The sequence below is a fragment of the Mauremys mutica genome, chromosome 12 (genome assembly GCF_020497125.1).
Source record: "Mauremys mutica isolate MM-2020 ecotype Southern chromosome 12, ASM2049712v1, whole genome shotgun sequence".
NCBI classification, from domain to species: domain Eukaryota; kingdom Metazoa; phylum Chordata; order Testudines; family Geoemydidae; genus Mauremys; species Mauremys mutica.
In genome coordinates, this window is record NC_059083.1 from 7639436 (window position 1) to 7711524 (window position 72089).

The following is a 72089-nucleotide window of genomic DNA, read 5'->3' on the forward strand; positions in this document are numbered from 1 at the left end:
TCAAAAACACTTACACTGAGGACAATACCAAATTGATAAAATCTTTATTGACATTAACAAAAGAATAATAAATGCTATGTATTTATAACTGCAAAACAGTAACACTTCTGGTGGTAACATTCCTATTATAAGTACCTTAACCTAACATACTCACACCCTTCCTTGAAGACCCGGCCTTATTCCTGGCATGCCCAATAACATGATGGTTCTGGCTTCCCCAATAGTTAGGAATGTTGAGTAGTTATACTATACTGCACAAGCTGAGCTGATAGTATGACTGTGATGAAGTGGGGCTGTTCTTAATGTTTCCTCTGAATACTGTGGGAGGGCCTCAGTTTCTGGCTGACCCTCTGTCGCCTAGCAACTAATGGCCAGGCCCTTCCCCCCTGCAAAGGGATGCTAAAGGTTTGGGAGAACAAAGATCAGGTGACCTCCTAGCCCGGGAAAGGAACTCAGCAGAGGAGGAGGGGCTGGAGGGGGTTTCAGTTTGGGGTTGGCTGGGGATGAGGAGTGAGGGCAGACGTGGGGGTTCTGCCTCGCTGGGCCCCAGAATGGACCCGGCTGAGGGGTCCGGTTCTCTGTACCTACAAGCTCTGTTCCAGACCATGTTCCTGTCATCGAATAAACCTCTGTTTTACTGGATGGCTAAGAGTCACATCTGACTGTGAAGTGGGGGTGCAGGACCCTCTGGCTTCCCCAGGACCCTGCCTGGGTGAACTTGCTGTGGGAAGTGCATGGAGGGGCATAGGATGCTGAATGCTCCAAGGAGAGACCCAGGTGGTGAAGCCGTGTGAGCTTCTTGCCCTGAAGACAGTCTGCTCCAAGGGAGAGGAGGCTCCCCAAAGTCCTGACTGGCTTTGTGGGGAGCAGTTCCAGAGCATCACCTGGGGACTCCGTGACAACAACAAAGATAGAATGATAGGTAGATAAAAAGAATATAGGAGAACAAAGAAAGGAAAAAGCTTCTAAGATATCCTTACACTGTATTTTATAGGAACCTGATGCTATGTAATCAGGCCCAACCTACTATACCCAAATCTTATTTCTGTACCCTTAGAAATTTATGGGTACCCTTCTCCTATAGGTTAGTGGATTATGACACCTACTCTTTACTTATTAATAAGGATTGTCTCACTCCAAAACCTGCCAACCTAGGCTCTCTTGGTGACTTCCAGGTTTGTGGTATACCTTGTGGTTACCAACCAGTTGCAGACGCCGGATAAACCTGTTCAGTGTTGTGTGTAGTTCCTCCCTTCGGTTCCCCACAGTTCAGGGTCCATTTCTATCTGTGCCAAAGGTTACCAGCTTTTATACTGACTTACTCTTAACTGATCATACTTTTAGCTATTTAGCAGATCTTACTGGATACAGGCTGGTAGGCTTCTTGCATTTCAGCAAAACTTATTCTATGTATAATTATTAGGAAACACATATCATATGCCTCAACACATCCTAATTTCATAGGAATTAATACTGATAAAATATAAGTATAAATGAAATGGATTAATTCAGAAAGAGAAACATATTATTTGATATGGCTAGCTGGATTAGGAGGATATAATAGCTAGCAAAGTAATCCTATGAGCTACATCTATGCAGCTCATGGAGATGCAGGTCTCCTGAGTCCCTCACAACTATTGAACGGGAGAGTAGAAACCTCCTGTGCTGTAAGTGATCAGTTCTGGAATTCTGCCCTCTATGTTGTAATCTCCTAGATGCTTGTTTATCTGTGGCAAGTGATCAGGATACAAAGAGGAGTCCAGAAGCCACCATGTCAATAGCAGTAGAGGGCAAAAGCTTATAGCACAATGTATTGCTCGTCGGCAGTGGGGCTCAGGTGCTGGGCAGCAGCAGTATCAGCACATTACACTCTGTTGCCAAGAGGAGGGTCAGTGTCAGCTCCTGTCAGTCAAGCTGCTTCTTCATAACCTGTTTCCTAAATCTGAATTGTAATAATGAGACTCCTAATCCTTCACGGCAAGGCAGAAGCTGAGTGGATTGGACAGAACCAAATTAGCTCCTCTCGCTAGATTTTCATTAATTTTTCCCTTCAGCAACAATTGTAAAAACTGCAAACAGATGTGAAGTTATTTTAGTTTATAATTGGTTCCAAAATCACTGCAAAGGGAATTTCCAACAGCTACAAGACAATTCTGTAAAATCTCTAGCCCAGTTTCCTTTATCAAAACAGAATAAGGAGAGTGTAGCAGGGTGGACCACTGCTCCTTCCCTGAAGAGGTTAAAAGCAGCCCTGGGAAGGGGCTGAGACGGGAGAAAACAGCCTTTAGGCTGGGCTGATTGGGGGAAGTGGCTGCAGCTGGGGGCCACGCCCCAAACTGAGCGACAGGGCCTTATAAAAAGGCCAGGGATGCCAGAAGCCCAAGGAGTCTCTCTCTAGCTGTGGAGATGGACCTGGCTGCAGGGAGCTGGACACAGGGTTCCTGAGTGGAGTAGGGCTGGGGAAAGGCAGAGGAGCTGGGGAGCTCCAGCCTGGAAAGCCCCAGGCTGCGGCCTACCATTGGGCTAACAGGTACTGGGGGTTGCAGAGGGCAGCCCAGGGACAGGCTAAGGCAGCAGGTCCAAACCCTCCATGCCAGTGATGAGTACGCTGATACTGCAGCCTGCCCCAGGGTGTGGGGCTAGACAATGACTGACAATAGCCATATACTGAGGCAAGGTCAGGGGTGGGCACCGGAGTCCAGGGAGGGACTCGGGCCAGAGGACAGGCGGATCACTGGCTTGCAGAAGGTGCTCTGTGCTGGAAAATGAGCTAATTCCCGGAGTCACCAGCAGGAGGCGCCGCAGGGGTGAGTCGGCCCGTCTACAGAGAGCAACAGATACAGAGAGAGAGAGAAGAGATTATGTCCAAGTTGTTGAAGATATAGGACAGAGATCAATATATAACAGCACAGCTGTAGCTATATGTGTGCAGTCACTACATTTGTTTGTGTGACTCAGGTAAGTATGCTCACAGATGGTTAGATCTCTAAAAATCATCTGTGCTTGATTTGGTGTTCAACATTTAAGCCAATTTAACCTTGTATATCAGTAGAATAATCCTTCAGATGGGGACACGATAGGTTACCCCTGAAATCCTTGACTCATGTAATATCATGCAAAGTTCTAATAAGATTCAGATTTAAAAGGTGATTTTCAATACACTCATCTCTGAGTTGGGTTCCTGCCTCTCTCCATCTGCATCCCTTCTGCTGCTCTCTGTGACTCCAGGCTCTTCCCTTTGGGACCTCCAGAGACGTATACCTGCTGCTGACTCCCAGCCTCATGATCAGTTGGAAAACTAGTAGCAGGGAGGCTGTTTAAAGCAGGTTTGTTTAGAGAGATCAGTAGGTGTTTTTGGCCACAGGGAGGCTGGATGGGACTCATCAGGCAAAACTTGCCCTTTTTGAATCCTCCTTCTGACCTTCCACAATGACACCCCTGTCTCTTCCCACAAGCAGCTCGCTTGCAGGGACTGGCTGTTTCCAAAGGTTAAACTGCTCCACAAAGAATCTGTCTTTGTCTCTCCCCTCAAGGCACTAGAGCCAGTGTTTCAAAGGTATTTAGGCACCTCAAGATGCAGACAGGCACCTAGTGGGATTTACAAAAGTGGCTAAGTACTGAAGTCCAAGGGAGTTAGGTGCCTAACCTACTTAGGTGCTGCTGAAAATCCCACTACGCATTAATCTGTAGTTTTATGTGCCTAAATATCTTTGGAAATCTGTCTTATAGTGACTTGGGACAGATCTCTCAGGGACACAGTCTGAGAGATTTTCCTTTGGAACAGAGCCAAAAAACAGGGAAGATTCTCTCAATGAAGGAGGTGCAGTAAGTGATGGGAAGAGCCATGTTATCGACTTTGCAAAATGTCACCCATCCCCTTTCATAGTCCAGACAAACTCTGATCTTTATAAATGTCTCACTCAGGGATGCAGGTACCTTGGGGCCACGAGTTGTGTCAAGGGTCATAGGATCTGGAGTTGCTGCTGGATCCATAGGACCCAGAGTTGTGGTTGGAGCCAGTACTGGTGTCATGGCTGAGACAACAGGGGCTGGAGTGGTGGTTGGGGTCTCATCTAAGGAGGCCTCAGAAATGTCAATGATCAAATTCATGTCTTGAGTTAGAGTAATGACAGAGGTCTGGTCATGAGGGCCCCAATAGCTGGGATGAATCGTGTTCTGACTCATCCACACGCACCAGATTCCTTCTTCCGGTGTAAGGTCAGATGGTGTCTTGTGTGTCACAGACTCTCTGGCAACTCCTACAGCCCATCCTCCTCCATCCTTCTCCCTCCACACCTCCACCTCCCAGTAATGTTGTCCAGATGTGAATCCCTCAGAGCCCAGAACATAGGAAGAAGGCACAATTCTGTTAAACCCCATCTCACATGTCACACTCCTTTCATCCTCAGATATAATTAGCGAGTCGTCCTGAAGTCTTTTACGCAGAGTCATATCCACTGTAGGGGAGAGAGAATCAGAACTTAATCCATGGGGAGAAAACATTTCAACAACCGAGAATACTCTATTGATAGAGTTAAAAGGAATATAAGATTTGTTGCACTGAGTGAGATCAGTAGCTCACCTAGCCTAGTATCCCCCTTCTGTCAGCTGTTCATGTAATCTGGTCTCTTCTCTGACAGCACTGGCTGCTTTGGGGAAAGGACGAAAACATGAACATACCTTGTGTTTAGTTCACCATAGTAGAGGGGACACCAGGTTCTATGCTCTACTAATATATTTAAAGAATTGTGTTAGATTTAAGTAATACAGTTAGCCATGTTGTCTTCTTCATTGGGGTGAATTTCACCCTGATAAATTGTATAATCCTACTCTGTGGGGGAAAAAGTTCCTTTCCCGGTGTGAAATGGTGCTCAGTTCACACCCTTATAGCATCACTGAAGCCGTTCTTATTTTTATAAGCTTCTAATCCTCTTCTTTTTTTTTTTTTTTTGGGTGGGAGGGGGGATGTGACTCTAACATATTTGCCTAAATAACATTCTGAGGCAGTGAGTTCCACAGGATAATTATAGGCTGCATACAAAGGAATAGGTAAGTCTCCTTCCTCCTGAATTTTTACTACTTTTTAGATGGATCCTGAATTTTCTGTTAAGGCTACAGAAGGTTCATGGGCACAAACTTGCCCCTATTAGCAGATGAGGAACCACTGGAGTCAACAATTGAGTGGTTCTGACCTCTCCCACTAAAGACTCTTTTCCTGGCTTCTATTAAATTTGACCTATAAAGAAAAACACACTGATTTTGTATCTGCAAGTATTTTAAAATTGTTTTGAACAATAGAAATATCTCCTCAGCTTTTCTTCCCCCTTTTTGGTGAAGGTTTTTTGTCGGATTCAGAGAAGTAGACTGGAGGCTCTATCTACCCTTAATTGAAAGAGCAGAAGCAGAACTTTCAAGTGTGATGCTGCAATACATACTGCAGATTATCCCTCCCAGCCCCACTGCACCTCAAAATCTGGCGATATTTTTCAAACAGGGAACAGCTGGCTGGCAAGATGAGGGAAGAAGAAGGAGACCCGCCTCAGGCAGCTGTGGCGCCCCCAACGTCCTCTAGTACTTCCCCTTGAAAGGAAGTGAAGAACTCAGTGCCACCTCAGTACTTTCTAAGCACAGCAGCAGATAGATCAAGAACGTCACCTGGTTTATCTGACACAAGTACAATTCTATCGAAGACTCAGTGCCTTAGTTAGATTCTTTAGTTAGTTAGGATTAGCTTTAATTTAAAATAAAATAAATAATTTTATAATATTTATTAGTTGGTTGATTTCTGCACCTTGGCATGAGCCCATGGATCCCATGGCAAATCCAAAGGGGAAAAGGCCAGGATTAATGGGCGTGCCTCTTGTCCTGCCATATTTCCCACTTTGGACAATCATACAAGGTGTCTAGCTTAGTTTATAAAGCTTAGGTCCTTCAGTGCCTTAAGACACATGATGTAGCCCAGTGCTTCTACTCTATCTAATGCCATGTTTCTTGCTCCAGTGTAATCTGTTTCCATGACGCAACATCCATCTCAATGGTTTTCTTATGTCATCTGTGGTCCTCCCCTTTTCCATGTTCCACCAGGTGGTGTCCAGTCAAGGTCTTGTCTTTGAAGAAGGTGTTTTGACATCTGTACAACATGTCTGAACCACTTCAGCCTCCTTTCTTGAATCATAGTTTCTACAGACTGTTGGCCAGTCTTTTGTAACACATCAGCATTGGTTATTTTATCCCACCAGCAGACACCACGGTGTCTAGCCTGCTTGGGGAAAAGTTATTCTCCGTCCCCTTATTTATTTGTATTACGGTAGCGCCAAAGAGTCCAAACTATGGAGCAGAACCCTGTTTTGCGAGGTGCTGTACAATCACAGAACAAATGCAACACCTTCACCCCAAGAACCCATAAGGAGTGTCCACCTTGGCTCCTACCCTTGCTGCTCCAGGGAGCTTTAGCAGCCAAACCCTCTGGTTCCAAAATCAAAGGATCCATGAGTATGGATCGGTCTGTGTTAGCTCCAATCCCCTCAGGGAATAAAAAGCAGCCCAAGATCCTGCAAAAGGTGCCAACCTCTGCTCCTGGAGTAAAACCAAAATCTTGGTTACTTGACGATCCAAAATCTTGTCTCTGAGTACACAATAAAGTGGGGCCTTGTAGATGTTGGTTTCTACTAGCAGAGACAATCTTTGGGAACATTCCCACCTTGGATCCAGTGCTTTCAGTTCTGGATAAGAGCGTTATGTGAGTCACTTTCTGCTATCAAAGTCAGATCATGCAACAAGACTCCCTTGGATCTCATCAGGTTGACTCTGAAATCACCCTCGGACAGACTAAAAGGAAAAGGCACAACAGATAACAAGCCCCAAATGAAAGTTTATGTCCCAAATGTAATGTGTGTGTTGGTTTTGGAAATCAGTTCAGACCCATCACCATCAACTGTATCTACCGTAACAGAAGTGCTGCGGGTACTTCCATTCAGATCTACAGTCAGAGCCATTCTAGAATCCAAAAAACACCCAGGATCAAAGGCCCTCAGATCAAAAAGATAAGGGGAATAAACTACAACTTCAAGATTTATTTCCTACTCCCACTTCCCCACTAGCAAAGAAAAGGAAAACCCCTTAGCATTTACAACAGATTTCTCTACAGAGTACACGTCTTCCCCCAAGGATGCCTACTGGTTCTCCTGGGAGGTTTGTCTTGCCACTTCCAGTTTTACACTTACCAAGACCAATAGTGCTTCCCTTGGAGCTTATCTACACAGCAGCACAGAGTGAACCGTGGGTGTGTGAACTGTAGATCGCACTAATGTGTTGCACTCTAACTGCCCTGTGAACTTCCTGCTGATGCAAACTAAAGGTACCTCCTTTGTATTCATTCATCTTGTTTGAAACAGGACTGCATCAATGTCAACTAGGTATCTTTTAGTTCCTGCCAGCAGCGTCTGCACAGGCCACAATCTAAAGACTGTCAGTGTTAGTGGAAGAGACTCCTCAGCCTGTGTTTGATATCTTGGGTTCTCCTTCCAAAAGTAACGTCACCCTCCTGATACTGGAAGGATTGTTGCAAAAAGCCTGTGGTCAAGCTGCATCCAAAAAAGCAGACAAGCTCTATCAGTTAGCATTTGAGGGATATTGTTTCTTCCACACACACCCTGTTCCCAAGTTCCTGATGATTGTTGCAGCAGTTAAAGGGCAAAATGAAGTCAAATTACATTCTACCTGGCAGAGAGGAGAAAAAGCCTGATGCTCTGGGCAGATTTTTTCTCTTCAGCTTCACTTGGCATTAGGGTGTTCAATTAGCAGGGTGTAATATCCTACTATCAGCGGTGAGAAAACATGGCCTTATTTGCAAACCCCTGCCCAAAGAACAAAGGAAGTTGGCTAAAGCTCTAACATCAGAAGGACAGTTAGTAGCTAAACATGAAAGATTTTTCCATTTCATGGTAAAGTCCTATTTAGCTCAAGAACAGATGAAGTCCCGGAGACCATGAAACACACCAGATCCACAGCTAGATCCCTCAGGGTCTACCAACCCCCTGACAAGAAGATTGGTGGGTACCCCGAATTCAGATATCATAGACAGCAATAGCCTATTTCTCTCTCAACATTCTCTTTTACACAGCACCACCAATATAAGCATCAACAACCTCCTTCTCAACAACGTCAGAAGAGAGTTTTAAACTAACTCTACACAAAGGGCAAACCAATAATATTGTCTTCTGTACCAGGTCTTAGATCACAGCTTTGATGAGAGGCCTGGGAGCTGCAAACCAACTTCTAATCAACTGCCTCTATTGGAGATTGACTTTCCTCTTCCTTCAATATCTGGAATTCCATTGAAATAGATCTTGCAAATACTTCAAAGGGTTTATTCTTCATAGATTGGCACCCCCCCCCGACCAATCCTTCAATTTTATCTCTCTTCAGGGACTTATCTCACGAGATCCTGTGAACTAGAGCTGGTCAGAAAGTTTTTGATTATACGTTTTTCTGATGGAAAATGACATTTTGTCAAACCTTTTTGCAGAAACATATTAGTTTCAACAAAAGTTTTTTCAGATCCAGAAAGAATCTTTGTTCTAAACCAGAGAGACTCCCTTTCTGACTGTAGCTGATTGCCCTACACTATCATGGGACATGCAACTCATTGCTCCAAATCAGGTAGAACAGGGGTCTTTTATTTTCAAAGCTTAGGCCTTAACCACTGGGCTACGGGCAGCATATAAAATGCACTTTTTCACAAAATTGGAAACAAATTTCAAAATTGCTAGCATTTTTCTAAAATGGAAATTGCACTTTTCAGAAAGCGCTACTGTTAAGAGCAGAAGTCCGTTCTCTCTTGGAAGCAGGTGCTAGAGAGAACATTCCAGTGCAATTCAGGGGAAAATATTTCTATTCCACATACTTGCAGATCCCAAAGGAGGACGGATATCTCCAACCTATCTTAGACCTGCAAAAGCTCAACTCCTTCATCTGAAATTTCAAATTCCACATGCTTATCCTGACATCCATAATTAAGGCTAAGATTCAGTCACGGGTACTTTTAGTAAAAGTCATGGACAGGTCATGGGCAATAAATAAAAATTCATGGCTGTGACCTGTCCATGACTTTCACTATAAATACTCATAACTCTCCTGACAGCCTCCAGGGCTGCCCTCAGGGCTGCTGCTCCGGCCACCCCAGGACCACTGCTGCTTGGGTGGTCCCTGGGGATGGCCCCAGGACCGATGCTTGGGCACTCCTAGGGCCAGATGCACTGGCCGCTGCAGCTGTGGAAGTCACAGAAGTCACAGAAAACATGACTTCCATGACCTCCATGACAGAATCTCAGTCTTATCCATAAGCACCTCTCTCTCCACCCAAGACTGGTTTGGTGCTCTCAACTTACAGGCTATGTTTTTGCACATCACTGTCAGACTTTCTTATCACAAATACCTTTGTTTCCTTGTGGAAGAAGACCACAACCAATGCAGGGCCCTCCTCTATAGTCTTTTGACATATATTTTTACAAAAGTGTCTTTCTGCAGTTGCAGCTCATCTAAGATGTCAAGGTATCCATGTATACCCTTATTTATATAATTGGCTTGTCAGGGCATCGTCACAAGAACAGCTCTCATCGCTGTAACCCACACATGTTCCCTCTTCAAGAAACTGGGACTCAGAATTAATTGTGGTGGGGGGAATCACATACAGTTCCTGGGAGAGTATATAACTCAATAGTATTTTCCATGTAATAGCTGGCCCATGTAGTGGCTGAAAGCCTGCTACTTACAGTAATCTAAAGGAAGTGACCCTTTAGCTCAGGTAAAGAGGTACTTCTTTTTGGTGCTGAAGGTCCTGAGTTCTATCCCTGCTGACAACCAATGAGTTATTACAAATGCTCTCTTAAGATCATAAAAACATTGCATGTTGCACTTGGTAACAAATAGGATGTGATTATGTAACAAGAATCCTTTATTATAATGCAGATGCACAAGGTTGTTTGTCAACCTTAACTTTCACATTTCCTAACTTTTGGATGTTTAAATATATCATCATCATCATCTTTCCCTATGGAAGCAGATAACAGGATGTAATATTCCAGTAATTGGATTAACGGGGATATTCTACATCTATAGCTGAAGGAAAAGTGCCCTATTCGGTTCCTTTTAAAAAAGATGAATACATTATTTGTGAACTAACTTCCTCGAGCCACCTCAGTGTACAGCCACATCTCTATCTGTACATGTCCTCTTCTGCTCATACAGCAATGTGATGTATAATAGAGCCCAAGGGAAATATGAATGCTGAGCATTACCTTTGTTTATCCCCAGTGATTCCTTGAAAACTTTGAACTGTTTTGAGAAACGGTGGAAATTCCCTTCCATTGCAGGGGCAATTGACACTGGACCATCCATTTCTTCCTGCTGCTTCATTGCCTTATCCAAACTACAGAAAAAAAATCTATTATTGTTATTCATGTAACTCTTCAGTCTTACAATTTCAACCCACCCACAGCAAGGGAAAGAATGAGAATTTAGGATTACAGCAAAACCTAACAATGAAGTTTATTATTAACATCATAATATTTATACCGTGATAGTGCCCAGAGAACCCAGTCAGGATCAGGGCCCAAATGTGCTGGCCATTGTACAAACACATATGGAATAAAGTCCCTGCCCCAAAAACGATATAAGAAGACAAGCAGTATACAAAAGTTGAGTGAGAAGGATAAAATCAAATAGTTATATTTTTTTACATGCATAGATACTTAAAAATCATAAAATGCAAATGTCAGCTCCAACTATCCCCATCTGCCCCACAATGTACCCATCCTTCATAGACAGAGCAGAGGTGAGTTCAATGAGAGATATGAAAGTGGGGAACAGAGTGACTTTCTGGATCAGATGAGGGCAGGTGTTCCAAGAATAAAGAGCAGCAGGGACGAAAGCATGAAACAGTTTGTATGAGGAACAGTGGGCAGAAGAGGTAGGAACCGGGGGCAGAATGTGGCACATTAAGAGACAAGGGTGGACAAGTGAGTAGAGCACAGTTAATGAAGGACCTTGAAGGAAAAGACAAGAAGCTTACAACTGATGCAGTGAAATGGAAATCCATTGACAAGACTCAAAGTGGGTGGTGTGGTCAGAATGGTGGACAAGGTAGATTATCTCAGCAACTGCACTTTGAATGGAGAGACAATGGGAGTGTGTAACACACGGTACCTTAAAGTGGTGCCCTATAGCCCCCATAGTCATACAATGCATGTCTTGTAAGGTATCATATGAAAGGGCATGATCTGCTGAAACCCATTGTTCTGTCAAATATGTATATCATCAATGTGTATGAAGTTATGAGATTTTGCTGTATGGTAGTTATTGAACAATGTTGTGAGTTCAGGAATCACCCACTGCTCGTTCTCCAGTGACAACAACAAAGGAGGTGACCAACATCCGGGCAGGAATTAAGTGACCATTAATCAGCAAGGGAGTTGTAAACAGGGGATTTACAATTCTGTAAGAGCTGCACAAACACCATAAAATGGGGATTGCTCAACTCTTTGACTCAGTTGCACAATACCACACCAGGGGGATTGCTCAACTCTGGCAGTGGAGGATTACCATATGGGCCCATGGAGCCCACAGCCTCGCCAATTGGGGAGCCCCCACAGGCTGGAATTCCAGCCCCGCCACCTGCTCCTCCCTCCACCCGCCTCCCTGGGCCTGTCACCTTGCTCCTCCTCTTCCCACTGCGGCCCCTCCCCCTGGCTAGGATAGAGTCAGATGCTGGAGCTGTGATAGGGTAAGCATATTCCCCCTCTCACCCATTTGGAGCTGCCCTCCCATCCTGAATCCCTCCTCCCCTCCTCCCTCCTGCATGGAGCTGCCCCCCTCCCCCACAAAAAAGGTAATAATTGGAGACATACCAATCTCCTAGAACTGGAAGGGACCTTGAGAGGTCATTGAGTCCAGCCCCTGCCTTCACTAGCAGGACCAATTTTTGCCCCAGATCCCTAGGTGGCCCCCTCAAGGATTGAACTCACAACCCTGGGTTTAGCAGGCCAATGCTCAAACCACTGAGCAGTGTTTAAAAAGGGGACTGTCCTGGCCAAAACGGGATGTATGGTGACCCCAGACTGTAGTAAGAGCTGCCCAGGGAGCCCCCGACCCTCCACCAGTCCTGGGTAAGAAGCTGGGGCAGTCTCAGGCCCCACCACCACCCAGTAGCAGGATTTTGGGTGGGTGGGGGCTCAGGGCTGGAGATTAGGGTGCAGGGTGGTGCTTACCTGGGGGGAGCTCCCTAGAAGGGCAACAGAGACTCCCCTCCCAGATCCATGTGCTGCCTCCGTGAAGGATTAAAATCCATGTGCATTTTATATAACAACCACTCCATTGATATATGGATTGTGCCAGCTCTTTCTCAGACCTAAAGTCCAGAGTTTGGTCTGGAGACCAGAGGGCTAGCAAATAGTGATCAGCTAAGCGAAAACTGGGGTAAACACATAATCTTGTTTTGCTAAAATAGGCCTGGTCAGCAAATTGCCAGGTGTTGGACCTAAGAACTAAATAATTGTCTTATGCAGAGCTGCAAATTGAACAAAGGATCCCTGTTCCTATTGTGTCAGTCTCTTCTGTAGGGAACGTTCTTCCCACAGATCCAACCTTGAGTTTATGAAAAGTTGGCATATGTCAGTATAAGATATGGCAGCCTTCCACCTCCCTTCCCAGGGAATGCCTGCCTTAAGACATAAAGGGGACAATCTTTATTGCCATATACGTTCACTGTTTCTTTGCTTTAACCCCTAGGAATGTAACTGTTGGACAATCAAAGGAGTTGCTCCATTCCTATGGACCCCAAATCAGAATTCAACATATATATATTTTACACTAATAACATTTTATCAAAGTATTAATTAAATGTTAACTTGCTAACTTGAGACCATGGGCGGAGACATTATGTAACCTTTTAACCATTGGCTAATGTGATTATCTTGTATTGCTGCAAAATCTATCCCAGGGTGTGGAACAGCCCACCCCGTCACTTTCCTCCGCCCATGGAAAATCTATATATTCTATTGTAATCAATTGATTGACAGTGTCTCTGAGCCTAATAAGCAAGGTGACACTCTGCCAGCGCTGTGTGTAATAAACTCCTATGCTTAACCTCTACACGGTCTGGATTTATGTCCTTCACTCCGCGTGCAGGCACACCCCTCCCCACAGCTCCCACTGGCCGCAGTTCCCAGCCAATGGGAGCGGTAGAATTGGGGCCTGGGGCAGAGCAGAGGCAGCACGTGGAGCTAGGAGTGAGCTGGGTAGGGAGCATGCCTCAGCCCTGCCAATGGCCCCCCACTCCGCACCCGGGGCATCCCCCGGCCCGTGCCCCCCCGAGCACCCATGGTGCCCCAGACTGCCCTCCCCAGGACACATGGCATGCACCGGGCTTCCCCCAAAGCCCCTGCCCCCCCCCCATTTTTAGGTATATAGTGAAAGTCATGGACAGGTCACGGGCTGTGAATTTTTGTTTACTGCCAATGACCTGTCCATGACTTTTACTAAAAATACCCGTGACTAAGAAGTAGCCTTAGAAATGATAGAATGGACTGTGCTGCCATAGGCGCCGACTCTGGATGCTCTGGGGTTGGAGCACCCACGGGGAAAAATTAGCAGGTGCTCAGCACCCACTGACAGCCAAGCTCCCCACTCTTCCAGCGCCTCTCACCCACCAGTGGCCCCGCTGACCAACTCCTCTGTCTCCTTCCCAGCGCCTCCCGCTCACCATGTTTCGCTGCATTCAGGATGCTCCAGGAGGGAGGGGGAGGAGTGGGGATGGGACACACGAGGGTGGGAGGCGGGGAAGAGATGGGGCTGGGGCTTGGGGGAAGGGGTGGAGTGGGGGCAGGGCCAGGGGTGGAAGGGGGGTGTCGAGCACCCTCCAGCTAAAGGGGAAGTCAGCGCCTATATGTGCTACAATCAAATGTTCTAATTTCTTGATATATGAGAATATGAGTCCTCAGTTAAGGTTTTGGGTCAGTGTGTTTTGTCCTCAGGCATCCATAACCATTATTCATCCAAGAGTTGGTTTGTTTTATTTAATGTAAAGAACATAAATTCTCAGAAAACCTTAACTAAGCCTCTTTTTCAGTTGCTCGTAGCTTTCTGAATCTTTCACCTCCCAGGCTGAAATTTACAGTCTTGGTCTCTGCCCAGGAAATAATTAAAAAAATAACTGGGCAAAAAATGTTCAGTTTTTTGCTACCGTTACTAATCAGTTCTAGGGGTGAAATGGGATGACGCAGGAAGTTTAAATTTGTCAGGGTAGTGGTATCAATGGGAGTTAGAGGCCTAACTTGCTTTTGAAAATCCCGTTAAGCACCTATCTGCCTCTTAGGTGCCTAAAACCTGTGAAGCACTGAGAAAGATGGTGAGTGGACAAGACGGGGGTTCAGCTGTGTGTATGGAATGCAGATGTGACATGCCAGGGCTCATAGACTGTTCAAGGATATTCACTGCAAGCCAAAAAAATCTGTGTTGTGAGATCACAGACTGAAAATTATGATTTTCAGCAAGGTAAAACTCAGCTAAGGCTGAGTGTCTTGACATGAGGATGGCAAAAGGCACCTCCTTGACCCTAGCACTATCCTTCTGCTAAATTTCAAATGCCTGCTGCAAACTGGGCAGGGATTAGGACTCTTCAAATAAAGATTGCAAGAATCTTTTATAATGGAAAATGTTAGGCAATGTAAATGTAGAGGTTGTTTCCAAGATTGTTCTCAGCATAACGAAGGGGGGGGGGGTCTGAAAAGTAACCACATACCTGCTCAAGGTGCTTTCAAAATCCTAGAAAGAAAAAAAGAGAGACATTATTTAACATGCCACACATTATAAGACGTCTTTTACTCTAGAGGAGTATTTAATACTGACATATACAATGCAATTAGCACTTCTCAATACTTTTAATCTGTTTTCACAAAGAGAGTTTTAAAAGTAGGTCTCCAAAGTTCTCATGGAAAAACTGCCCATGTAAATGTATGAACCTGTCTTCAGTGAGGTGACAAGGGAGTGGCTTGCTGGCTTTGTGACCTGCCTTTCAGATAAGACAAAACACAGGGGTGGGGGAAGTATATAAAGCTTGCTCTATGCCAGTTCAGGATTTCCCGACACTGAGGAAATCCTCAAGTGCCCCTTTAGGACACTGTACAGTGTTCTTGTAGTGCAAACAAACCTTGGCAGGGCTTAGGATCTGTCCCTTGATTTTTTTAACTATAATGCTCTTGTTATGCCATCTGTATAGATGTGATATCACAGGACTTGTTAACTATAATTTAATTAACACTTTGTGTTGGAATTTCCTATGTGATATTTAAAATACAAATAAATAGTCCTGAAAGCTCAAACTGGCACGGCATGTAAAGTAACATGCTAGGTATTTAATGTACTTACAGTCCAAAAGTTCCTGAAATGTAAACACATAAGCCTTAATCCAGTTCCCACTGAAGTCAATGAAAAGAGAGGAAGTAGGGCCTTATGGTGTAAGTGACCATGAGGTTTCTGCTGAGCTTTGTCACGCTTCTGTGGGGTGTGGGGGAACGCATTGCTACGGGTGCCCTAGAAAGGGGCAGTGGCAGTTGGCTGGGGATTCAGGAGCCTGAAAAGAAGAGGCTTACAGCAGAAGGTGCCTTCCAAGTGGAGTCCTCAAGTATTCTCCCCTTCCTGGGCCAGGCCACCCCAAGTACAGAGACCTCTTGCAACCTTAAACTTTATGGGCCAGATCCTGTCCTATACTATGGAATCTTTACACTGCTTGAGCTAAAAGGCAGCTAGGGATTCCCTCTACACCAGGGGTTCTCAACCTTTTTCTTTCTGAGCCCCTCCTTCCCCCCCAACATACTATAAAAACTACAGGGCCCAGTGGGTGGGGGGGCGGTTGTTGCCATTTTTTCAATTGCTGGTAACCAGACCCCTGAGGCTCCGCTCCTGTCCCACCTCTTTCCCCAAGGTCCCACCCTTCTCCACCTCTTCCGTCATGACCCCGCCCCACTCTGCCTCTTCCCCCCAAGACCCTGCCCCCATCTCTCGCTTCTCTCTCTCCCCTCTCGCTTGCTGTATCATCTCAAGGAACCTGCCTGCAGGAAGAGCTGGCCCCAGCTGAACAGGGGCTGGCACGGGTTAATGACCCAGTGCCTCCCCTTGGTAACCGAAATTTTAGTTCAGGAGCCATTTAGGGTTGCCAAGTCCCTGAAAACCAGGCACCTGGCACCCCTAAATGGCATCCAGACACAGAAGCCAAAAAATGGACTGTCAGGATAAATCCTGTGTGGGTGGCAACCTTAGGGAGGGTGTGGCACTCTGTACCTCAAAGCAGCATCCTGTAATTCCCCATATCTATCTCTGTCATATAATTTGGTATATTTCATACAAAGCGTGCCATGTACAATGTCATATGAAAGGCCATGATCTGCTGAAACCCATTGTTCTGTCCAAATATGTATATCATTAGTGTGTATGAAGTTATGAGATTTTGGTGTATGGTTGTTATTGAAATATGTTGTGAGTTTGCGAATCTCTACTACATGGGGGTGACCCCGGCCCAGGAAGGTGTTAACCGATCATTAATCAACTCTATGACTCAGTTGCACAACTCCACACAATGGGAGGTTATTTGATTACTGTGACTCAGCAAAGCCCACCAGGACATGTCTGGACAAGTGTCTTCTAGGCACATGGTCCTAGGATATAAAATGGGGGACAGATTATGCACTTATCTTTGTTAACCATCTCTGACCTTTTATGCCTACCACTTATAATCACTTAAAATCTGTCTTTCTGTAGTTAATAAACCTGTTTCATATTTTACCTAAAGCTGTGCATTTTGCTTGAAGTGTTTGGGAAATCTCAGCTCAGTTTACAAAGTTTTGTGCATGTCCTCTCCACATCAAGGTAGGGGCGGATGGGTAATAAACTTATACTAGTCAGGTTTCTTACTAGGGCAGGACAGTACAGTTCTGGGGTACAACCATGCAAGGCTGGGAAGCTGAGGGGAATTGGCTGGAGCCTCTCTATTGATGGTTCATGTGTGGCTGGGAGAAGCATCCGTGTAACTCAGCTGGGTGTGTCCCTGCCTGCGGGTGGCTGTAAGTGCAGTGCCTGCCAGAGGCTTGCAGCTTGTCACAGCATCACAGTGTGAGAGGGAGCCCAGGTTGGTGGGACAGAGGGCTCAGCAGTACCTCAGTTCTAGGTTGCACCCCAGGGAGCCCATCAGAGGGAAAAAGCTTCAGGCATAGGCATAGTTTGACTTCTATTTTGGGAGGGCAGGGCCCAGCGGGACTCAAGACAGATTCACACAGCGGGGCCTGGGGAGGAAGCACCACCTCCACCCCTGACTGACCTCAGCAGGCCACCCAGCCTGTCTGGGTTGTAGGGGGCAACAACCAAAAAATATAACTCAAAGCTCAAAAAGTTTGAAAACCACTCAGTGTGCAGGCAGGAGGTAGCTCCACCCTTCCCCCAATCACCTGCCCCCGCCCTGCCTCTTTCTGCTCAGTTCCATCCCTCCTCCAAGCACACCACGTCCCAGCTCCTCCCTTTCCCTCCCAGCTCCTCCTGCACGCTGCAGAATAGTGGATCGCAGCGGGCATGAGGCGCTGGGAGGGAGCAGGGAGCTTGGCTGCCGGTGGGTGCTACATACCAGATAATTTTTTCCCTGCAAATGCTCCAGACCTGGAGCACCCACGGAGCCAGTGCCTATGCACTAGAACCCATACGCTAAGTGCCAAACTGGATCCCTGTAGCTTTGGGATCGGTGGGGGGTGTGTGTGTGGCTCGCCTCGGTGCACCACGCACAACTCCAGTGCATGTGGAGCTTCACTGGAGAGGCTCTTTCTTGTACAAGCCTGCTTCCCACTGGCCCCCGGAAGTGCCATCTGTGGGTGGAATGGCTGTAATGCTTGGGTTGGCCTGGACTGGGAAGGAGGAAATAATGGGCCAGGATCCACAGCGGCAAAGCTTGCTCCAGAAGATGGCTTTGCAGAGAAGCTCCAACCTTGACTAGGCAATTGGGGCTTGTCTACATGGTCAGTTAGTATGAGGCAAGCTAGGGTGTGAATGTACAGTGCACTAGCCCACTGTGCTCTAACTGACCATGTAGACAAGCCATATTCTGAATCAAGCTTCTCTTTAGCTAACCCTTATTGACCTGTCTATTATCCTCAAATCCACTGCTCTCGCCACCCTCCTCTAGGACACCACAGATCCCCAACACAAGCCAAAGCTTAGTGGGCAGGTTTTAGGCACTTAAACTTCAAGACCTTGCACTCCTTTACATCTTGAAATCATTTACATCAGTGCAAAGTGAGTGGATTGTGGTACAAAATACTACCCCAGTGTAACTGAGTGGAAACTTTTGACGGGGTAGCATTTACACTCCTTTAAGGCAGGTGATTATGACAAATGTAATGTACAAGACAGTGGCAGATCAGGCTCCACAGGGTTCAAGTTTTACACCTGTACAACGTCCATTGTAAATGCTTTTGCTTAAATTTTACATAGGTAAAAAAGGTAAATTCAAAGATTAAATACACACAAGGTGACAGCAGAGCTTTCTCTTTGTAGGGCAGGGGGGTCTCTGTTGTGCTGGCCCTACAGTGTTTTGTAAAGGAGAAGTGGACTGGGGAGCTGTCGATCAGTGATCCTAAGGCCAGAAAATGGGAGGCTTGGATCAAAAGGTGCGGATTAGACAAGATTACATCTTCTGGTTCAAAACTTTTGCTCTCTGCCACTCAGCCTTTTACTCGTTTACACCCCATCTATTGCTTCCTGCAAAGTCAGTCATGTACCATATCACAGACTCGCAAATCACTATACAAAGTGAAAGTGCTGACGGCACCTCTTCGGCACTTAACCTTTAAGGGCTCGATTGTGTGCTCCTGGAGCAGATATGCAGGGGCAGAGAGGCAAGAAAGAGTTTATCCCGCCTTTGAAAAGCTGTGCAATATGCCTCTCACAATAGCAATCTCTTCAATCCCTGAGCTCTTGGGAGGGCAGGGCTGGCTCACCCGTTCCCTGGAGCTCACCTCCTGAGAGCAGACCTCTAAGAAGAGAGCAGAGAGGGGCAGAGAGGGGATGAGGTTATGGCTCTGTTCCATTTTACACCAACCTACATCCCTATCATCCTTATACTGCTGCCACCATTTCTATGTTCCCCTCTTGCCTTCCAATTCCCTGACTACCAAAAATGCACCTTCCACCTCCACTTCCTCCTCCTCTTCCTTTTTATTGTTTCTAGTGACATCCATGCCATTCCCACTCTTCCCACTTCCTACCCCCTTTCCCATTATTGTCTCTGCTTCCCTAGACTTCTAACCTCTTCCTTCTTTTCATCACCCTCCCCTCCTGATCTACCTTCTTCTTATCCTCACTCACGATCCTTCCCCTCTCAATACAAAGAGGCTTTGATCTCCACTCCCCCTCACTGCTATAAGCAAACAAACCAAAAAAAACCACTGTTAACCCTCCCCTCCAACTATCTACCCTTCTCTCCTTCACCTTCAGACTAATTGAATATGCCACGACAACTGCTGCTTTTAATTCCTCTCCTCCAGCTTCATCCTTGACAGTACTCCCTCTAATCTGATTTCTGCCCTCTGCTGCCTGAAACCTGGTCAGCGTGTTGTGGCCAGGATCCCCGCTGACCCAGTGGTGGAACACTCTGCCACTGTTAGGGCCCTGGGCTAGGACCTGGTGGAACATGGTGGGCTCGGGTCCTCCTAACACCACACCTCTGGGGTGACAGCCTCCCCATCATTAGGCCAAGAGGTCTGTGTTTGTCGGTCATCTGCCAGAACCAGGACACCCAACTGTCTGGTGCTCTGATCTACCTAAGGGCCAAAGCTTTAGACTATTTAATACTTTGCCCTGCCAATGGCTTGAGCTTTCTAGACTGTTGGATAACCTGCCTTGCATGAGGGCAGGGGCACACTGACCTACCCGGGCTGGAGGCCAGTGCCCCTAAGAGTGTGAATCTGCTCAGTGTCACCATTGGGGCCTTGGACCCCCGCGCTAGAATTTGCTAATTCCCTGCTCATGGGCAGTGCCCAGTGATGTAGTGAGGCGGACTGCCCTTCCTCTGAGTCAGAGGGGGAGGCACCGCCACAAATCCATTACAGTGTCTCATTTATCGGGTTGTCTTTCTTCCCTCACCTCCTTTCTCTGGATATCCCTCAGAGCTCCGTTCCTGTCCCTCTACACCAAGGCTAATATTTTCAAAAGCACCTTAGAGATGTTTGAGGCCCAGTCTACACTTGGAAATCAGGTCACTACAATTTCTTTGCTCAGGGGTGTGAAAAATCCAAAACCTGAGTGATGCAATTAAACCGACCTCACCCTCGGTGTCGACAGCACTAGGTGAACAGGAAAATTCTCCCATCAACCTAGCTACCGTGTCTCAGGGAGGTGTAGTGCGATGGGAGAACCCTGGCCATCGGTGTAGGCAGTGTCTACACTGAAATGCAACACTGGAACAGCTGCGCTGCTGCAGCATTTTAGGTGTAGACAAGCCCCAAGTCACACTGACTTTCAGTTAGACTGAACTCCCTAAATTATTTAGGTGCTTTTGAAAATATTACCCCATGTCGTTAGAAGATTTCATCCACTTGCCTGGTTTTGATCATCAGCATTACAGTGACAACACCAAGATTTACCTTTCTACTCCTGACCTGTCTTCCTCTGTCTAGTCCTGCATTTCAGACTCTTTCTGACTGGGAAAGAGCTGACCTGTTTTTCTATCCACACTGTTAAAATCTTCATCCAGACACTTATTTCCCATCTTTATTGCTGCAGCCTCTCTCTTTCGCTTTCCTGATACATGCCTTGCCCCGCTCTGATCCATTACACACACTCTGGTAATATTATCTTACTGACCCATCGCTTTGACACTATCTTCCCCTTCTTTGAGTCTCACATAGATCAAGAATAAACTTCTGGTCCTTAGGTTTAAGGCTTTCCACAACGTAGACCAGGGGTCGGCAACCTTTCAGAAGTGCTGTGCTGAGTCTTCATTTATTCACTCTAATTTAAGGTTTCGTGTGCCAGTAATACATTTTAATGTTTTTAGAAGGTCTCTTTCTATAAGTCTATATTATAGAACTAAACGATTGTTGTATGTAAAGTAAACAAGGTTTTCAAAATGTTTAAGCGTCATTTAAAATTAAATTAAAATGCTGATCTTATGCCCCCAGCCTGGTCAGCTCGCTGCCAGCCTGGGGTTCTGTTCACCTAGGCTGGCAGCGGGCTGAGCAGGGCCTGCGGCCAGGACCCCAGGCCTGGGGGTGGGGTTTCAGGGGTCATGGCAGAGGGCTGGAGGGGGTTCAGGGCAGAAGGCTGGGGTCTGTGGGGGGGTTCAGGGATCAAGGCAGGGGGCTGGGGCGTGTGGGGGGTGTAGGGCAGAAGGTTGGGTGTGGGGGAGTTCAGGGGTCAGGGCAGAGGGATGGGGCTGTGGGGGTGCAGGGCAGAAGGCTGGGTGTGTGTTGGGGTGGGGGGGTTCAGGGCAGAGGGCTGGGGAGGTGTGGGGGGTGCAGGGCAGAAGGCTGGGTGTGGGGGGGGGTTCAAGGGTCACGGCAGAGAGCAGGGGGGATGAGGGTGCAGGACAGAAGGCTGGGTGGGTGTGGGGGTTCAGGGCAGAGGGATGGGTGTGGGGGGGTTCAGGACAGAGGGGATGGGGCTGTGGGATGCAGGGCAGAAGGCTGGGTGTGTGCTGGGGTGGGGGGGTTCAGGGCAGAGGGCTGGGGGTGTGTGGGGGGGTGCAGGGCAAAAGGCTGGGGTGCTCGGCCCATGGGGGTGCTCCCAGCCCCCTGCCCTGAGCAGCTCAGGGCAGGGGGCTGGAAGGGATGTGCCCTGTTCTACCCCCTTCCCCAAGGCCCCGTCCCTACCTCTCTCTGCGTCCTGCACGGAGCTGCCTGCAGGCTGCCGCTCTTCCCCCTCCCCCTCACAAGGGCCATCAACTGATTGGCTCAGGGAAGGAGGGGACGGGGCAGGAAAGCACCACCCTGGGGGAAGAAGCGGGGGAGGAGGAGCTTGGCTGCCGCAGAACCAAGCTTCTGCCTCCTGTCCACGCAGGGGAGAGCGGTGGGCGGGGGCTGAGTCGGGCTGGGACCGCGGCAGGCAGCTGTGTGCCGCTCACAATCGGCTCGCGTGCCGTGTTTGGCACTCGTGCCGTAGGTTGCCGACCCCTGACCTAGACTCTCCATTCCTATTTGCTCTTATATCGCTGTATGTCATCACCCACCTACTCTGCTCATCCAGGGCCAGTCTCCACTGCCAGTTGTCAGGCACTCGTGAGAAGAACATCCTTCCTGCCTGATTCCTGACCTTTAGGAATGGAACGCTCTCTCCAAACTTGTTTGCAAAGCAACTTCCTTTTTCTTCTTTTAGGCCATCTTTGCCATGATGCCCACGGTAAACTTCCAACTAATAACAGCTAGGCAGTTAGCTTGTAGGGAGTCATAAACAAACAGGCAATATTGATATAATTACATAGGAACATAGGACTGGAAATTACTTCCTGAGTCTTGAGTCCAGTACTTACCATTGCAGCTCCCCCTCCCCCCCGTCATATAATTCCATTCATAAATTTCTCAAGTTTCACCTTCAAACAGCGTTGACTCCTCCTGCTGGCAGGCTGTTTCAGAACTTCACTCCTTTGATTAGAAATCTTCTTCTAATGTCCAGCCTAAACGTACCCAGTTTATCCCCATTTGTTCTTGTGCCAACATTGTCCTTTAGCATAAATGAGCTATTTACCTTTCCTGGTGTTCACCTCCCCTACACACATGTATTTATAAAGAGCAACCACATCCCCTCTCAGCCTACATTTTGTCAAGCTAAACAAGCCAAGCTCTTCCACTCTTCTCACATAAGATTGGCCTTCCATTCCCCTGAGCATCCTAATAACCCTTCTCTGTACCTGTTCTGGCTGAACATGAGTGACCAGAATTGTACATTGCACATAGCTAATCTATGTGACCTTGTGCTCTTCTTACTGTTACCTTTATCTTCCTTCCTCCACCTCCTTCTCTCCTGTTTGCATCTTGTCCTTGTCTACATGGTAAACTTTTTGGAGCCTGGACTCTCTATCACTTTTTATTTGTTTAGCACATGCCACAATCTTAACTGGGGATACTGGGCATGACACTAATACAAATAATAACCTGCATTTGCAGAGTCCAGTATTTAAACCATTATAACTTTGCAAAAATTGAATTTGACGTGGGACACTTAAAAAAAATCTCTGTTTCAAATTTCAGGTTTTTTATTCTATTCTGCTTAGGTGCTCCAGCCCTTCAAAAAAAGTTGCACTTTGTCTTATAATAGCAAATTTGTTAATTCCCCCACCCTGACTCTCTTTAATCTCAACCATTTTTGTTCAGTTTTTCCGAAACACATTAAACATTCATCCTCGGGGAGAGACCAGACCTGGCAAACTTAATCCTAGAAGGTGAAAGAGAAAGTTATAAACAACTGAAAAAGGGGCCTTTAGAATGAAAATGCTTAGGAAGCCTTAATGTTAGCTGTTGATATGCTCCAGCTATACTATATTGTGACTTTGGAATCCTGTAATCAGGGCCGATGCAACCATTTAGGCAACCACCTTGGGGGGGCGCCATTTTCTTTGGCATTGACCACGGCAGCTGGATCTTCGGCCGCCCCAGTCGCCGCTGGCATTTAGGCGGAGGAAGCTGGGACAGGGGGGCGCGGGGAGAGCCACCTGCAGCAAGTAAGGGGAGGGGGGGCGGCACGCAGGGGAACTCCCCGCCCCAGCTCACCCCTGCCCCGCCTCCTCCCCGAGCACGCCATGGCTGCTTCACTTCTCCCGCCTCCCAGGCTTACGGCGCCTAAGCTGATTGGCACCGCAACCCTGGGAAGCGGGAGAAGTGAAGCAGCTCACCCCTGCCCCGCCTCTTCCCTGAGCACGCCATCACTGCTTCACTTCTCCCGCCTCCCAGGCTTGTGGCACCAATCAGCTTAGGCGCCGCAAGCCTGGGAGGCGGGAGAAGTGAAGCAGCGACAGCATGCTCAGGGAGGAGGCGGAGCAGGGGTGAGCTGGGGCAGGGGGGGTGCCTCAGGGCAGAGGGCTGGGGGTGGGGAGCTGCCGCAGGGGGGCGCCTCAGGGCGGAGGTGAGGAGCTGCCATGGGGGGGGTGCCTCAGGGCGGGGGCTCAGGAATGGGGGAGAGCGCAAGGTGGAAGTTTCGCCTAGGGCACGAAACATCCTTGCACCGACCCTGTCTGTAATCATGTGACAGAATTTAGGAGCTTTCCCTTCCTCTTTCCCTTACCAGGATCTGGGTATTTATAGCAGGCTCACCTGTAGGAATTTGATCACTGGCTGCTGACACTTCTCCTCCATGTCAGAGATCAGCTTTTCAAAATATGATATTTTGTTGGAAATTTTACCAAAGCACTCATTCTTACAACTTAAAGTATTCTTGTCCATTTCATCCAGTCTTTCCATCCAGCGTTGTTCTTCCTCCTTCAGAATGTGATGTTTTTGCACAAAATAAGAAGGGATTTCTTTCCTCGCAGTTTCTGTCTGAGTCTGTAATGAACAGATATGTGCAAAGAGAAAGGAAGTGCCAATAACAGAGGGGGAGAGACACACATTTCCCCAGCCAAAGACAATTGCATTTCAGTGGTGGATGAACAGCTTTGTGTTTGGGAGCCCAGTTACCAGAGATGCTAAGTCAACATCTTAGCCAAAGTTATTGGTGGGGGCATAGGATTTATAATAGAACCCTGGGTGCAACCTTAATTATGGAGCCAAAACCTTTTGTTTCAATATGATAAAATCCATGTGAATTATGCACCATAAAATACATGACCTAGACTCCTAGGGTATGTCTACACTATGAGATTATTCCGATTTTACAGAAACCAGTTTTTGAAACAGATTGTATAAAGTCGAGTGCACGCAACCACACTAAGCACATTAATTCGGCGGTGTGCGTCCATGTACCGAGGCTAGCGTCGATTTCCGGAGCGTTGCACTGTGGGTAGCTATCCCATAGTTCCCGCAGTCTCCCCTGCCCATTGGAATTCTGGGTTGAGATCCCAATGCAAAAAGTGTCGCGGGTGATTCTGGGTAAATGTCGTCACTCAATCCTTCGTCCGTGAAAGCAACGGCAGACAATCATTTCGCGCCCTTTTTCCCCTGGATTGCCATGGCAGATGCCATAGCATGGCAACCATGGAGCCCGTTTTGCCTTTTGTCACTGTCACCGTATGTGTACTGGATGCTGCTGACAGCTGCAGTACTGCAGTGCTACACCGCAGCAGTCATTTGCCTTTGCAAGGTAGCAGAGACGGTTACCAGCTATAGCACCATCTGCAATTGGAAATTGGCGATGACGGTTATCAGTCCTTTCGTACCGTCTGCTGCTGTCATGGGTGCTCCTGGCTGGCCTCGCTGAGGTCGGCCGGGGGCGCATGGACAAAAATGTGAATGACTCCCCGGGTCATTCCCTTATGTTTAGTCTAAAAATAGAGTCAGTCCTGCCTAGAATATGGGGCAAGTGTACCAGAGAACCAGCGAGCACAGCCGCTCCAAGTCAGAACCCCAGATATCCCACAGAAATGATGAGCTGCATGCCATTCTAGGGGGTTCCCCCGCAACAACCCCACCCATTGCTTCCCTCCTCCCCCAACCCTCCTGGGCTACCGTGGCAGTGTCCCCCAACCCATTTGTGGGATGAAGTAATAAATAATGCAGGAATAAGAAACACTGACTTCTTAGTGAGATAAAATGAGGGGGAGGCAGCCTCCCGCTGCTATGATAGTCCAGGCAGTACTGATTCTTCATTAGACATGAAAGGTGTGTGGGGGGTTGATGGAGCTCAGCCCCCAGTTGCTATGATGAGGACAGTTTTCAATCCTTTTGCACCATCTGCCAGGAATAACCAGGAGTCATTTCCATTGTTGCCCAGGCGCCCCCGGCCGACCTCACCGAGGCCAGCCAGGAGCACTCACGGGATGAAGAGCACGGTTTTCCACCACTTTGCACCATCTGCCATCAGGAAAGGAAGGGGAGGGGATGCTGGTGTTCAGCGCCACAGCACCGCGTCTACCAGCAGCATGCAGTAGACATACGGTGACATTGAAAAAAGGCAAGAAACTATTTTTTTCCCTTTTCTTTCACGGGCGTGTGGGGGGGTGTAAATTGACGAGATATACCCTGAACCACCCGGGACAATGTTTTTGACCCTTCAGGCATTGGGAGCTCAGCCAAGAATGCAAATGCTTTTCGGAGACTGCGGGGACTGTGGGATAGCTGGAGTCCTCAGTCCCCCCTCCCTCCCTCCATGAGCGTCCATTTGATTCTGTGGCTTTCCATTATGCTTGTCACGCAGCACTGTGTTGAGTTTCTGCTATGGCCTCTGTCTGGAGATTTTTTCAAATGCTTTGGCATTTCGTCTTCTGGAACGGAGCTCTGGTAGAACAATTTTGTCTCCCCCTAAAGCGATCAGATCCAGTATCTCCCATACAGTCCGTGCTGATCAGCGCTCCACACTGGGCAAACAGGAAATGAAATTTAAAAGTTCGCGGGGCTTTTCTTGTCTACCTGGCCAGTGCATCCAAGTTCAGATGGCTTTCCAGAGCGGTCACAATGGAGCACTGTGGGATCCCGTCCGGAGGCCAATACCATCGAATTGCGGCCACACTAATCGTAATCCAACATGGCAATACCAATTTCAGCGCTACTCCTCTCGTCGGGGAGGAGTACAGAAATCGGTTTTAAGAGCCCTTTATATCGATATAAAGGGCTTAGTTGTGTGGATGGGTGCAGGGTTAAATCGGTTTAACGCTGCTAAATTCAGTATAAATGAGTAGTGTAGACCAGGCCCTAGAGAGAGGAGTGGCAGTGAGAAGCAAAGAAAGAACATGGTTTGGCCACAGACATCGCTTAGGGATGAATTTATTAAAGGAGGAACTCTATATCTTAGTATAAAGGATAGGAAAGAAGTTGATGAAGTACAGGTAGGAGATAGTGAGAAACAGTCAAATGCAAAACAAATGAAGGCAAGCAGCTAAACACTGACAAACTGTACAAGTACTTATATACAAATGATAGAAGTCTAAATACTAACATGGGTTAACTAGACTGCCTGGCATTAAATGAGGATATTGATCTAACATGCAACACAGAAACTTGGTGGAGTGAGGATAATCAATGGGACATGGTAACATCAGGGTACAAAATACATAGGAATGACAGACTAGGTCGTGCAGCTGGGGGAGTGGAACTATGTTTTAAAAAAGCATATAAATAAATAAGCTGAAAATCTTAAATGAATCAAACTGTAGCACTGAATCTCTATATAGAAATCCTGTGTTTGAATAATAAGAGTAGGAATATACTACTGTCCACCTGACTAGGATGGTGATGGTGATTGTGAAATGCTAAGGGAGGCTAGAGAGGCTGTAAAAACCTGAAAATGCAATAACATTGGCTGATTTCAACTATCCTCCTAGTGACTGAGTAAATGTCACCTCAGCGCCTGATGCAGAGACAACATTTCTAAACACCATAAATGGCTGTTTCTTGGAGCAGCTAGTTCGGGAACCTACAAGGGGAGAGGCAGTTCTTGATTTAGTCCTAACCTGAGCACCAACTCTGGTCAAAGAGGTAACTATAGCTGAACCGCTTGCTAATAGTGACCATAATATAATTAAATGTAACATCCTTCCGGGGGGGGGGGGGGAGGAGGGGGAATACAAAAAAAACCCAAATCAAATAAAAAACCACCAGAGTAACATTTAACTTTAAAAAAGGGAATTACACAAGAATGTGGATGCTAGTTAAAAGGAAATTTAGAAGAGCAGTCACAAGGGTAAAATGTCCACAAGCAGCATAGAAAGGTCTGAGAACACAGAGGCTCAGACTAAATGTATACCCCAAATCCAAAAAACATTAGGTGGACCATAAGAATATCACTCTGGCTAAACAGCAGAGTAATGGAGGCAAAAAGGAACCATTTAAAATCTGGAAGTTAAATTCTAACAGTGAAAACAGGAAGGAGCACAAACTGTGGAAGTAAAATGTAGAAGTATAAAAAGGCAGGCCAAGAAAGAATCTGAGAGGCAACTTGCTAAAGATAGAAAAACTAACAAGCATAGGTGCCAACTTCCTCTGTTCCTGGGGGTGCTCGACCCTCACCATGCCCCAGGCCCTGCCTCATTCAGCACCTTCCCCCACCTCTTCCCACTCCTGCTCCTCTCTTTCCCCACCTCAGCGCCTCCTCCATGCTGCCAAACAGCTGATCGCAGTGGGCAGGATGTACTAGGAGGGAGGGGGAGAAGAGAATCGGTATGGTAGCAGGTGGGGGCTGAACACCCACTATTTTTTCAGAGTCAGCACCTATGCTAACAAGTGAAAATAAATTAAATACATCAGAAGCAGGAAGGCTGGCAAACAGGTAGCCAGGCCACTAAAGGATAAAGCTGTTAAAGGAGCATTCAACAAAGACAAGAACATTGCAGAGAAGCTAAATGATTTTTTTGCACTGATCTGCACTGCAGAGGATTGGGCGGGGGAGGAGGAAGGGAGATATCTACATCAGAGCTATTCCTTGTAGGTGACAGATCTGAGGAACTGTCTCAAATTGATGTGTGAATACCAAGTCACCAAGACCAGATGGTATTCAACCAAGAGTTCTGAATGAACTAAATATGAAATTGCAAAACTACTAATTGTAGTACGTAATCTATCACTGAAATTAATCTGAGCCCTGGTCTAACAGTACAAAATTACTTCAGTATAACTACCATCGCTCAGGAGTGTGAATAATACATACCCCTGAGAGACACTGTTATACCGACCTAAGTGCCAGTGTGGACAGTGCTATGTTGACGGAAGAGCTTAACACAGGTATCACCTCCACAAAGGTGGAATTATTAAGGTCATGGAAGAGCTCCCTCCCGTCGACTCATAGCATCCTCACCAGAAGCACTACAGCAGCACAGCTGCATCAGTAAATGTTGTAAATTTGTAGTGTAGACCTGCCCTCTGTACCAGATGACTGGAAGGTAGCTAATGAATGCAACACTGATTTTTAAAAAGGGCTCCAGAGGAGATCCCAACAACTACAGGCCAATGAGTCTAACTTCAGTTCCAGGCAAATTGGCAGAAAGTATAGTAAAGAACAGAATTATCATAGATAAACATGATTTGCTGGAGAAATATCAACACAGCTTTTGTAAATGGAAACCGTGCCTCACCAATTTATTGGAATTCTTTGACAATGTCAACAAGCATGTGGACCAGGATGCCCAGTCAATACAGTGTACCTGGATTTTCAGAAAGCCTTTGACAAGGTCCCTCACCAAAGGCTCTTAAGAAAACTAAAGAGACATGGGATAAGAGGAAAGGTCCTTTCATGGATCAATAACTAGTTGACAGGTAGGAAACAAAGGGTAGGAATAGTCAGTTTTCACAATGGGGAGAGGTGAACAGTGGGGTCCCTCAAAGAGCTGTACTGGGACTGAGCTGTTCAACATATTCATTAATGATTTGGAAATGGGTCTGAACAATGAAGTAGCAAAGTTTGCAGATGATATAAAATTTTTCAAGATAGTTAAGTCAAAAGGAGAGTGTGAGGAGTTACAAAGGGATGTCACAAAACTGGGTGACTGGGCAACAACATGGCAGATGAATGTCAATGTTGATAAGTGCAAAGTAATGAACATTGGGGAAAAACCAATCCCAACTACACATATATAATGATGGGTTCTAAATTACCTGTTATCACACAAGAAGGAGAGAGCATGGCATCACCGTTGATGGCTCTCTGAAAACATTTGCACAATGCACAACCATGATCAAAAAAGCTAACAGAATGTTATAAACCATTAGGAAAGGGATAGAAAATAAGACAGAAAATATCATAGTGCCACTACATAAATCCATGATGCACCCACACCCTGAATAATGTCTCCAGTTTTGGTCATCCTGTCTCAAAAAGGATACAGTGAAACTGGAAAAGGTTCAGCAAAGGGCAACTGTAGCGGGGTGGACTGCACTGCCCCACTCCTGGAGAGTGTGGGCTGTGGCAGGCCAGGGCACCTGCACAGACAGGGAGCCAATCAAAGAAGGGCTTATGATGAGCCAATCAGGGCCCAGTTTGAAGACAGCCAATAAGGGCCAGGCTCAGACATATATAAAGGCTGCTCAGGAAGGGAGCAGTCAGTCTGTCCCAGGCCTTTGAGAGGGGAAGGTCAGTCTCCAAAGGTGGGAGACTAGCACTGTGGACAGCGCAGTGCTGGTCAGGCTCAGGGAGGCTAGGGAGCTTGAGCCCGTAGCCTGCCAGGCTGCAGGCCCTGAAGGGAAGGGCCTAGCGGGTGCGAGGGGCTGTAGGGGAAGTGGCCCAGGGAAACAGACAGAGGAGGGGAGAGAAGGAGGGCAGTGAGGCTGACACCAGAGGGTCCCTGGGCTGGGACCCAGAGTAGAGGGTGGGCCTGGGTCCCCCCCACTACCTCCCTTGCAGTACACCCAGCCATTGGCCGTAGGGAGCAGCCATTATACTACACCCAATCCCTGATGAGAGGGATTGGACTCAGAGGGCAGTTGGACATGGTGGCTGGGGTGTGGGACTGCTGATCACTGACCCCTGGAAGGGGGTGTAGAGGGACTAAGGGGCACAGAGGGCAGTGGCCTCGAAGAGGACGCTGCTGAGCAGGGAGCAACGTGGGTCCAGAGACAGCAACTGAGGGCAGAAAGACGGATGGGACACCACAAGGAGGAGGTGCTCTACTGGACAGAGCTAATTCCCGGAGTCACCAGCGGGAGGCGCCAGGTGGTGAGTCCCAACTTGTTACAGCAACAAAGATGATCAAGGTATGGAACCTCTTCCATAGGATGAGAGACTAAAGTTTAGGGTTATTCAGTTTAGAAAAGAGATGGGTAATGATACAAGAGGGATTATGTTAGATGTCTATAAAATCATGAATGGTGTGCGTGGGGGGGAGTGTTATTTACTAGGGCTGTCGATTAATCGCACTTAACTCATGCAATTAAGTCAAATTAATTACAAATAATCGGTTTTAATTGCACTGTTAAACAATAGAATACCAGTTGAAATTTATTAAATATTTTTGGATGGTTTTTTCTACATTTTCAAACATTGATTTCAATTACAACACAGCATACAAAGTGTACAGTATCACTTCATAGTATGTGATTAAACATTTGCACTGTAAAAAATACAAACAAAAGAAATAGTATTTTTCAATTCACCTCAAACAAGTACTCTAGTGCAATCTCTATCATGAAAGTGCAATTTACAAATGTAGAATTTTTTGTTACATAACAGCCTGCTTCTTATTTACAATGTCACCTGAAAGTGACATCATTGTGATCGCTGGCATTGCAAGGTATTTACATGCCAGGTATGCTAAACATTCATATGCTTTTTCATACTTTGACCACCATTCCAGAGGACATGCTTCCATGCTGATGACACTCATTAAAAAGTGTTAATTAAATTTGTGGCTGAACTCCTTGGGGGAGAATTGTATGTCTCCTGCTCTGTTTTACCAGCATTCTGCCATCTATTTCATGTTATGAGGTCTCGGATGACAACCCTGCATGTGTTGCTCGATTTTAAGAACACTTTCACTGCAGATCTGACAAAATGCAAAGGAGGTACCAGTGTGAGATTTCTAAAGATAGCTACAGCACTCGACCCAAGGTTTACAAATGTGAAGCGCCTTCCAAAATCTGAGAGGGACGAGGTGTGGAGCATGCTGTCTGAAATTTTAAAAGAGCAACATTCCAATGCAAAAACTACAGAACTCCAACCACCAAAAAAGAAAACCAACCTTCTGTTGGTGGCATGTGACACAGGTGATGAAAATGAACATGTATCTGTCCACACTGTTTTGGATCCTTATCAAGCAGAACCCGTCATCAGCATGGAAGCATGTTCTCTGGAAATAGTGGTCAAAGCATGTAGTGAGATATGAATTTTTCTCCCATCTAGCACATAAATATCTTGTGACAACGGCTACAACAGTGCCATGCCTGTTCTCACTTTCTGGTGACATTGTAAACAAGAAGCAGGCAGCATTATCTCCCATAAATGTAACCAAACATGTTTGTCTGAGTGTTTGAACAAGATGTAGGACTGAGTGGACTTGTAGGCTCTGAAGTTTTACACTGTTTTATTTTTGAATGCAGTTTATTTTTTTGTACATAATTCTACATTTGTTAGTTCAACTTTCATGATAGAGATTGCACTGCAGTACTTGTATTAGGTAAATTGAAAAATACTATTTTTTACAGTGCAAATATTTGTAATAAATATAAAGTGAGCACTGTTGTGTTGCAATTGAAATCAATATATTTGAAAATGTAGAAAACATCCAACAATATTTAAATAAATGGTATTCTATTATTAGCAGCATGATTTAATTGTTCAATTAATCACAGTTAATTTAATTGTTTGACAGCCCTATTATTTACCCTTTCCCACAATACCAAAACCAGAAGTAACCTGATGAAATTAATAAACTGCAGGTTTAATACAAACAAGAGGAAGTACTTTTTCACACAACTATACTGGGGAACTCACTCCCGTGGGATGTTATAATGGTCAAAAGTATCACTGAATTTAAAAAAACAAAACTAGATAAGTTCATATTAGGGGGCAGGGCTTCTCTGATATTAGGGGTCCTATAAAAGGTAGCCAGCCAGTCACTCAGTGGCACACACAGCTACAGTGGCACAGGAGCCACCAAACAGAGCTGTAAACAGGGCAGTTGAGTAGGAGTTTGCAAGGGGAGTTTCGGGGGAAGACTAGGAGAACCAGGCAGACGAATGGACAGGTTAGTGAAGGAAGTGTGTGGTGTTCTGGCAGTGTTATGGTACTTGTTGGGGGTTTGTTTTGCTGTGGTTGGTGGTGGTATGGTTTGTTTCCCGGACTAACAGGACTTAAGTGGGAAGGCTATGACAGATACAGAGGCAGCAATGGTAGTGACCCAAGCAGTGGAAGACACAATGAAGATGACTGGATGCGGAAGCTGCGTCATGTACATGATCCTGGAGGGGGGTACCTGAAAAGAGTTTCATCTGCATTAAGTGCCACCTGATAGAACTGATGGGAGAAAAGATCCAAGGACTGGAGATGCAGGTCGAAACTCTGGTTGAGGTTAGAAGGGGGTTCAAGCCAGGGGCGACTCTAGGCCCCAGCACACCAAGCACATGCTTGGGACGGAAAGTCGCGGGGAGTGCTCTGCTGGTCGCCACGAGGGCGGCAGGCAGGCTCACTTCGGTGGCTTGCCTGTAGAGGGTCCGCTGGTCCCACAGCTTCGGTGGACCTCCCACAGCTGTGCCTGCGGGAGGTCCGCTGAAGCCGCAAGACCAGCGGACCCTCCACAGGCAAACTAATGGAGGCAGCCTGCCTGTCGTGCTTGGGGCAGCAAATCCCTAGAGCTGCCCCTGGTTCAAGCAGATGATGGAGCAAAGACTTGAGGAAGCTGAAGGGAAAAGCTTAGACTTGCAGAAGGAAGCAGAACCAAAGAACTCTGAGGGAAGACTGCTGGGTGAGGAAAGTGGACAGTGGAAGCATGTGACTAAGAGAACCAGGCAGAGGAAAAGCCGGGCCAGTGAAGGAGAAACAGAGCTCAGGAACAGGAAAATGAAGAAGGGGCACAGCAGGTGGTCGCTGAAGGTGAGAGGGCAAGGGAGAAGAAAAGAGCAGCTAGTCCTATAGGAAGAGGGGAAAAGAGAATGGAGATAACACCACCAAAAATGAGCCACAGGAGGATACAGGATGGGTTGCAGAGAATTGCAAGGGTGAATAGGAATCGAGAGGACTTGCAGCCAGAGGGAACAGGGGATAGACCGGAGACTCATACTGTCACCAGGAAAAGGCAGGTCTACGTGATTGGGGACTCCTTACTGAGAAGAATAGACAGGCCTGTAACTAGAGCTGACCCGGAGAACAGAAGGGTGTGCTGTCTGCCGGGTGCTAAGATACGGGATGTGAACCTGAGGCTGAAGAGGATCCTAACAGGAGCGGGAAAGAATCCGTTGATTGTCCTTCATGTGGGAACGAATGATACAGCTAGATTCTTGCTGGAACGTATCAAGGGAGACTATGCCAGGCTGGGGAAGACGCTTAAGGAAATCGAGGCTCAGGTGATCTTCAGTGGGATTCTGCCTGTTCCTAGAGGAGAAGGACAACAAAGGTGTGACAAGATTATGGCGATCAACAGAAGGCTCAGGCAGTGGTGCTATAAGGAGGCTTTGGGATGTACGGCCACTGGGAAGCATTCATGGACAGAGGACTGTTCTCTCGGGATGGACTTCACCTGAGTAAGGAGGGAAATAGACTTCTAGGATGGAGGCTGGCACAACTGATGAAGAGAGCTTTAAACTAGGAATTTGGGGGAGATGGTTGGGAGATGTCCAGGTAATCTCCACGCCGGAATTTAACATTGAGAGGGAAGAAAACAAAGTAAGAAAGGATACAGCCGTGGGCAGGAGAATGGACATAAGGAGGAAGGGTAGTGTAGATACCAGTCTAATAGGTGATACTGGTGGTAGAATGTCTGTGCCTAACCGGGTAAAGAATGTCAGTGAAGCCAAACGGCAAAAATTAAGACATTTGTACACTAATACGAGGAGCCTAGGTAACAAAATGGAGGAATTAGAGCTACTGGTGCAGGAAGTGAAACCGGATATTATAGGGATAACAGAAACATGGTGCAATAGTAGTCATGACTGGAGTACAGGTATTGAAGGCTATGTGCTGTTTAGGAAAGACAGAAATAAAGGCAAAGGTGGTGGAGTTGCATTGTATATCAATGGTGAGCTTAACTGTAAAGAAATAAGAAGTGATGGAATGGATAAGACAGAGTCTGTCTGGGCAAAATTCACATTGGGAAAGAAAACTACTAGATCCTCCCCTTGGACAGTGCTTGGGGTGTGCTACAGACCACCGGGATCTGATCTGGATATGGATAGAGACCTCTTAATGTTTTTAATGAAGTAAATACTAATGAGAATTGTGTGATCATGGGAGACTTTAACTTCCCAGATATAGACTGGAGGACAAGTGCCAGCAATAATAATAGGGCTCAGATTTTCCTGGATGCAATAGCTGATGGATTCCTTCACCAAGTAGTTGCTGAACCAAAAAGAGGGGATGCCATTTTAGATTTGGTTTTGGTGAGTAGTGAGGACCTCACAGAAGAAATGGCTGTAGGGGAAAACCTTGGTTCGAGTGATCATGAGCTAATTCAGTTCAAACTAAGTGGAAGGATAAACAAAAATAGATCTGGGACTAGGGTTTTTTATTTCAAAAGGGCTAACTTTAAAGAATTAAATTAGTTAGGGAAGTGGATTGGACTGAAGAACTTGTGGATCTAAAGGCGGAGGAGGCCTGGAATTACTTCAAGTCAAAGCTGCAGAAACTATCAGAAGCCTGCATCCCAAGAAGGGGGAAAAAATTCATAGGCAGGAGTTGTAGACCAAGCTGGATGAGCAAGCATCTCAGAGAGGTGATTAAGAAAAAGCAGAAAGCCTACAAGGAGTGGAAGATGGGAGGGATCAGCAAGGAAAGCTACCTTATTGAGGTCAGAACATGTAGGCATAAAGTGAGAATGGACCTTGCAAAGGGAATTAAACCAGTAGTAAAAGGTTCTATAGCCATATAAGTAAGAAGAAAAGAAGTGGGACCGCTAAACACTGAAAATGGAATGGAGATTAAGGATAATCTAGGCATGGCCCAATATCTAAACAAATACTTTGCCTCAGTCTTTAATGAAGCTAATTAGGATCTTAGGGATAATGACAGGATGACAAATGGGAATGAGGATATGGAGGTAGATATTACCACATCTGAGGTAGAAGCCAAACTCGAACAGCTTAATAGGACTAAATTGGGGGGCCCAAATCTTCATCCAAGAATATTAAAGGAACAGGCACATGAAATTGCAAACCCTTTAGCAAGAATTTTTAATGAATCTGTAAACTCAGGGTTCTACTATATGACTGGAGAATGGCTAATATAGTTCCTATTTTAAAGAAAGGGGGGAAGAAAGTGATCTGGATAACTACAGGCCTGTTAGTTTGACATCTGTAGTATGCAAAGTCTTGGAAAATTTTTGAAGGAGAAAGTAGTTAAGGACACTGAGGTCAATGGTAACTGAGACAAAATACAACATGGTTTTACAAAAGATAGACCGTGCCAAACGAACCTGATTACCTTTTTTGAGAAGGTAACATTTTTTAGACAAAGGAAATGCAGTGGATCTAATGTACCATTAGTCAAAACAATAATTAAAAATAAAATTGTCAGACACATAGAAAAACAAACTGTTGAGCAATAGTCAACATGGTTTCTGTAAAGGGAAATCGTGTCTTACTAATCTATTAGAGTTCTTTGAAGGGGTCAAACATGTGGAAAAGGGGGATCTGGTGGACATAGCGTACTTAGATTTCCAGAAAGCCTTTGACAAGGTCCCTCACCAAAGGCTCTTATGTAAATTAAGCTGTCATGGGATAAAAGGGAAGGTCCTTTCATGGACTGCGAATTGGTTAAAAGACAGGGAACAAAGGGTAGGAATTAATGGTAAATTCTCAGAATGGAGAGGGGTAATTAGTGGTGTTCCACAAGGGTCAGTCCTAGGACCAATCCTATTCAATTTATTCATAAATGATCTGGAGAAAGGGATAAACAGTGAGGTGGCAAAGTTTGCAGATGATACTAAACTGCCCAAGATAGTTAAGACCAAAACAGATTGTGAAGAACTTCAAAAAAGAACTCACAAAACTAAGTGATTGGGCAACAAAATGGCAAATGAAATTTAATGTGGATAAATGTAAAGTAATGCACATTGGAAAAAGTAACCCCAACTATACACACAGTATGATGGGGGCTAATTTAGCTACAATGAGTCAGGAAAAAGATCTTGGAGTCATTGTGGATAGTTCTCTGAAGATGTCCACACAGTGTGCAGAGGCGAACAAAAAAGCAAACAGGATGTTAGGAATCATTAAAAAGGGGATAGAGAACAAGATGGAAATATATTATTGCCCTTATATAAATCCATGGTATGCCCACATCTCGAATACTGTATACAGATGTGGTCTCCTCACCTCAAAAAAGATATTCTAGCACTAGAAAAGGTTCAGAAAAGGGCAACTAAAATGATTAGGGGTTTGGAGAGGGTCCCATACGAGGAAAGATTAAAGAGGCTAGGACTCTTCAGCTTGGGAAAGAGGAGACTAAGGGGGGACATGATAGAGGTACATAAAATCATGAGTGATGTGGAGAAAATGGATAAGGAAAAGTTATTTACTTATTCCCATAATACAAGAACTAGGGGTCACCAAATGAAATTAATAGGCGGCAGGTTTAAAACAAATAAAAGGAAGTTCTTCTTCACGCAGCGCACAGTTAACTTGTGGAACTCCTTACCTGAGGAGGTTGTGAAGGCTAGGACTATAACAGGGTTTAAAAGGGAACTAGATAAATTCATGGTGGCTAAGTCCATAAATGGCTATTAGCCAGGATGGGTAAGGAATGGTGTCCCTAGCCTCTGTTCATCAGAAGATGGAGATGGATGGCAGGAGAGAGATCACTTGATCATTGCCTGTTAGGTTCACTCCCTCTGGGGCACCTGGCATTGGCCACTGTCAGTAGACAGGATACTGGGCTAGATGGACCTTTGGTCTGACCGGTACGGCCGTTCTGATGGGGTCTGCACTTCCAGGCCGGAGCGTCACGCCCACTGCAGCAAGCTGCCGGCCCCTCCCCCGCCTTCTCCCCTCCCCTGGAGCCCTGCTGCCGCGCGCAGCACTCTGTGGGTTGGGGCTGCGCGCTCCTGCGGGGCAACATTTGGCTCTGCAGGGAGGCAGACATGCTCCCCACTCAACCGGAGGGGCGGGGCTGTGTGCTCCCACGGGGCAGCGTATCTAGCTCTGTGTGGAGCCTCATGGTAAGGGGCCCAGGGCTGGGGGGGGGGGGGCGGTTGGAGAAGGGGTGGGGGCAGACAGGGGACAGGGAGCAGTGTGGGTTGGATGGGGGGGTGGGATCCTGGGGGGAGAGGGTGGGGGTCTCTGGAGGGGGCAGGATGGGGCATGGGAGTCCTGGGGTTTGTGAGGGGGTAGGAGGTGGATAGGGGTCAGGGGACCAGGAGGAAGGAGGGTCCTAGGGGCAGGGGCAGTTAGGGTGGGGGGGTCTCTGGAGGAGGTGGTCAGGGGACAAGGAGCTGGGGGGGTTGTATGAGTTGCAAGTTCTGGGCGTCCTGTCAGGAGGCAGGGGTGTGGCGAGGGGTTGGGGCAGGAAGGGAGTGGGGCAGGGTTGGATGGTTTGGGAGTTCTGGGGGGTCCTGTCAGGGGGCAGGGAGTCGTTGGATGAGCATGGGAGTCCCGGGTGTCTGGCTGGGGACGGGGTGTGGATAAGGGTCAGGGCAGTCAGGGGACAGGTAGGGGGTAGGATCCAGTCTGGGGACAAGGACCAGGGAAGCTTAGATAGGGCGTGGGGTCCTGGGGGGCAGGGGTCCCAGGAGGGGGTAGTTGGGGGACAAGGAGCAGCGGGGTTGGGAGTTCTTAGGGGGACAGTCACCCAGCCCTCTCCCCTGAGCCCTGACCCCCAACCCCACACACACACCCCACACCCTCTGCCCTGAGCCCTGTACACCCCCAGGCCCCTGCCCTGAGCCCTGTACCTCTCTCATACACACCCAGCCCTCCACTTGACTCTTTCATCCCCACCCCCCACAACCCTAGCCCTGACTCTGGCACCGCCACCCATACCCAACCCCCCCACCACCACCACCGCCGTGACACCTACACCTCCCCACATACCCAGCCCTGACTCCAGCCCTCTGCCCCCAGCCCTCTGGGTCCTGGCCACCGGCCCTGCACAGCCTGCTGCTGGTCTGGGGTTCTGGCTGACAGACCCTTGCCAGTTGGGGTCCCGGCCACAGGCCTCGCTCAGCCTGCTGCCGGCCTAAGTGAACAGAACCCCAGACCAGCAGTGGGCTGAGCGGGCTGGCAGCGTAAGATCAACATTTTAATTTCATTTTAAATGACGTTTCTTAAACATTTTGAAAACCTTGTTTATTTTACAATACAACACTAGTTTAGTTATAATATATAAACTTAGAGAGAGAGAGACCTTCTAAAAAAACATTAAAATGTATTACCGGCACGTGAAACCTTAAATTAGAGTGAATAAATGAAGACTCGGCACACCACTTCTCAAAGGTGGCCAACCCCTGGTCTAGGATAATAGGGATCGGGACCCCCAGTGGATCGTGACCTCGCTGACCTGACCAGATGGAGAAGCGCTTCCATTTGGCCAGGTAGGTGGCCCTAGTTGATGGCTTCCTACTACCGAGCAGCACTTGTCTGACCTGCTGGGAGCACCGCATCTCCACCAGGTTCAGCCATGGAACATCCAGGCTGTGAGGTGGAGAGATCCCAGGTTCGGGTGGCGGAGGGAGCCCCGGTCCTGCATGATCAGGTCCGGAAGCCAGGGCAGCGTCAGGGGCGCCTGAACGGACATGTGCAGGAGTAACGTGTACCAATTTAGGCGCGGCCACTCCGGAGCTATCAGGATTACCCATGCGTGGTCCCTGCGGATCTTCAAAATCACCCAGTCCGACCCCCAAGACTGGAGGAAGGAGTCCGATAGAGACCCGACTGACTGAGGCCCAGGAGAGAGCAGAACCATCGGCACTTCCTGTTTTCCCGTGAAGCAAACAGATCTAACCGGGGAAAGCCCCAGAGCCAGAAGATTGAGTGTACTACGTCCCACCAGAGGGACCACTTGTGACCCCGGAATGAGCGGCTAAGGGTATCTGCTAGGCCGTTCTGCTCTCCCGGAAGGAACGCTGTCAGGCGGGTAGCAATCTGAACGCAGAAATCCCACAACGCGAGGGCTTCTCTGCACAGGGGAGAGGAGCGGGCACTCCCCTGTTTGTTGATATAAAAGACCGCCAATGTGTTGTCTGAGAGGACTGAAACATCTGCCGGCCAGGTGGGAGTGGAAGGTCTGACAAGCCAGGCGAACCACTCTCAGTTCCCTGACGTTGATATGCAACTCGAGGTCCTCTGGCTACCACAAGCCCTGCGTCCTGAGGTTCCCCAGGTGTGCTCCCCAACCCTGATCCGAGGCATCCGTTACCAGAGAGAGGGAGGGTTGAGGGGCGGCAAAGGGGATGCCCATGCACGCTTCCTGCAGGTCGAGCCACCACTGCAGCGAGCTCAGTACCAAATGGGGAATGGATACCACTGAGTCCAAGGGGTCCCTGGCCGGGCAGTATACTGTCGCTAACCAGGGCTGTAGCGGGCGAAGCCACAGTCTGGCATGGTCTACCACATAGGTGCACGCCGCCATGTGACCCAACAGCCGGAGGCAGATCCGCGCCGTGGTAGTCGGGGCGCGTTGCAGGCAGAGGATCAGCTCAGACATAGCGCGGAACCTGGATTCTGGAAGGTATGCTCTGGCATGGGTGGAGTCCAGAACTGCCCCTATAAATTCTATGCATTGCGTAGGAGACAGGGTGGACTTGGCTTCGTTCAAGAGGAGGCAGAGTTTGAGAAAGGTCCGCCTGATGAACACCTGAGCCTCCACCTGCTCCTTGGTGTGGCCCTTCATGAGCCAATCGTCCAGGTAGGGGAATACCTGGATACCCCGCCTTCACAGTAAGGCTGCCACAACTGCCATGCACTTCGTGAAAACCCTTGGGGCAGCTGACAGGCCAAACAGGAGCACCGTGAACTGCAGATGGGCGTCGGCCACGACAAATCTGAGGTACCAACAGTGTCGGGGAATTATACTGATGTGGAAATAAGCGTTCTTTAAGTCGAGGGTGGCATACCAATCTCCCGGATCCAGGGAGGGAATGATCGAGGACAGGGAGACCATGCAGAACTTGGGCTTTTTGTAAAAACTTGTTCAGTCGCTGCACATCCAAGATGGGTCTTAGGCCCCCTTTTGCCTTCGGTATTAGGAAATACCGGGAGTAGAAGCCCTTGCCCCTGAGCTCCAGGAGAGACTGCACTTCCTGAGTGAGAAGTTGCTCATGAGAGGGGTCCCTGAAGAGGGACGGGGAGGGGGGCTGGTGGGGCGAGAGGGAGGGAAAACTGGATAGAATATCCCCTCTCTACTGTGCAGAGCACCCGCTGTCCGATGTGATTTGGGACCAGGCACGGTAGAAGGGGGACAGGCGTGACCCAAAGGTAGGGGCAGAAGGATCCAGAGTCTCGACAGGTAGGTCACCCTTGACCGTACTATCAAATAGGGGTCTAGGCCCCGATGATGGTCTCAGTTGACCGGACGCCTGCCGGAGGGGTGGCGTTGGTGACACTTCCTGCCATTTCTGCCCCACCGGTGCCCCATCTCCTGGCGAATCTGAGGCTGGTAGGGGCACAGGGCCGTCTGCAGCCTAAACTGCCTGCGCTGGGTTGCTGCGGTATGCAAGCACCAGTGAACGAAGCGTCGCCCTCGAGTCTTTTAGGCTATGCAGACGCTTGTCTGTTTTTTCTGAAAACAGCATCTGCCCCTCGAAGGGGAGGTCCTGAATGGTCTGCTGGACCTCATAGGGAAGGCCTGAGACCTGGAGCCAGGCTCCCTGCCTCATGACCAGGCCCGTCACTAGGATGCGCGAGGCTGAGTCCGCCGCATCTAGGGCTGCCTGAAGAGAGGCGTGGGAGATCAGTTTCCCTTCTTCCACCACGGCTGAAAACTCGAGGAAGGATCTACATAAACTTCGACATGGCTGAACATATGTTATGACCATATCAGCTTATGATCGCCTGTTGGTTGGCAATACGGAGTTGTAGGCCTGCCGTCGAGTACACCTTTCTATCAAAGAGGTCAAACCTTTTGGCATCCTTGTTCTTTGGTGTTGACCCCTGAAACCCTTGACGCTCCTGTTGGTTGGCTGCGTCTACCACCAGGGAGTCCGAGGGAGGTGAGTGTACAAGTGTTCGTGCCCTTTAGAGGGGACGAAATAACGCCGTTCTGTTCTCTTGGCAGTAGGGGCCAATGAGGCTGGTGTTTGCCATAAGGTGCAGGACGTATCCGCTATGGTCTTGATCAACAATAGGGCAACCCTGGATGGTCCTGAGGGAGCCAGGATGTCCACTACTGGATCCGCGTCCACCTTCATTTTCCTCAGCCTGGATTGCTAGGCTCTGAGCTGCTCACCGGAGCAGTTGTTGGACGATTCAAGTGTCCTCCAGGGCCGGTGCCGCAGCCGTGCCCGAGACCGCTTCGTCCGGAGAGGAAGACGAGGAAATCACTTGGATCGGCCCTTCCTCAGGTGCATGTAGCCCTTCGGGGTCCTGCAGCACACGGTACTGTGGTTGCAGGGCCGGTGCCGATTCTGAATGCAGCACCGCGACCAGTACTGGGGTCGCCAGTGAGCGGCTTGGCGTGTTGGGCGGTGCCTGCTGAGCCCAAACCATAGTCGCTGCTGGTGCCACTGCCCAGCTAGGGGGTGCTGAACTTGAATATGGCACACCCCTGCCCGGCGACAGTGCCGGTGGAGGAGGCAACTGTGCCGGGGCCACCAATGCCGAGGAGACCGAGGCCGACCTGGATCGAGGACCAAACGCCTGGCCTACCAACTGGTGGTAGGCCCAGGGGGTCCAAAACGGCCACTGTGAGGGTGGATGCCATTGCTGCTGCTGCGGGTAATGCTGGTGGCTCACCCCCGAAACCAATCTCCTGCTCTGCGACCGGCTGGAGCGGTAAGAGTCTGCCTCTGAGTCTGAGGTCTCTGAGTAAGAGGACCTGGGGGAAGCAGCACCCCATACCGTTGGAGCGTGACGCTGAGGCGGCGGGGAGCCTCTTATCTGGTCCGGTGCCGCCTGAGTGGCGTGGGGCGGGGAGGGAGGCGACAGCATGGCCAGCTTGCCCCTTGATTGTACTGGGGGACGGGCCGTGGTTGGCAACTCCCTGCTACGGTGCGGGGAGGCTGGTGCCGGGAGTCCCATCAACTCTGAGGCCGCCTGGAATGCTTCCGGTGTCAAGGGGAGGCACAAGTCTCCACTAAGGCCTGGGGATCTAGGCTGGTCCAGACTCGACCACCCTCTCTGCGGTGCGGGACTCGACGGAGCAGCTGAGGGCTGTAGCCCAGCCTGTCCGCTTGCACCCGCGGACGGCATCGGCCTCTGGAGGTCCTGGTGGGGCAACCATTCCCTCACCGGCCTTCTCTTCTTAGCAGGCACCGGAGACGGTGAGCAGTGCCGCACTGAGGCCGACTTCCTATGACCCGACTCCGTTCGGGGCTGGGTTTTGGAGGATTTGGGCTGGGCCCTAAGTCCTGATGCCGGTGCCGGGGTGCTCCGCACCGAGGAAGTCGTACTGGGCACCGCATCGGCCGGCTCCAGGTCCGAAGGTGGCCGCAAGGCAGCTTCCATCAGGAGGACTCTAAGTCTTTGAGCTCTGTCTTTGAGAGTTCTAGGGTGGAAGCCCCTACAGATAGAGCACCGGTCCCTTTGGTGGCTCTCTCCAAGGCACCTCAAACAAGTGGAGTGTGGGTCACTCTTGAGCATGAATTTCCCGTAGTCCTTGCAGAGTTTAAACCCGGGGGACCCGGGCATGCGCCAACAGGGTGACAAATGTGGGGGGGACCCCCCAACTACCCAGAACTATATACAAATGACCTAAGTAAACTAACTATATACATGGACTACACACGAGGACAGGACACTGCTAACTTGCTATTCGCAAGCGAAGTTCCAGCTAGCCATCACCGGCAGTAAGAAGGAACTGAGGGGGTGGAGGGTCGGCGAGCCCCTTTATAGGGCGCCATAGCGGCGCCACTCCAGGGGGTGCCAGGGCCGACCCTACGGACGCTGCTAGGGGAAGATCTTCTGGCTGGCATGCACGCGGCGCGCACACACCTGCTTGGAATGGACATGAACAACCACTCGAAGAAGAACTAGAGACAGTCAAGTTCCAATAGAAACCCCTTTACTTTTTTTTTTTTTAAGTGACTTTGAATAACTTGTCCAATAGCCCAATAATATAGAGCCGAGTATCTGGCTCCTTGCTGCCTGCAGCAGTCCTTTACAGACCATTTCTGTGGGGAAAGGGCCCATTTTCCTCTCAGAATAGCTATAAAGACTCCTGGGATCAAAAACACAGTGGTAGTAGTAGCCATCTGACTCCCCTGTATAATTTTTTAACTACCAGGATTTCACCCAATGTGACTGTACTGAGTTGCACATATTTATATTTACAAAATTGGGTTTTATTTTTAAACCAAACATTTTCTTTTATAATACCGCAATTGTTATTTTAACATTTTTACAACTAACGGTTTTCCCCTTCAAACTTTCCCCAAACTTTGTAGTATTAATTTTTACAAAGCTATTTGTAACTATTGACTTACTTTAAATTATTTACTTGTACATTTAATTCTTTAAGATGGTATATATTTTGCTTGTAACAACAGCCACCCACTACAATCCCTGCAACACAGCTTCCCTTCCCTGTGCCTCCTTTACCTTGGGATTATTTAAAAAAGGTAGTAAAACATTTAGTCCTATGGTTACCCGTGGACCTTTTACAAAAAAAAAAATCAGTGAAATGCAGCAGATGGAAGAATCTCATTCACTGTTACAGACTAGGGACTGAATGGCTAGGCAGCAGTTCTGCAGAAAAGGACCTAGGGGTTACAGTGGACGAGAAGCTGGATATGAGTCGACAGTGTGCCCTTGTTGCCAAGAAGGCTAACGGCATTTTGGCCTGTATAAGTAGGGGCATTGCCAGCAGATCAAGGGACCTGATCGTTCCCCTCTATTTGACATTGGTGAGGCCTCATCTGGAGTACTGTGTCCAGTTTTGGGCCCCACACTAAAAGAAGGATGTGGAAAAATTAGAAAGAGTCCAGCGGAGGGCAACCAAAGTGATTAGGGGGCTGGAGCCCATAACTTATGAGGAGAGGCTGAAGGATTGTTCAGTCTGCAGAAGAAAAGAATGAGGGGGGATTTGATAGCTGCTTTCAACTACCTGAAAGGGGGTTCCAAAGAAGATGGATCTAGACTGTTCTCAGGGTACCAGATGACACAACAAGGAGTAAAGATCTCAAATTGCAGTGGGGGAAGTTTAGGTTGGATATGAGAAAAAACTTTTTCACTAGGAGGGTGGTGAAGCACTGGAATGGGTTACCTAGGGAGGTGGTGGAATCTCCTTCCTTAGAGGTTTTTAAGGTCATGTGACAAAGTGGAACTGTTCTTAATGTTTCCTCAGAATACTGTATGGGTGCCTCAGTTTCCCCTATGCATTTCTTAAGTCTCCAGTGTGCATACATGGCTGACACTGTATCCTGGCAACAAATGGCCGGGGCCCTTCCCCTCTGCAAGGGGATAGCTAAAGGTGACCAAAGATCAGGTGACCTCCTGGCCTGGGAAAGAGACAAAGGCCAGAGAGGAGGGGCTGGAGGGGGTTTTGGTTTGGAGCTGGCTGGGGATGGTAAGTGAGGGGTTGTCTGGCTCACTGGACCCCAGAATGGACCCGGCTGAGGGATCCGGTTCTCTGTACCTACAAGCTCTGTTTTAGACCATGTTCCTGTCATCTAATAAACCTCTGTTTTACTGGCTGGCTAAGAGTCACATCTGACTGTGAAGTGGGGGTGCGTTCAGGACCTCTGGTTTCCTCAGGACCCTGCCTAGGCGGACTCCCTGTGGGAAGCGCACGTAGGGGCATACGCTGAACGCTCCAAGGTCAGACCCAGGAAGGTGAAGCTGTGTGAGCTTCTTGCCCTGAAGACAGTCTGCTCCAAGGGAGAGGAAGCTCCACAAAGTCCTGACTGGCTTTGTGCGGAGCAGTTCCAGTGACAGGTCAGGCTTAACAAAGCCCTGGCTGGGATGATTTAGTTGGGTTTGGTCCTGCTTTGAGCTGGGGGTGGGACTAGATACCTCATGAGGTCCCGTCCAACCCTGATATTCTACAATTCTATGTGCGAGTCTGCCAGAAATGGGTATTAATAGTCTGAAGGTGAGGCAGTGTTTAAAACCTGGGGAACGGGGCATGCCCTTCAGAGGATGATTTTTTTTTCCCTCATAAGAAGAAAAGAACATTTTTTAATTTCCACTCTCATGGTTAATAACAGAAATGTATCGAATACTAATTAAAAAAAGATTTTTAAACATAAACAGGGAAGAAGGAAAGTAAGTATAGAAGGTGAAGAAATAAGTCGAAATAATTAAAACTATGCTACTAGTAGTGGTATTGAGGCATTCCTAAGTGCTCTGACTCAAGCCAAAGGCACTAGAGAAGGCACTGATGGGCGGCTGGTCGCACAGTGCTAGATAACCCCCTGAAGCGGTGTGAGACGGAGACTGCGCATGTGAGACCTAACCATGCACAGCTACCACAAATCTCTGATTACGAGCACAGAGGCGCACAAATACCTAAAGTGGAGCACACACAAGGACATCCCTCTAAGAAGAGCCGACGGATACAACTGAGGGAAAAGCTTTCTGGTGGCGGTGCTCGGGACAAGCACAAACCTGCTTTGGAATGGACATGAGCAACACATCTTGAAGAACAACAGTTATGGAAGGTTAATAATCATTTTTTTCCATCTCACTTCCATGTGCAGTAAGAGGGAACTGAGAGGTGGTTGGGTCTGCCCTGCCCTTGTGCCCGCTGCGGTAGGGGCATGAGGGTTTGCAGGGCCCAGTCATGGCCCTAACAGGTGCTGCTGGCTAGAAGATTTCACACTTGTGCACATGGGCACCAAAAGTGGGATCCACAAGAATTTTCAGGTTCAATTAACACAGTTTGTAATCTGGAGTCATCCACTTAGTCTGACATCATCTCTCAGGCAAAATTATATCCATAACAAAAATCAAACTCTCTTTTTTGAGACGTACCACTCTCTAGGTCCCTAGTGAGGTTATTTTCTGTTAATAAAATTGATAAATGCAGGTCGTCAGCTACAATTGTTTTTATCAGCTATCACAACAATATGGAAGGCCGCCCAGAGGATTTCAGGGGCCTGGGGTCTTCGGCGGCGGGGGGCCCCCACTTTGGCAGTAATTTGGTGGTGGGGGGTCCTTCTGCTCCGGGACCCACTGCCGAAATGCCCCGAAGACTTGCAGCGGGGGCCCCCCCGCCGCTGAATTACCGCCGAAGCAGGACCCGCCCCCGAAGTGCAGCCCAATCTTCGGTGGTAATTTGGCGGCGGGGGGGAACCCACCGCGGGTCTTCGGGGGTCCTTCAGCGGCGGGTCCCGGAACTGAAGGAGCCCTCGCCGCCGAAGACCCGGAGCGGAAGAAGCTCCGGGGACCCAGGCCCCGTGGGTTTTCCGGAGCCTCCAGAGCAAGTGAAGGACCCCGCGCCAGGGGCCCTGAAAAAACTCTCCTGGGGGCTCCTGTGGGGCCCGTGGCCTGAATCAAATTGCCCCACTCCCCCCCCCCGGGCAGCCCTTCAATATGGATTTGCATGGAAAACTCTTTGCAGACCTGTCCTTAGATGCTAAGTCATGATCTGTAGAGGTTAAAAATTATTTTGCATCTGTAAGTCCTTGAAAAGTCTGCTCATGCAGTCAAAGTCTCTGGATTCTTCAGACTGAACAATGCTAGAGCAGCTTAACTCATTCTTATCAGTAATTAAACTTGGCACTTACCAGAAACGAGCATGCTTTCTTTTCTCCATTTGATATACATTTCAGCATTCTCTCTCTCTCTTTTTTAAAATAACGCAGTTTGAGATGAATTTTGTTCTGCAAATAAGACATTTTAAATGTCAGTGTTTGGTTCATGTGTGTTGTTTTTACACAAACAACACTTTATGGTAAAAAATAAGCCCCAGTCCTGCCAGTGTGGCTGCCTGGCTGCACTCCTGTGCTCCCGCAGCACCTCCTGAAAGTCAGTGGGGCTCTGAGCAAGGGCAAGAAGAGTTCACCCCTGTGGATCTGCTTGGAGTACCAGAGCCTTAGACACTAATTCAGCAAAACATTTGGACATGTGCTTGTGTTCATTTCTAATCAGTGGCTTATGATTGTCCCGTTCGTCCTATCCTGTGTCTGTCTTTTCTCTTTAGTTTGTAAAGTCTTTGGAGCAGGGACCATCTCTTAGATATGTCTGTACAGCACCTAGCACAATGAGGCCCTGATTCTGATTCCGGCCTTTTGACTCTATTATAATGTAGGTAATAAATACTATTAGTATACTAAAGATACTAAGGGATTGATTAAATCCCTCCCACCAAAATGCAGAGACCTGACAAACCCTAAAGGTGACAGGCCGGCTGACTATTAGTTTGAGGATTACTCTCCCCAAGGGATGAAGTGGCAGTCTAAGAGCCTGAGATATTTCAAAAGAAAACAAATTAAAGAACTGCGCGTAGGGAGAGCCAGCTGTGAGAAGACAAAATGTGACCCCTTAACTCTAATTTCACTACTTATAAATCAAATGACTTCCAGATTTCTTACCTTATAAGTCTTTACTGCATCTTCTATAGGAAGCACACTGTGTTCTCCGTGATATTGGGATATAACACAACCATCACAAATGAGTTTTTTATGTTCTTCACAGAACAGCTTCAAGGGTTTCTCGTGTTCCTCACACAGTTTCTCTCCCTCTGACCCTTTCACAGCGGGAGCACTGACTTGCTTGGCTATTTCTTCCAGCTGAGGGTTAGGCCGGATATTTCCCTTCCGAAACCTTTTCCTGCACTGAGGGCAGGGGAAGTTTCTCTTCAATCCTTCCCAGCGCTGGGTAATGCAGGAGCGGCAGAAATTGTGCCCACAGTGCAGAGTCACTGGATCTTTAAAAATATCCCGGCAGACAGAGCAATTCACTGCATCCCGGAGGCTTTTCAGAAGGTCGCTGGTGGCAGCAGCAGAGGCCATGGCTCCTGGGAAAGAGGAATCACAAGTATAGTTTCACTTGCTCAGAAATGCGCTGCTGAAGTGAAAAAGGCACCACCCTTCCCACCACAGCCCTGTGTCTCTGTGGTTCCTTTGTGCAGTCAGTTCTTTCTTGATTGTTGTGAGTTTTATGGCTGGTATTTGTTTAGAAAAGAGAAGAATATTTCTGATGGATGTTGTGGAGAATGGACTATGTTCACTTGGAGATCACCCTGAGATCTTGTTATAGGATAAGTGCTGTTGAGCTAACTGTATGGTGGGGTATGTTGTGGGACTAAGACCAAGATAACATATGTCATGGGGTGCACAGAGATACAACACTCGGGCTCCTGGATGGAAGCTCCACTGGGATTGCTCAACTGGAATTGTGCAGGGTTGAATTTGAAAGCTTGTCCAGGGCTCTGGAGGAGAGGGGGAACAGGCTCACACAGAGGAGTCGGGGAGCTAGACTGTGATCAGGAAGGGAAGCACTGACAGGATCTTATAAACATTAGACTTTCCCTAGTGGAGCACAAACTGGAAAGGTTCCTGAATGCTGCTGCAGGGCCACCCAGAGGATTCAGGGGGCCTGGGGCAAAGCAATTTTGGGGGCCCCTTCCATAAAAAAAAAGTTGTAATACTATAGAATACTGTATTCTTGTGGGCAGTGGTGTAGGCAGGTTCTAACATCAGGGGGAGCGAACACATAAAAAAGGCGCCACTCAACATATCAAATTACTAATTACATCCTCTCCCTCCCACTTCTTGCCCCCCTCAGAACCCCTCCTTGTCCCCTGACTGCCCCTTCCTGGGACCCCTGTCCCTGACTACCTCCCTAGGACTCCACCTCCTACCTGTCCCCTGAATGCCCTGACCCTTATCCACACCCCTGCCCCTAGACAGACTGCCAGGACTCCCACGCCCCATCAAACCCCTCCCCGCCCCTGACAAGACCCCCAATATACACCAAGACACACCCCTTAATCCAAAGTGGGGGGGGGGCAGCAAGGGACCACATACAGCTCCTGCCATTGAGGGTACATGGGTAGCTGCTTCTGCCCTAGCACCTGGATGTAATGTTTAGCCAGAAGCCTTTGCGAGCAGGCGGAGGGATACTGCTAGCAAAGGGAGCGTTTGATTTTAGAGTCTGAGCCAAACAGACCTAGCAGAGAACACAACAATACCCCTGCCTCTGCCATCCCTGCCCAGAGCCCATAAACAAGAGAGGCAGAGACGTGCTTAATAGGGTGCATGGGGTGGGGAGGGAGCACAGACAAGGGACGGGGCATGGAGAAAAACCACAGAGAGGGAGAGAAGAAGAAAGTGATGCAGGAGGAGAAGCCAGGAGGCTGGGTCTCTGGAGGGAAGGCCTGGGGGAGGGGCGTTCGGATGCAGCATGTTAATGAGACCCTTGCAAACACAAGGGAAAGAAGCAGGGAAGGATTGCAGAGGACAAGCCAGGCTACTCACTCAGTCTCCCTGTGGGGCCCTGGGCATTGGGTAGCAGGGCCCCGGAAATGAAAATCTCTTACCCACACAGAATTGTTACCTGCTCCCAAATCCTTTGCCATGGCTGCAAGCTTAGAAGAGCTTAAGCTGTGAGCTGCATGACCTGCCTCAATACATAGCTCTTGTGCGGTGCCTCAGGCAGGTTTGCATTGTATGACCCAGATGAAAAGCCCAACAGAGACAGTTTGCAACTTTCCCAGCTCTTTCAGCAGCCGTCGGGGCTTTTAAATCACTCAGGCTGCATCTTCCAACTAAAATGCATTAATGATACAGCTCAGGCAAGCAGGCTGGGGGCCCTGCAGGCTGCCTGGGCCAGCGGAGAGCACTTCCCACTGACGGCTGCTTTTCTAGGCTTGTGTTTTGCTGTTGGAGAGACACCCAGACTTCCTCCCCTCTAACCTCCCCCCCCCCCCGCTCCCTGACTGCCCTAGCCCCTCCCCCCACCCGAACCATCCACCCCTCCCCCTGCTCCCTGACTGCCCCAGCCCCTCTGCCCCCCCCGAACCACCCACCCCTCCCCCCGCTCCCTGACTGCCCCAGCCCCTCTCCCCCCCCAACCACCCACCCCTCCCCCCGCTCCCTGACTGCCCAGCCCCTCTCCCCCCCCCGAACCACCCACCCCTCCCCCCGCTCCCTGACTGCCTCAGCCCCTCTCCCCCTCCGAACCAGCCACCCCTCCCCCCGCTCCCCGGGACTCCTCTCACCACCGCGCAGCTCCAGCCCCGCTGCCAGCCCACAGCCCCTCCCCTGCAAGGTGCTGAGCAGCGCGAGGGGGCGGGGTCTGGCTGCTGGAGGCCCAATGGGAGCGGCTCAATAGGCCCCGGCAGCCAATCAGCAGTGCCGGGGGAGGGGGGGAATCCAGACCTTGCCACCTTCTGACAAATTCCCCTACCGCAGCTCTACCGGGCTGTGCGCTGGCAGCGGGATTGACTTGGGCTCCAGAGGCAGCCGGGGCTGGAGCTGCGCTGGGGTAAGAGGAGCCCCGGGGAGCAGGGGGAGGGGTGGGAAGTGGGGGTGGGGCAGTCAGGGAGGGGGTGGGGTGAGAGGGGAGGAAGTCTGGGTGTCTCTCCAACAGCAAAACACAAGCCTAGAAAAGCAGCCTTCAGTGGGAAGTGCTCTCCGCTGGCCCGGGCAGCCTGCAGGGCCCCCACCCTGCTTGCCTGAGCTGTATCATTAATGCATTTTAGTTGGAAGATGCAGCCTGAGTGATTTAAAGGCCCCGACGGCTGCTGAAAGAGCTGGGAAAGTTGCAAACTGTCTCTGTTGGGCTTTTCATCTGGGTCATACAATGCAAACCTGCTTGAGGCACCGCACAAGAGCTATGTATTGAGGCAGGCCGTGCAGCTCACAGCTTAAGCTCTTCTAAGCTTGCAGCCATGGCAAAGGATTTGGGAGCAGTTAACAATTCTGTGTGGGTAAGAGATTTTTCATTTCCTGGGCCCTGCTACCCAATGGGCAGGGCCCCACAGGGAGACTGAGTGAGTAGCCCCGCTCCGGCTTGTCCTCTGCAATCCCTTCCCTGATTCTTTCCCTTGTGTTTGCAAGGGTCTCATTAATATGCTGCATCCGAACGCCCCTCCCCCAGGCCTTCCCTCCAGAGACCCAGCCTCCTGGCTTCTCCTCCTGCATCACTTTCTTCTTCTCTCCCTCTCTGTGGCTTTTTGCTATGCCCTGTCCCTTGTCTGTGCTCCCTCTCCACCCCATGCACTGGATTAAGCGCGCCTCTGCCTCTCTTGTTTATGGGCTCTGTGCTGGGATGGCAGAGGCAGCGCTATTGTTGTGTTCTCTGCTAGGTCTGTTTGGCTCAGACTCTAAAATCAAACGCTCCCTTTGCTAGCAGTATCCCTCCGCCTGCTCGCAAAGGCTTCTGGCTAAACATTAAGGCTTTGGCTACACTTGCAAATTTGCAGCGCTGCAGCAGGGTGTTAAAAAACACCCTCTCCAGCGCTGCAAATTGCGGCACTGCAAAGCGCCAGTGTGGTCAAAGCCCCAGCGCTGGGAGCCGCGCTCCCAGCGCTGTCCGTTATTCCCCACAGGGAGGTGGAGTACGGACAGCGCTGGGAGAGCTCTCTCCCAGCGCCGGCGCTTTGACTACACTTAGCGCTTGAAAGCGCTGCCGCGGCAGCGCTTTGAAATGCTAAATGTAGCCACAGCCTAAATCCCAGTGCTAGGGCAGAAGCAGCTACCCATGTACCCTCAATGGCAGGAGCTGTGTGTGGTCCCTCACTCCCCCCCACACACTTTGGATTAAGGGGTGTGTCTAGGTGTATATTGGGGGTCTTGTCAGGGGGCGGGGAGGGGTTTGATGGGGCGTGGGAGTCCTGGCAGTCTGTCTGGGGGCAGGGGTGTGGATAAGGGTTGGGGCAGTCAGGGGACAGGTAGGGTCCTAGCGGAGCAGTTAGGGACAGGGGTCCCAGGAAGGGGCAGTCAGGGGACAAGGAGTGGGGGGGATGTTGGAGGTTCTGAGGGGGGCAAGAAGTGGGAGGGAGTGGATGTAATTAGTAATTTGATATGTTGAGTGGTGCCTTTTTTATGTGTTCGCTCCCCCTGATGTTAGAACCTGCCTATGCCTCTGCCCACAAGAATATATTATTCTATAGTATTACAACTTTTTTTTTATGGAAGGGGCCCCCAAAATTGCTTTGCCCCAGGCCCCCTGAATCCTCTGGGTGGCCCTGGTGTAATCAATCAGTGGGGTCTAGAGACCTGCAGGGCCCATGAAAAAGATTTAGGAAAAGCAACCAGGATCACCCAATATTCACCGGTAAGTGTCCTGAGAGGAAGCTTAGCGGGTGAAAGGGCTGTACTGGTGCCACAAAGACACCAGTGTGTGGAGCAGGGTGTGAGCACAGAAGGGGTAAGCTGTGACAGATGTATATAAAATAATGAATGATGTAGAGAAGGGTAATTGATTTCAAACTATCAGATGTTCCTAGGGAAGGAGTAAATGCATCAATTGGTCCTTGGCAGCTTCCTAGGCCTGGAAAATCCTGTGTGTCTTATTCCTTCTTTGCCCCCCAACATTTTATTTCTACTCAAATAATTTATTTTTATTGTCTTCGAAATAAATCCCAGTATCACCAGGAAACGCTCCCAGAGCCCCAGCTCCCTCCCGCTGAGAGATCCTGACTTGGGAGTCCACTCCCAGGCTACAGATTCACTTTAAAATTGCATTGAAACAGTAGATCACCTGCACTGTAAGGCTGCATGTGGAATCAGCCTGTGCACTTTGGCTCTGGCTGTGCTCAGACTTGCACACTCACTACAAATACATTGTGTCTCTCTCAAGCCCCTGCTGATACTTAGTTTGTGCTGGTGGGGTCTGAGGCCTTTTCTACATACAAACATGCACCAGTTACGTTAAATTAGTTGAGTGCAAACTCTTTTGTGGATGCTCTTACTTCCATTTAAGAGAAGTTTATTTTTGTTTACCTCAGACTTGTTTCAGTTTAGCTTAAGAAAACAGTTTTAAGGTAAATCCAAAATAAGCGTCCATACAACCCTTTGCCCTGGTTTAAGTAAGTCACGTTAAAATCATGCCTTAAGTTAAACTGGTGTAACTCTGCATGTAGACATGCCTGTAGCTTTTTTGGGTCTGTCACGTCTGCAGAGTGTACCCATGCTGTCCAAGACTGCCTGCTAGCACCCACACTGCAGAGCCAAGCATGCACCATAGTAGTGTTGTCACATGTACATTGGCGTTGCATTGGCACATGTCCAGTGCTACGGTTTATGGGGATGCATCCCAGAGTTCCTAGCACCTCATTCCCTGCAGCCACTTTCAGAAGTGCTGCGCTGAGTCTTCATTTATTCACTCTAATTTAAGGTTTCGCGTGCTGGTAATACATTTTAACATCTTTAGAAGGTCTCACTCTCTATAAGTCTAAATTATTGTTGTATGTAAAGTAAACAAGTTTTTTAAAATGTTTAAGAAGCTTCATTAAAATTAAATTTAAAATGCAGATCTTATCAATTTAGTGCAGTGGTTCTTAACCTGAGGTTCACGCAACCCCTGGAGCAGAGACGGTGCAAGGTTATTTTGCACCCTAGGCGAAACTTCCACCTTGCCCATCAGTTCACTGAGGGGCAAATCCCCAATGAGCCTTTATAGACCCCAGGGGCTGCTCCCCCTCTCCACCCGCTGAACTCCCCTGGAGGGTGCACAGCCTCCCTGCGAGCTGAGTCCACCCCACCCAGGTGGCCGCCTTCCCGAGTCCACTCACTGGCTTTGCCGGGCTTGGGCCACTGCAGCAGCTTGGCAGGGAGGAGCAGCCTTCTGGAGGCACCAGAGAGCCAGAGCGTCGCGCTTGCAGCAGCAGCAGCGAGCCCCAGCCATGGAGGAGCCAGCGTGGTGCAGGGGGGCAGCAGCCCTGCAAGGGCGACGGTGGCACTGCTAGTGGGGAGCAGCTACGCCCTCCCACCTCTCCTGCCCAGGCTGCAGCCTGGGGCCCCCCCAGAGGCGCCTGAAGGCTGCAATGGATGGATGTGGGCACCAACCCCCATGCATCTCCTGGCTCCTCTCTCGCCTAGGGTTACTATATTTCAACAATCAAAAAAGAGGGGAGAGCCCTGCCTTTGCCCCATCCACTCCCACTTCCCACCCCGATTGCCCCTGTCAGAACCCCCAACTCCCCACCCCGCTCCTTGTCCCTTGACTGCCACCTCCTGGAACCCCTGCCCCTAACTGCCCCCTAGAACCCTACTCCCTACCTGAGCCTCCCTGCTCATTGTCCCCTGACTGTCCCCTCCTGAGACCCTCCCACCTTAACTGCCCCCCCCCCGGACCCTACCCCTTACCTCTCCCCTAACTTCCCCAACCCTTATGAACACCCCTGCCCCCAGACAGACCCCCGGGGACTCCCACACCCCATCCAACCACTCCCTGCCCCCAGACAGCCCCCCCCCCCGAACTCCCGACCCATCCAACCATCCCCCTGCTCCCTGACTGCCCCCCGGGACTCCCCTTACCAGGCCCATTCTGGTGAGACGCTGGCTCCACATGCAGGCAAAACTCCACGTGGAGTGCTGAGGCAGTGGGAGTGGGGGAGCTCTGGGAGCTGCAGAACCCGAGCATGGTGAGTGGGGACCCGGGGGCTCGCCTGCACAGACTGCGGCCCGGTGCCCGCCCTAGGGGGGCTCCTGAAGTGGATGCATGCTGGCGGTGGGCCTCGTGCACCCTCCGGCTCCCTCCTCGCTGCACTTGGTCTCTGCAGCTCCCGAGAGTGTGAGCTGCTGCCACCCTTCCCACAGCAGGCTCAGGGCCCCGCACCCCGGTGGCTCACACTCCCAGGAGTCACAGAACGAGCGTGGTGAGGGAGGAGGTGGGGGCGGGCCTGCTGCCAGTCTGGGGTCCTGGCCACTGGCCCCGCTTCACTCAGCTGGCCGCACATGCTGAACGGGGCCAGCAGCCGGGACCCCGACTGGCAGCCGTGTGTCAGGCAAAATCAGCTCGCGTGCCAAAGGTGGCATGCGTGCTGTAGGTTGCCGACCCCTGGGGTAGACATAGCTTGAATAGCCTGCCACGTTGTGCACATGTAGCTTTTGAAAAACAATGCATATCCAATAACACCTTGGAGAAAGTCAATGCGGTCATTGAAGAGTGGTTGCAACCTACTCTGTAGAACTTCCCCCCCCCCCCCCCCCACTAGGTGTGTGGCCACTGACCATGGTTGAATGTCACAAAGACAGTGTGTGTGGACATTTCAAACACATTGCTGACCTTGCACACTGTCTTAGTCTTGTGCTCTGGGGATTTCTGGAGGGAGATGAGCAAGTGCAAACAGGTACTTGTTACCTCCCACCTGATGAGTGTTCACAGAGCTGCAGCTGATACTGTCACTGCCTGGACACCAGGTGAAACAGGAGGTATTGGTAAGATGGAATTTCATCTTCTACATGCTAGACTGGCTGAACAAGCAGAGGGTGGCTGTACAGGCTTTCTACAACCTGATTTCAAATGTGAAATGAATGGCAGGACTCAGAGAGTTTCATATCTGCAGAGTGAAGGCAGCAATTCAGAATGCTTTTCTGAGTTTCTGTCTGCACACGCAAGAGCTGGCTGGCCTTTTGAATTTCAGACCGCTACTGTTTGCTAACCCATGTACGTGCTTTGATTTACCCAAGAGTTGGTGTAAATTGCAGTGTATTTGGGGCAAAGAAGGCAGTGGCACACTTTTGTGGAGCAGTCAGAAAATGAAGGCCGGTGCCAAGTGCGAGGGGCTTGGCTAGATGGACAAGTGGTCAAACTATGATGATAGGTTGCTTTGAGCATGCTGTGTCAGCATTAATACACTCATGCAGCAGCAAGACATGTTGCGAACCTGTGGCTTGGAAACGAAAAACGTGCCCAAGAATATCTGTTATTGTGGCGCAGCAGCACCAGTATAGTTAAGGGTAAATAATGTCTTCTGTTTAGAGGCCAACCTTTCCATGCTGTCTAAAAATCGACATGCTTAGTTAGATTTCTTTGATGTTTGGTGTGCCTCAGGAGGGTGCAGGGTAGAGCTTGTGGCTCAAACTCAGGGTTATTTGAGTGAGGGTTACAGCAATATAAGCGGCCCCAAATTAGCCATTTTCCAAAAAGTTTCTAGGTGGTGGTTAGTCTTGGGGCTGGGATGGGGTGAATGGGGGGCGAGGGAAGGGCGCTTGCGCAGAGCTAGATATCAAACTATTGGTGTAGTGCAGATCAAAGTTGTCTCAACCAATTGAGTTTCACCCTTGATAGTGTATGGCAAACACTAAATCTTTGGGGGAACCCACACTGAGAATGGTATTTTAAAAATGTAGATTTTTTTTTTTTACAGCGTGAATGAACCAATACAGAAAAATGGCTAAAATGTTTCCGTTCCTGCCCTTTTATATGCTTTAAAGCACAAATAGTCTAAATGCGCTAATAGCTATATGATAATTTGGATTGCTTTGAAATTGGGTGTGCATCATGGAGAGGATGGAGTAACATTAGTGATCCAAATTTGCAGTTATTTGATGAAAGGATAAAACGGTTACTCACCTTCTTATAACTGTTGTTCAAGATGTTTTGCTCATATCGATTCCAATTACATGTGTGCGCGCCACATGCACAGTCGTTGGAACGTTTTTCCTTAGCAGCATCCGTTGGATTGGCCGTGGAGCCCCCTGGGGTGGCACCTTCATGGCGCCGGTTATATGCCCCTGCCGACCGGCCCCTCCTCAGTTCCTTCTTGCCGGCTACTCCAGCAGAGGGGAAGGAGGGTGAGTATTGGAATGGACATGAGCAACACATCTCGAAGAACAACAGTTATGAGAAGGTGAGTAACCATTTTTTCCTTCTTCGAGTGATTGTTCATATTGATTCCAGTTAGGTGACTCCCAAGCCCTACCTAAGCAGTAAGGTTAGAATTTATGGAATCGCTGACTGACAGGAATAGGTCTTGCCTAGTATGGAAATATGACATGACCTTGGGAAGAAAAGCTGGGTGAGGTCTGAGTTGCACCTTATCCTTGTGGAAAATCATATAAGGTGGGTCTGAGGTAAGGGCCTTTAACTCAGATACCCTCCTCGCTGATGTAATGGTGAACAGGAAGGCTACCTTCCACGGCAGGGAGAGCAGGGAGCAAGTCGCCAGCAGTTCAAAAGGGAGCCCCATTAGTCTGGAGAGGATCAAGTTAAGGTTCCAGGCAGGAACAGGCTGTCTAATATATGATGTAGCCGTTCCAGACCTTTGAGGAACCGGCCAACCATGTGGTTGGCAAAGACAGAGCTTCCAGATGCTCCTGGGTGGAAGGCCGAGATAGCAGCGAGGTGTATTTTTATGGATGACACAGCCAGGCCTTGCTGCTTCAGGTGCAGAAGGTACTCTAGAATGAGGCATAGGTGCCTGAAGTGGGGGTGTATGATGCTGGTCACAGCAGCAGGTAAACATCTTCCACTCTGCCAGATATGTGGCCCTAGTGGAGGGCTTTCTGCTGCCGAGGAGGGCCTCCCTGACCTGTTCTGAACACCGAAGCTCCCTGGGGTTCAGCCACGAAGCTTCAGCCCCTGAGGTGAAGGGACTGGAGGTCGTGGTTTGTGAAGGACCCCATGGAGCCAGTCTCTAGGAAACAGATAAATTCATGGAGGTTAAGTCCATTAATGTCTATTAGCCAGGATGGGTAAGGAATGGTGTCCCTAGCCTCCGTTTGTCAGAGGGTGGAGATGGATGGCAGGAGAGAGATCACTTGACCATTAGCTGTTAGGTTCACTCCCTCTGGGGCACTTGGCACTGGCCATTGTCAGTAGACAGGATACTGGGCAGGATGACCTTTGGTTTGACCCAGTACGGCCGTTCTTATGTTCTAACCTAAATGAACCCAAAGTTGTGGAGACAGATATGAGTCAAAGAAGCCAGCAGAGTATCAGAAACCTGGAAAAATCTCTGACTGGATGGGCTCAGGTGTTTGGTTACAAGCTGAGGTGGTTCAAAAGTTTTGGATTTTTTTAAGCAGAATTTTTTTTATTGTTTCTTTAAACAATCAAACACAGCAAGCAGCAAATATTTGGCCACACACTTCTGAAACCCCAAACCATATTCAGGTTTTGGCAGACTAATTTCAGCTTTTCAATTAAAAAAAACCACAACAAATTTTGAAGGAAAGCAGACATAGTCCTTGATTTTTTTTCTGCTTTTTAAAAAACCCTAGTTTTCGAACCAAAAAAAGTTTTGATGGAAAATATTTGTCCAACCCTTTTAATGAGCTTTAGTGCCTTTTAGCACCAGCTGATGCTGAGAACCAGTGATACCTTGTAAAGAAGTTTTCTCAAAACTGGATTTGTGCTGGTTTATTTTTCCCAAGGCCGTCCGTGAAGGGGAGCAAGTGGGGCAATTTGCCCTGGGCCCCGCAGGGGCCCCCATGAGAATATAGTATTGCAATTTTTTTTATGGAAGGGGCCCCTGAAATTGCTTTACCCCAAGTCCCCTGAATCCTCTGGGCGGCCCTGCAAAAAAGATATATTGGATATGGAAAAGGTACAGAGATCGGCAACTAAAATGATTAGGGGTATGAAACAGGAGGAGAAATTAAAATGACTGGGAATTTTCAGCTTAGAAAAGAGACGACTAAGGGAGGATATGACAGAGGTCTATAAAATCTTGACTGGTGTGATGAAAGTAAAGAAGGAAATGTTATTTAATCCTTTATATAACACAAAAGCTAGCAGTCACCCAATGAAATTAATAGGCAGCAGGTTTTTTAAAAAAAAAACAAAACACAAAAGGAAGTACTTCTTTCCCCCCAGCCCTCAGCTCATCACTAGCTGTCAGGGAGAGCTCATTTAGGCCATGGCTACACTTGCAGCTGTACAGTGCTGTGAGGTAAACCTGTCTTTGTACAGTTGAGTAGGGAAAGCGCTGCAATCTGTCCACACTGAGAGTTGCCCTGCCAGCGCACTGGCGTGGCCACATTTGCAGCTGCATTTGGAGCAGTGCATTGTGGGCAGCTATCCCAGTATTCATGTGCCTGCAACATGCTTTTCAAAAGGGGTGGGGTGGAGTGTGACAGGGAGTGTAGGGGGAGAGAGAGTGGTTTTTGGAGTGTGTCAGAAGGCTATCTTGCAAGTTCCGACCCCCCTGGCCCTCCTGCTTCTCATTCACTCACTCAAAACAAACAGCAAAATGTTTGCCTTTTCTCTCTGGTACAGAGCTTTGAAACTGCACTTCCACATTCCTGCAGTGATCACAACAATAAGAGGAGTGCCCACTTGACAAGGTGATTATCTCAACAGCGGGGCAAGTTAACTCCTGGTTCACACTGACAACCGGTAGTTGTAGCCACTCCGCTGTATCTCTTATTCCTCTCGGGGAGCTGGAGTACCTGCAGTGCTGTAGCCAGGGAGATGCAGCACTATACGTGCCATGCCAGTGTGGATGGGGAGTGAGGTACAGCGCTGTGGGTGGCTTTATTGCGCTGTAACTCGCAAGTGTAGCCAAGGCCTCAGACTGCTTACAAATCATCATTTGAAATTATTAGGTTGGCCAACATCACCGACATGAATGCACTGACATTGTCATAAAAAACAGCTGTATAAGGAAGCTAGTCTATGTTAATACTTTTCAAATCTATTCTACTTTTTCAGATAAAATACATGTATCATACACTGTCTATGCTTTTAAAGTGTGTATTAATGTTTCAATTTCAATTCAAATTTCCAAACAGTCACTAAATTGGCATGTTTCAGAGTAGCAGCCGTGTTAGTCTATATCCGCGAAAAGAACAGGAGTACTTGTGGCACCTTAGAGACTAACAAATTTATTTGAGCATAAGCTTTCGTGGGCTACAGCCCACTTCATCGGATGCATAGAATGGAACATATAGTGAGGAGATGTATGTACATACAGAGAACATGAAAAGGTGGGAGTTGCCCAACCAATTCTAAGAGGCTAATTAATTAAGATGAGCTGTTGTCAGCAGCAGGAAAAAAAACACTTTTGTAGTGATAATCAAGATGACCTATTTAAGACAGTTTGACAAGAAGGTGTGAGGATACTTAACATGGGGAAATAGATTCAATGTGTGTAATGGGTCAGCCATTCCCAGTCTCTATTTAAGTCTAAATTGATTAATTAATATGCAAACTAGATACAAAGTTCAGCAGTTTCTCCTTGGAGTCTGTTTTTGAAGCCTTTCTGTTGCAAAATTGCCACCTTTAAATCTGTTACTGAGTGGCCAGAGAGGTTGACATGTTCTCCGCCTGGTTTTTGAATGTTCTGATTCCTGATGTCAGATTTGTGTCCATTTATTCTTTTGCGTGGAGACTGTCCGGTTTGGCCAATGTACATGGCAGAGGGGCATTGCTGGCACATGATGGCATATATCACGTTGGTAGATGTGCAGGTGAATGACCACTTGATGGCGTGGCTGATGTGATTAGGTCCTATGTCTCCCAAGATCTGTGAGAATGAGGGATGATCTTTCAGGATAGGTTGTAGATCCTTGATAATGTGCTGGAGAGGTTTTAGTTGGGGGCTGTAGGTGATGGCTAGTGGTGTTCTGTTATTTTCTATGTTGGACCTGTCTTGTAGTAGGTGACTTCTGGGTACTCTTCTGTCTCTGTCAATCTGTTTTTTCACTTCAGCAGGTGGGTATTGTAGTTCTATGAATGCTTGATAGAGATCTTGTAGGTGTTTGTCTCTCTCTGAGGGATTGGAGCAAATGTGGTCGTATCTTAGAGCTTGGCTGTAGACAATGGATCATGTGGTGTGTCCTGGATGGAAGCTGGAGGCATGTAGGTAAGTATAATGGTCAGTAGGTTTCCGGTATAGGGTGGTGTTTATGTGACCATTGCTTATTAGCACAGTAGTGTCTAGGAAATGGACCGTTTGTGTGGATTGGTCTAGGCTGAGGTTGATGGTGGGATGGAAATTGTTAAAATCATGGTGGAATTCTTTGAGGGCTTCTTTTCCATGGGTCCAGATGATGATGTCCTCAACGTAGCGCAAGTAGAGGAGTGGTATTAGGGGACGAGAGCTAAGGAAGCAAGACAGCCCCCCCCCAAACTTGTTTGCCTGTGCTGGGAAGTGCGGTGCCTTTTTTACTTCAGCAGCACATTTCTGAGCAAGTGAAAGTGAAACTATACTTGTGATTCCTCTCTCCCAGGAGCCATGGCCTTTGCTGCTGCCACCAGTGACCTTCTGAAAAGCCTCCGGGACGCAGTGAATTGCTCAGTCTGCCGGGATATTTTTAAAGATCCAGTGACGCTGCACTGTGGGCACAATTTCTGCCACTCCTGCATCACCCAGTGCTGGGAGGGATTGAAGAGAAACTTCCCCTGCCCTCAGTGCAGGAAAAGGTTTCAGAAGGGAAATATCAGGCCTAACCCTCAGCTGGAAGAAATAGCCAAGCAAGTGAGGCCTAACCCCCAGCTGGAAGAAATAGCCAAGCAAATCAGCGCTCCCGCTGTGAAAGGGTCAGAGGGAGAGAAACTGTGTGAGAAACACGAGAAACCCTTGAAGCTGTTCTGTGAAGAAGACAAAGAAGTCATTTGTGAGTTTTGTGCTATATCCTACAAGCACAACGAACACTATGCGCTTCCTATAGAAGATGCAGTAAAGACTTATAAGGTAAGAAATCTGGAAGTCATTTGGTTTATAACAGGGGTAGGCAACCTATGGCACGGGTGCCGAAGGCGGCACATGAGCTGATTTTCAGTGGCACTCACACTGTCTGGGTCCTGGCCACTAGTCTGAGGGGCTCTGCATTTTGATTTAATTTTAAATTAAGCTTCTTAAATATTTTTAAAACCTTATTTACTTACATACAACAATAGTTTAGTTATATATTACAAACTTATAGAAAGAGACCTTCTAAAAACGTTAAATGTATTACTGGCACGCAAAAACTTAAATTAGAGTGAATAAATGAAGACTCGGCACAGCACTTCTGAAAGGTTGCCGACCCATGATTTATAATAAGTGAAATTAGAGTTAAGGGGTCACATTTTGTCTTCTGACAGCAGGCTTTCTCTACACGCAGTTCTTTAATTTGTTTTCTTTTGCAATATCTCAGACTCTTAGGCTGCCACTTCATCCCTTGGGGAGAGTAATCCTCAAACTAATAGTCAGCCGGCCTGTCACCTTTAGGGTTTGCCAGGTCTCTGCATTTTGGTGGGAGGGATTTAATCAATCCCTTAGTATCTCTAGTATACTAATAGTATTTATTACCTACATTATAATAGAGTCAAAAGGCCGGAATCAGAATCAGGGCCTCATTGTGCTAGGTGCTGTACAGACATATCTAAGAGATGGTCCCTGCTCCAAAGATTTTACAAACTAAAGAGAAAAGACAGACACAGGATAGGACGAAAGGGACAATCATAAGCCACTGATTAGAAATGAACACAAGCACATGTCCAAGTGTTTTGCTGAATTAATGTCTAAGGCCTGGTCTACACTAGGCGTTTAAACCGGTTTTAGGAGCATTAAACCGATTTAACGCCACACCCGTCCACACTAAGAGGCCCTTTATATCGGTATAAAGGGCTCTTTAAACCGGTTTCTGTACTCCTCCCTAACGAGAGGAGTAGTGCTAATATCAGTATTACCATATCGGATATGGGTTAGTGTGGCCGCAGATCGACGGTATTGGCCTCCAGGCGGTATCCCACAGTGCACCACTGACCACTCTGGACAGCAATCTGAACTCGGATGCAGTGGCCAGGTAGACAGGAAAAGCCCCGCGAACTTTTGAATATTTCCTGTTTGCCCAGCGTGGAGCTCCGATCAGCACGTGTGGTGATGCAGTTAAAAATCAAAATAAACTCCCGCATGGACCATGCAGACGTGATTGCTGTAAGGGCAGGCAAATCTGTTCTATCAGCGCTCCGTTACAGAAGACGAATTAAAAAAACATTTTTAAAAAAACTCCAGACAGACGCCATAGCAGGGACTCAGTGCACTGCTGCGTGACAAGCGTAACGGAAAGCCAAGGAATCAAATGGACGCTCATGGACTGGAGGACTCAAGCTATCCCACAGTTCCTGCAGTCTCTCTGAAAAGCATTTGCATTCTTGGCTGAGCTCCAAATGCTTCTAGGGTCAAATACAGTGTCCGCGGTGGGTCAGGGCATAGCTCAGCAATTTACGCAACCCCCCACCCACCCCCAGAAGTGAAAGGGAAAACAATCCTCTCTTGACCCTTTTAAATGTCACCCTATCTTTACTGAATGCTGCAGATAGACGCGATGCTGCAGCACTCAACACCAACATCCTTGCTCCCCCCTGCCATGGGTGGCTGATGGTGCAAAACGACTGGTACCCGTCCTCATCATCAGCCTATTGGCACATGGGGCAGTGCAAAAGGGCTGGTAACCATGCTGACTAGCATCCGTCAGGTCGATCAAGGGCGCCTGGCCCTAATTTTTCCTGGTAGATGGTACAGTATGGCTGATAACCATCGTCATCTTAGCAACAGGGGGCTGAGCTCCATCAGCCCCCACCCTTCATGTGTAAAAAAAAAAAAAAGATTCAATTGCCCCTGGACTAGCAGAGGGATGCTGGGCTCCTCTCCTCCACACTCCTTACTGTCCTGTCTGGACTATCATAGCAGCTGGAGGCTGCCTTCCACTCATATCTCACTAACAAGTCACTGTGTCTTATTCCTGCATTCTTTATTACTTCATCACACAAGTGGGGGGACAATGCTACGGGTAGCCCAGGAAGGCTGGGGGAAGAACGGAATCAACAGGTGGGGTTGTTGCAGGAGCATCTCCTGTGAATAGCATACAGCTCATAATTTCTGCAGGATCTGACACAGAGCAGCTGTGCTCTCTGGTTCTATGATACAGTGGTTCTCTAGTACACTTGCCCATATTCTAGGCAGGACTGATTCTATTTTTAGATACCAAAAAGGAGGGATTGACTCAGGGAGTCATTCCCAATTTTGGCTTTTGCGCCCCTGGCTGATCTTAGCCAGGGGCACTTATGACAGCAGCAAATGGTGCAAAAGGACTGGTAACCATGATCATCTTATTACCAATTTATGGTATGGTAGATGGTACAGTATGGCTGGTAACCATCTCTGCTGTCATGCAAAAGCAAAAGCATGCTTCTGTGTAGCGCTGCTGAATCGCCTCTGTGAGAGGCATCTAGTACACATACGGTGACAGTCACAAAAGGCAAAACAGGCTCCATGATTGCCATGCTATGGCATCTGCCAGGGCAATCCAGGGAAAAAAGGCGCGAAATGCTTGTCTGCCATTGCTTTCCCAGAGGAAGGAGTGACTGACTACATTTACCCAGAACCACCCGCGACAATGATTTTTGCCCCATCAGGCACTGGGATCTCAACCCGGAAATTCCAAGGGGCGGGGTAGGCTGCGGGAACTATGGGATAGCTACGGAATAGCTACCCACAGTGCAACGCTCCAGAAATCGACGCTAGCCTCGGACCGTGGACGCACACCACCGATTTAATGTGTTTAGTGTGGCCGCGTGCACTCGATTTTATACAATCTGTTTTGCTAACCCGGTTTATGTAAATTCAGAATAATCCCGTAGTGTAGACGTACCCTAAGGCTCTGGTACTCCAAACAGATCCACATGGGTGAACTCTTCTTGCCCTTGCTCAGAGCCCCACTGACTTTCAGGAGGTGCTGCGGGAGCACAGGAGTGCAGCCAGGCAGCCACACTGGCAGGACTGGGGCTTATTTTTTACCACAAGTGTTTTTTGTGTAAAAACAAGACACATGAACCAAACACTGACATTTAAAATGTCTTATTTGCAGAACAAAATTCATCTCAAACTGCATTATTTTAAAAAAGAGAAAGAGAGAATGCTGAAATTTATATCAAATGAAGAAAAGAAAACCTACCCTTTGCTGGTAAGTGCCAAGTTTAATTACTGATCAGAATGAGTTAAGCTGCTCTAGCATTGTTCAGTCTGAAGAATCCCAGAGACTTTGACTGCATGAGCAGACGTTTCAAGGACATACGGATGCAAAATAATTTTTAACCTCTACAGATCATGACTAAGCATCTAAGGACAGGTCTGCAAAGAGGTTTCTGTGAAAATCCATATTGTTGTGATAGCTGATAAAAACAATCGTAACTGACGACCTGCATTTATCAATTTTATTAACAGAAAATAACATCACTAGGGAGCTAGAGAGTGGTACGTCTCAAAAAAGAGAGAGTTTGATGTTTGTTATGGATATAATTTTGCCTGAGATGTGATGTCAGAGTAAGTGGATGACTCCAGATTACAAACTGTGTTAATTGAACCTGAAGATTCTTGTGGATCCCACTTTTGGTGCACATGTGCACAAGTGTGAAATCTTCTAGCCAGCAGCACCTGTTAGAGCCGTGACTGGGCCCTGCAAACCCTCATGCCCCTACCGCAGCGGGCACAAAGGGAAGGGCAGACCCAACCACCTCTCAGTTCCCTCTTACTGCACATGGAAGTGAGATGGAAAAAAATGATTATTAACCTTCCATAACTGTCATTTGAGATGTGTTGCTCATGTCCATTCCAAAGCAGGTTTGTGCTTGTCCCGAGCACTGCCACCGGAAAGCTTTTCCCTCAGTGGTATCCGTCGGTTCTTCTTAGGACTTGGCTATACTTGCGAGTTACAGCGCAATAAAGCTGCCCACAGTGCTGTACCTCACTCCCCATCCACACTGGCAAGGCACGTACAGCGCTGTGTCTCTGTGGCTACAGCGCTGCTGTTACTCCACCTCCTCGAGAGGAATAACAGCTGCTGCGTATTGTCTGAGACGCTGCTGCTCCAGTGTAAACAGGGAGTAATGTTATTACGCACTGATTGACCTCCGGAAACTCCCCATAATCCTTTTAACTGAAGTGTCCTTTCTTGTTTTGTTGTGAACTCCGGACGAGGAAGTGCCCTTTCAAAGCTCTGTTTCAGGGGGTGCTTATCAAAAAAATAAACACAGCAACTGTTTGCTTTGAATGAGTGAGAGGAAGGCAGGGGAGCTCCTTTTGGAGTGCTAATGTTTGCTTGAAGAGAGGTGTGGGGGGGGAGGGGCGGAGAGGAGTTGGGGTCCCTTTCAGCGAGTGGCTGCTTATCTGGTCTATGAGGAAAAAAATAAACAGCTGCTGTTTGCTTTCAGTGAGTGAGAGAGAGGTGGGTGTGGGGAGAGGGGGGGTCTGAACTTACAAGCACTCCAAAAACCCACTCTCTCTCCCACTTCCTGTCACACTCCACCCCACCCCACCCCCTTTTGAAAAGTATGTTGCAGCCACTTGCATGCTGGGATAGCTGCCCATAATGCTCCACTCCCAATGCAGCTGCAAATGTTGCAAATGTGGCAATGACAGTGCGCTGGCAGCTGTCAGTGTGGACAGACTGCAGCGCTTTCCCTACTCAACTGTACAAAGGCAGGTTTAACTCAAAGCGCTCTACAACTGCAAGTGTAGCCATACCCTTAGAGTAATGTCCTTGTGGGTGCTCCACTTTAGGTGTTTGTGCGCCTCTGTGCTCGTAATCAGAGATTTGTGGTAGCTGTGCATGGTTGGGTCTCACATGCGCAATCTCTGTCTTATGCCGCTTCAGGGGGTCATCTAGCACTGTGCGACCAACCGCCCTTCAGTGCCTTCTCTAGTGCCTTTGGCTTGAGTCGGAGCACTTAGCAATGCCTCAATATCTTTACTAGTAGCTTAGTTTTAGTTAGTTTGACTTATTTCTTCACCGTCTATACTTACTTACTTTCCTTCTTCCCTGTTTATTTTAAAAAATATCTTTTTTTTTAAAATTAGTATTCAATATATTTCTGTTATTAACAGTGAAAGTGGAAATTCAAAAATGTTCTTTTCCTCTCACGGGGGGGAAAAATCATCCTCCGAAGGGCATGAACTTTGCCATTACTGTATGTAATTGATTCCATTTAAACCAATTCTAGCTCTCATCTATATCTTTTTCCTTTTATGAATAAACCTTTAGATTTTAGATTTTAAAGGATTGGCAACAGCGTGATTTGTGGGTAAGATCTGATTTGTATATTGACCTGGGTCTGGGGCTTCATCCTTTGGGATCGAGAGAATTTTTTCTTTTACTGGGATATTGGTTTTCATAACCATTTGTCCCCAAAACAAGTGGCACTGGTGGTGATACTGGGAAACTGGAGTGTCTAAGGGAATTGCTTGTATGACTTATGGTTAGCCAGGGGGGGTAAAACCAAAATCCTCTCTGTCTTGCTAGAAGTGGAGAAACCCCAAGCTTGGACTGTAACTGCCCTGCTCTAAGCAATTTGTCCTGAACTGATACTCTCAGAAGTGTCCCACCAAAGACAGCATTGTTAAACCACCCCACAATACCCAGGGTAAACACAAACCACTCACCAGCACCTTCGGTACCAGGATCGTCTGAATCAATTGAGGAGCGTGTTGAAGAGGAGGAAGAACCCTCTGACAAGGAGGTGTCACCAGCAACTCATCTTTCTTCCTCTTCCTCCAACACTATAATGCTACCACCTCTCAATATAGGTGATAACTTTAAACAATTCCAAGATTTCTACAAACAGGTGGCAAGTTCACTAGACACCTCACTGGAAGAAGTCCAGGCATCACAACACAAACTTCTGGATATTATGCAAACATTAGTCTCTTCCAAAAATCACTCTTTCCATGAATGACATAGTTATGGAACCCATCACGTCAATATGGCAGACCCCAGTGACAATGCCAGATAAAAGGTCAGATAAAAAATATTATGTAGCATCAAAGGGAAAAGAGTTGTTCTTTTCACACTCTGCACCCAATTTGTTGGTGGTGGACATATTTCATGAATGGCGTAGATAACACCCCAAAAACATACCCTACCAGAGGGACTGGAAGAGGCTTGACCTCTTCATCCATAAGGCATATTCCTCCGCCACTCTACACCTGAGAATAGACAATTATGAAGCCTTACTGGTGAAATAGGACCACAATAACTACAGACACTCCCCGGGTTACGCAAGACCCGACTTATGCAAATTTGTACTTACGGAAAAAGTTCCATAAGCCAGAAATAGGATTTTTGAGTTGCAGAAATTTTTGCGTAACATGCAGATATACGTTTCCGACTTACGCAAAATTTGAGTTACGCACAGCTTTCCAGAATGGAAAGATTGCATAAGTGAGGGAGTGTCTGTACGCCAAACCCTTGGAATTCATAATCTTTATTCCAGAAGAGAAAAAAGAACTACTCAAGGCCGTTATAACAGAGGGACAACTTATATCTAGGACAGCACTGCAGGCCTCCCTAGACTTGGCAGACACAGTGGTGAGGTCTGTAGTCACCACAGTGGTGATGAGAAGGGCTTCTTGAGTCCATCTCTCTGGGTTCAAGCGCCAGTAGAAGATCTGCCATTCAAAGGGTCCAAACTCTTCGCCACCAAACCAATGACCCCCCTCCATAAGCTTAAAGACTTGAGGGTGGCATTGAGATCCCTGGGCATTTACACATCTAAACCAAAGAAAAGACAGAAGATATTATGCCCCACAAAGATTCTGACACACCCTGTACTCGCATCAGCCCAAACAGTATGAGCATCAGGGGAGGAAACCCATGAGAAGACAACAACTACTCCTCCAGCTACTGTGTCCCAGCCATCAACATCAAGGCAGCAAATTTGAAGCCTTGATGGAGGACCCAAGATCCCCATGTCTTTCAGCACTGGAACCATCTCCCGTCTCCCAACCATTCAGAGATCATTTGACACCCTTTTACCCAATCTGGCAAACTATCACAACAGATAGATGGGTATTAGAAATTATTGGGACTGGATACTCCATCTCCTTTCTCTTCACCATCCCTTCCTCCTCGTCCCTCTTCAGGGCCCCCTGTCATGAGCATGTACTATGATAAGCGGTAACCCACCTCCGACATCTCGGAGCAGTAGAGACAATACCAACAAAGCACAGAGGGAAGGACTTCTGTTCATATTATTTCCTCATGCAGACAAAAACAGGAGAGTGGAGACCCATTCTCAATCTAAGACAATGCAACAAGTTAGTAAAGACCTAGCACTTCAAGATGGTCACATTAGCCACCAGAATTCCAGCCCTGGAAAGAGGGACCTGGTTCTCGACCCTCAACCTCCACATAACAATTCACCCGTCACATCGGTGGTTCCTTCTATTCGTCCTGGGACTGGATCACTCTCAGTACAGGGTCCTACCTTTCGACCTATTCACTGCCCCTCAAATATTCTCAAAGGTCCTCGCTGTTGTGGCTGCCTACCTCTGCAGAAATCGAATCATTATGTTCCCTTACCCGGACAATTGCTTACTAAAAGCATCAATTTGACAGGCAGTGCTAGAGGTGACCGAACAAATGATAGCCCTAGTTACACAACTTGGCCTTCAAATAAACACACACAAATTGACACTAACACCAGTACAAGAACTGGAGTTCATCGGAGCTTATCTCAATCGTCCAAAGCCACTGCCTCTCTCCAGTGGCAACAGTTCCTCGCTCCGACAGTTTCATCTCCACAACAATAACAGCCCTCAGATAATGGCCAGGATTTCTCAACAACTACTGGGCCACATGGCTACAACTAAGTTTGTTGTCAAACACACAAGACTACACTAGGACCTTACAAGCCTGGCTCCACACAGCCTACGCTCCACGCAGACACAGCATATACAAGCACTTAACAGTCCTACTCTGGTGGACACTACCAGACAGTGTCTGCGCTGGGGTACCTTTTATACAGAGTTCCCCAACGATGACGTTGGGGGGCACATCTGGACTCGCACCCTATCCAGGGCTGTTGGTCACTGCACATCAGTCCAATCTACACAAAAACCTATTAGAACTAAGAGCTGTTCGCTATGTGTGCTCCCGCTTCTTATCCATGCTCAAAGACAAGACCATACAAATTTTCATGGACAGTGTAGCATGCGTGTTCTACATAAACAGGCAAAGGAGTGCACACTCACACTCCCTGTGCACGGAAGCTGTATGACTCTGGAACAAGTGTGTTGCACACAACATCCACATCACAGCATAAATACCTATGGAACGTCAAAACACCATGACAGATACACTGAGCAGGAATTTTTCTCAAGATCACGAATGGGAACTGGACACATGAGTATAACACAACATATTCAAGCAATGGGGGTTCCCAACTGTATACCTTTTTGTGATAGCATGCAATACCAAATGTCCACAGATCTGCTCCAGAGCAGGGCTCGGTCACCGGTCCATTGTCAACGCCTTCCTTGTCAAATGGGATGCTCCTCTCCTCTATGCCTCCCCCCACCTCCTCTCCTGACGTGAGTGATTCACAAGTTCTGATTAGACAAGTCCAAAGTCATCCTGATAGCCCCCCACATGGCCTCGACAAACGTGGTTTTGGTACCTTCTCAGAATGTTGGTGTGCTGACCACGCTCCCTTCCTCTTCTACTTTGTCTCCTCTCTCAGAATGCAGGCCAGATCATTCAACCAGATTTGGAAAGAGTCCATCTCAAAGCGTGGTTACTCCATGGATTGGAAATGACTTGCTCAGAAGAGGTACAGAACCTCTTATTAAATAGTCACAGAGCAACTACTTGCCGCGTGTACTTACACAAATGGAAATGATTTGATAACTGGTGCCAAAAGAAACAGATCACACCAACCTCTTTTCCCCTAATTCTGGTATTGGAGTACTTATTGGGACTTAAGAAATCAGGTCTTTCCATGAGTTCAATCAGGGTACACCTCTCCGCTATCACAGCATTCCACCACAAAGTGCATGACCTATCGTTTTTTGCCCACCCCATCACGAAGTGTTTCCTTAAAGGGCTCAACAACATTTATCCAGGAGTATGGGCACCTATGTCTGTGACGAACTGGGAATGTTCTTAATGTTTTCTCTGAATATGATGTTGGTGCCTCAGTGTCCCCTAGGCAGTTCTTAAGTATCTAGCAGAGCAAAGGGCCAGTGCACCTAAATGCCTGACACTCTGTCTCCTAGCAACTTATGGCCTGGGCCCCTTCTCTGCTCAGTTCCTTTCCCGGGTCAGGAGGTCACCTGACCTCTGTCTCCAACGCCTTCAGTTGGCACCTTGCAGGGGAGGAGGGGCCTAGGCCATCAGTTGCTAGGAGACAGAGTGGAGGGTTTTCAGTCTGGAGCTGGCTGGAGACGAGGAGTGAAGTGCAGACGTGGGTGTCTGGCTCACTGCCCCCCAAAATGGACCCGGCTGAGGGGTCTGGTTCTATGTACGTACAAGCTCTGTTTTAGACAGTGTTCCTGTCATCAAATAAACCTGTTTTACTGGCTGGCTA